The sequence below is a fragment of the Nycticebus coucang genome, chromosome 13 (assembly GCF_027406575.1).
Source record: "Nycticebus coucang isolate mNycCou1 chromosome 13, mNycCou1.pri, whole genome shotgun sequence".
Classification (NCBI taxonomy): domain Eukaryota; kingdom Metazoa; phylum Chordata; class Mammalia; order Primates; family Lorisidae; genus Nycticebus; species Nycticebus coucang.
The window spans coordinates 31,211,593-31,283,681 of NC_069792.1; the positions used below are offsets into that span (position 1 = coordinate 31,211,593).

Sequence of the window (72,089 nt, forward strand, 5' to 3'; positions counted from 1 at the left end):
AATCCCACCACAGCTCTGCCTCTGTCTTGCTGCTATGCACCATGGTAGCCGCTGTGTTTGGTTCCCCAGAACATTCCCTGAGAGAGCCAATTGGTGTCCTTCCCTGGGCCCTCTGGGCATCAAGGTGATGGAGCTGGTGTTGGTGTGTGAATCCCTGTACACTACCATGACAAGGAAGGGCAGTGGTTGAGGCTGTTCTCTCAGCTGAGACAGAGAAGCCATAGGGTTTCTGAGTTCTGTGACATCTGAATCAGCAGTTGCAGCTAAACAAACCAAGCATGTCCCCAATCCCTGGAGTGAAGACAGTTAAATTTAATTATCCTAAACCACTGGTTTTCAAAGACTGCATCAGCATCACCTGAAACTTGTTAGAAATGCACATTCTTGGGCCCCACCCAGACCTACTGCAGCCATTGGTGATGGAATAGGGGTCAGAGGTGGGGTCCAGCAGTTGAGTTGCAACAGGCCCCCTAGGAAATTCTGAGTCTACAAGTCTGAGAGGGGCTGCCCTAAACTTGCAGTGTAGTCCTCTCATGTCACTGTACCACCTGTGATATTTGTACCATAGTTGATCTGTTGAGAGTCCTTTTGTTTTGTTTTTGAGCTTCACCAAGTGTGCAGAATCCTAGGAGGAGGGTAGCTATACAAGCCGACACGTAAGGGAGGTTCTTCTTACCCTTAGGCGCCAGTGAAAGTAAGACGGAGAATTCGTTGGTAGTTAAAGCATTGCAGGACAATATTCTTCATGCTTATAAGACTATAATTAATTCAAGATTAATTACCAAGTGAGTAATATGGAGGAAGAGGAAGAGAACCTTTCTGGTTAAACAGGACTGTAGAATCCTTTGCCCCTGGCCTCAGGGTTGTTGGAATCCATTCTAGAAAGCTGGAAAAGCCTATTTAGGGTTTATGCACCTCTTCCTCAGCTTGTCATAAGGCAGGCAAGCAAACAATATCTATGGATTCTTCATAACCTTCCAGTGCCTATGTACTAGTATTTCTACAGAATGTGTACGTTCACAGAACAAGTGTTTGCAATACTGAACTAAGATGACTGGTGGTGCCTTGATTATTTTTCACTTTGTGCTCCATGTTGCTCACCATAGACTAAGCTGCCTCTGTCTTTCTGGCCTGAATCTCTCCAGATGAAATGAGTAAAAAGCAGGGTTCAGGCTCTGAAAACCTAGCAGAGGGAATCTAGTCCCAGACGGTAGTGAGGCTCTAGGAAAAGGGATGAAACAATTTGGCCTGGCAAATTGTTTCCCTTCTTTCTTTCTCCCTTCCTCCCTTCTTTCCTTCCCTCCCTCCCTCCCTTCCCTTTTCTTTCTTTCTTTTGAGACAAGGTCTCTGTCATCCAAGCTGGAGTGAAGTGCATTGGCACAGTTATAACTCAATTCACCTGGGCTCAAGTGATCCCCTACCTCAAACTCCAGAGTAGCTGGGACTACTAGGCACATGTCACCATGCCTGACTAATATAAAAAAAAAATTTTTTTTTTTGAGACAGTATCTTGCTATTTTGCCCAGGCTAGTCTCAAACTCTGGGCCTCAAGCAATCCCTCCAGCCTCAGCTTCCCAAGGGGCTGGGATTAGAGGCATGAGCCACAGTGCCCAGCCCCCTCTCCTCTCCTTTCCACCAAATCAGATCCTCTTCTGTTTACTGTAGCATTCACACCTCAATGAAAATATCGCACAATTTAATACAGAATGCATTTCAAGTACCTGATAAAAAGTGCTTGCTGCAGATAGATGCTTATTGTTAACATTATTATCAATTTATTTTATAGTAATATTTTTTATTTTCTCTTTCACTATCTTTCTTTCCCTGCGGTTATCTGCCTGGAAAACTCTCACTCTGAAGCTTTTCCACCCCTTCCGTCCCTCACGGCAACAGGACAATATTAATCCCCCTCTTCTGTGTGGCCACTTGTATTACACTGTGTGACGTTGCACTGTGATATTTAGTTATGTCTGCATTTCCCTCTCCACCGTGAACTCCTTAAATGACAGGGCCTAGGTTTTACACGCGTTCACATCTTCAGAGCCAGCACAGCACCTTGCCCTTAGCAAATGTGCATTACATAAAGATTGAATAAACTGAGTCACTGCAAGAAAAGGGATTCTGAAAATTGCATGCTTTAGTTTGAAAATACTACCCATCAACATGGTCTGTGCCCACCTATGGTCATGTTCTCAGGATCCCCAAAGCTGCCTGTTTTGTATTACTTTTCATAGATTTCATCATCTTTCTTATAGCTTCTGAATTTTTAGTAACTAGTTCCTCTTGTGAAATATCTTGAGTTGCCATTTGTTCCAATTTCATCAGCTTTGCCACATCTTCCATTGAGAGTATTTTTCTTTCATGTTGGAATCTAAAACACTGTTAGCTAACATTTATTGAACCCTTACTATTTATTAAACAAATATGTATCAAGTATCTACTGTACGCCAAGCACCATTCTAGGTACATTGCAAAATAGGAGAGACAAAAATCTGTGCCCCTTGTCTGGCTCTGGATGTTTCCTGTGTTAATTTCTGTTAAATTTCATGTCATGAAAATGAACTTTTTGAGTGTCATGACAAGCCTCAAGTTAGAGATCTGGGAGATGTTTCTAATTTACATTTATTGGTCTCTTTCACTTCACCTTGAGCGGCCAAAGAGACCATCAAATTATCGCTAACCATGCCATATCCGCTATATTACAAAATTTACGAAGTTTCCTTTCTGCCTCCAAGCCCTTTACTGTCTAGCATTGAGCAGGCCCTCAGACAATTGCATCCTAACTTATGGGCTAGCTGCAGCTCCAACCATTTATCAGGTGAGGTTACTAATAGTACTTTGCACCCAGACAGCAACCTGGAAAAGATTTTTTTTTTTTTATTAAATCATAGCTGTGTACATTAACGTGATCATGGGACACCATACAGTGGGGAAAAGATTGTTAAGCCCTGCATGCCTGAGTTCTTATAACTATAATTATTATTAGGGTGACTTTGAAACTCCTGGTTTGATTTGTAATCCCTTGTTGCAACTGAGGAGTGTTGAAAGGTGATTAAGATATCGTCTATCCAGGCTTCCTGCTGACATACTATTTTTTAAAACATATGCAATTAAATTTTTTTACTGTAATGTTTTGCAATTACACTTTCCTATCTTAACCATCTTTAGGTGTACAGATCAGTAGTGTTAAGTATATTCACAGTGCTGCAAAGCAGATCTTCAGAACTTTTTCATCTTGCAAATCTGTACCCATTGAATCACAATTCCCTTTTCCACCTCCTGAAATGTGTTTTTAGGGCTTTCATGCATAATGTTTATGGAGTTCAATCCTTTTTATTGAAAAAGTCTCTAAAAGGTTTAAGAAGAAAATAGTAAAGGAAAAAAAAAATTGCTGTTTCCCTATGAGGGGTTCTGTCAAAATTCGTGGCTGTCAGAAAGCTTCTTGAATGGCTTCAGGTCTTTAATAGACTATCCTGGCCCTGGGTGGTGCCAGAGTTAGAATGTGCCTTAGTCTGTTTTGTGCTTGCTATATCAGAAAACCAGTGACTGATTTATAAAGAAAAGACATTTCTTTGTCAAAGTTCTAGAGGCCAAGAAGCCCAAGGCCAAGGGACCAGCATCTGGAGAGGACCTTCTCCATCACTACACAGCAGGAGAAATCCAAACTCGCTTCTATGAGAAGCACATTCTTGCATTAATAACCCGCTCATGTGGTGGCAACATTAATCTATTCATGAGGGTCAGGCCCTCATGACCTAATTACCCTTTAAAGGTCCTCGCTCTCAACGTTCTTCCATTGGAGATGAAGCACATGAACTCTCAGAGACACAGTCAAGCCACAGCAGAATGCTTTTTGCCTGTTTATGTGTTTTGGGAGGACTTTTAGAAATGGGTTCTAGAGATAAAAGGGTCATAAAGCAGAGGGCTCCTCCTCCGCCTTCCCCCCCATGCTGGCATTCTCTCACCCCAGGTGGATGTTGGTCACGTGGCCTGCACTTTCATATCTCCAATGATGGCCTCGCTGCACCTGCAGGCCCGACATTGTCTTGTCTTTACAGATACCATAGGTTGCGATGAAACATCACAAAACTGGTTTCTTTTGTACCTAAAAGCATTGGGAGTCCCATGTTTGCTTTGGTTCTGTGTCTTGTCTGTGTAAAGCTCACTTTCCTTCTTCCTAAACTCAGTCTGGACTTAGGAAATATTAGAAGACAATTTTTTTTTTTTTTTTGCAGTTTTTGGCCGGGGCCGCGTTTGAACCCTCCACCTCCGGTATATGGGGCCGGCGCCCTACTCCTTTGAGCCGCAGGTGGCGCCCAAAAGACAATTATTTTTTAAAATAGAACATGAACATGTGGCACCTGACCTGTCCTCATCAGTGTAGTTTGTTCAGCAGTCAGCAGTGAGAACAGCTAGGTGTGGGCCAGAGCCCAAAAGCTGGGAGAACTGCTGGGGGTGGATGTTTGCTTGGTTTGATTTTCTTTTTTGTCTTCTCAAGATCCTTTTGATGTCATCCCTTCCTCCCATTCTAAGCTATCGCTGCCCTTTCGGACAACCATGTCATCCAGGAGCATTCAGTATATGTGCTGCCGAAGCAAGCACATCCATCCAGGAGCATTCAGAGTGCACCATTCCCTGACCCTGGTAGTGAGGTCAGCTTCGGTGCTGTCCCTTGTCTCTAGTCAGGGCTCTGCCAAGTGCTCCTGCCACACGCGGTGTCGAGAGCAAGATCCCACTGCAGGTGCCATCATGTAATTTCCAGCTGCAGGGTAACATGGCCAAAAATGTTAATGAACAGGCAGAATGAAGGTCAACCCCTCAATCTGATTAGAAAGAAGGCTAGGAAATCAGATATATAATATAATGGTATAATATGATGGTACAGTGGTATTTCCATTAAGAAACTGCTAATGAATTAAGAAAATGTGAAAGCAGACTCAATCCTAAGAACATGTTGGGAGAACAGAGAAACAAGTAAAAATATTCCTAAACAATATCAAATTTCATATATATGTTTTTGAAATATATTAAACTCTTCATTTTTAATGAAGAAAAAACAGTCCATGCTATTTCTGCACTGAATCCTGTATAATGTGCTTTTGTGATATTAAGTGCTTTAATAAATTCTATGCTGAGAGTTGACTTAATATCTCCTATTTCAAAAAGTATTTCTGGATATTTCAAAGCAAACTGTGCTTTTGAGTTGAAGATTAACTTGTTTAGAAGACTTTGTGCTGCCAAAAATAGCAAAAGATAACAAAAAATAATAAATAAGCAGCTCAAAGTCTGCTGATCTTTATGATAACCTAATTTCTCATGTAGTTGTCTACCTTGTGAAGCTCCATTAACTCTATCCTTACAGGACACCAGAGCAGGGGTTGTTCAATTTTTTTGACCCTGCCACACGTAAGAAAAATTCTAAATGGAAATGTAGAGCAGACATTCTGTATCCAATAACTAAGAAAAAGTTTTGCTAAACATTTCTTTTTCTTGCCTCTTGCGATTTACTGATATTTCCTTTTCCATTCCATTTCATTTCATCCTATTTTATTCTCCTATTTGTTTTTTTCTATCCTGTTCTATTTTCAGATGTCAGCTGTGCTCCCAAAATTGATTTTATGACTTAGTAGTTTGTCTTAAGGAACGGTTTGAAAACATGGCTGTAATCTAGGTAAAACAAAGGGTAAAAACCAGAAACATCTCTCTGTGCCAGCCCAAGAACTGTGCCAATCTACTTCACGTCCATATTTCTATGCTTCTTTTTAGTTCCCATTCAGGCTCATTTCATTTATTAGAGGGACATTTATGAAACCCGTGCCATGAGTTCAGCACCAGCTAGTTATTGGGAATTCAGTGGTGGGTAAAATACATGCACTTGTCCAGAGTTTACAGGACTTAACCAATGATCTAAAAATTACCAACTTCTCCCCACCCCCCGACCATTTGGTGCATAGCAGTAGACTCTCTAAGGGAACCTGAGTCAGCTCTAAACCCTGAGGTTGGTGGGATAGAGGTAGAGTGAGGAAGGAGGTGGAAACTGCTCTTCTATCACGATGCTGGGGGAGTCGTTTACTCAAGAGTTTCCTGGTGTTTTCTGAAAGCAATAAATAGTTTTTAGACAGGAAGGCATTGCACTTGGCCTGATAATATGATGATAAATATGATAAATAAACATGATCTGTTGCCGACTGCTCATCTGATCATGTGGTGGTACGTTACATAGATAATTACAACACAAATAATACATTAGACCAACGTACTGTTTTTGATTTGCAGAGTTAAGGACATTTGAAAGGAGAAGAAATAATAAGAAAGATGAAAGCAAGTGTCTGGGAAAGACACTTGGTGTAGGGAGATATTTTCCAGTATAGGAAGAGATTTGAAGATTTTTATAGGCTGAGGGACAGGGACCAGTGGAGAGCAGAGACAGAGACTGTTAATTAATGCAGTGGGTGTTGGTGGACAGAGGTGGAGGGATTGACCTGGGAAAGAGAGTCACCAATATGGGGACCACTTCATGGATAAAACAAAGACTTCAATGTTGCCATATTTGTTAAGAACAAAAAATATTTGACCTGGTGGGAATTTTGTCATTAGCTACTTTTTCTCATTTTCTGGAATGAAGATTTTGTTCTGAAATTTCTCCCCAAGTTACAAGTCCTCTTGCTTCATCCCTTTATTTAATTGATTTATTTGGGGCCCATCAAAGCTACAGCACTTTTCCTTCCATGGCCCTCACTTTTTACAACTTTAATGGAAGAATAATACAAATACAAAAAAAGTGCAGGAAACAAAAGTATTCACTCACAGTTTGATGAATTTTCATAAAGCGAGCACATCTGTGTGCAGTTTGCACCCCTTTTAAGAAACAGAAAATTATCAGCAGCCTGGAAGACTACCATCCCCAGAAAGCCCTCTGGTCACTCCCCATCCAAGGGCAACCTCCATCATGACTTCTAACAAAAGGTGCACTTTTAAATGAGAAAATAAGCTCTCCAGGAGATAAATCCACATGCAAAAAAATATTTCTTTAAAGGTGTCTAAATAAGAGGCCGGGCATGGTGGCTCTTGCCTATAATCCTAATACTTTGGGAGGCTGACGTGGGTGGATCACTTGAGCTCAGGAGTTCGAGACCAGCCTGAGCAAGAGTGAGACTTCATCTCTACTAAAAATAGAAAAACTGAGGCAAGAGGATCTCTTGAGCCCAAGAATTTGAGGTTACTATGAGCTATAATGTCATGGCACTCTAGTCAGAGTGCCAGAGTGAGACTCTGTCTCAAAAAAAAAAAAAAAAGTTGTCCAAATAAGGAAGATATTTTCTTTTCTTTTCTTTTTTTTTTTTAGGGAAGATATTTTCAACTTGTTCTTAATAGTTTACCCAAAATATTTCCCTCACTCCTATATTGTTTGCCCAGTTGGTGATGACTAGGGCAATCAGAAAGCTTCTGTCTGGAAGACTCCCCTTAGAAACAAATATTTCGACATGAAATGGAAAGCAGAATTAAGCCCAAATATGAACCAACTTATATAATAAGTAACTTGTTTATGGCTATCTTATGCATCTGATGCATTGATGTTGTCTGTAAAAACAAAATTTAATTTTTCATATTACTTAGAAAATGAAATTTTGGAAAATACAGAATAGTCAAAACAATTCATAGTCCAGCATCCAGCAACACCATTGTTAATTTACTATATATATATTTTTATATTCATAATTGATTATTTATTGAAAAAATATATATGTGTATCTGTGTGTGTGTGTGTGTGTATGTATGTGTGTTAGGTCCCTATGTCATTGTTTGTAATGGTGAAAAAAATATTAGGGCCTGATTAGATTATGGTACAAAATATAACACCATGACAATGAAAAAGAAACAAGTATAACTATGTAAAGTGACATGGGAAGATATCCATCATCAATTTGTCAGTGAAAAAGATTCAGAACATTATGAGAACAATGATCTCATGTATGTTTAAAATACATAGATGAAAAAGGATTTGGTGTTTATTTTGTATCCAGAAATATCTCCTTTTACTTCACATAGACATGGTTTAAGTTTGTTTTAGGAGTAATAAAGAAATAATTTATATTTGAGAGCCAATGTTATTTTGACAATAATGGCAAATGAATATTCATTTACTCAATGCATTTTTACTGATTAATAATGGTTTGGAAATGACTATTCAAATGTCTCATGAAAATCTGTCAGCATATACAGTTCTTACATTTATAGTATTTCCTATTATGTACTAATTTGCCATTTTTAGCAAGTCATTCGTTTTTGTGAGATATTAAAGTGTCACTAAGCCAAGTGGGACTTACCGAGATTACATAAGAAGTTGAACTCAAGATGCAATCAGAAGATTCCAAGTGCAAGATTTTTTATTTCCACTAAAAACGTAGTATCCTGTTCCTCTTACTATAAAGGATTCATCCTCTTTTTTATTACCAAACTTTATAAGAGCCAGCATAAAGGGATCCTCCTCTGTGAAGGTATCTATGTTTTATGCAGTTTTCTTTTCACATATATGGGCACACACATACATACGCCAACACTTAACTGCATTATTGCTATCATCACATATGACTGTAATTACTTAAGGGTCTCTCCCAGTACATTAGATACTTCCTAAAGGCAAGGAAAATGTCTTCCCTTTTTGGATCCTAACTCCTAACATAGTGCTCAGCATGTACCAGCACTATGCCTGAGACATTACCAATGTTTAGACAGGAGTATGCAGGCACCTGTGGTAGTATCTAAGTATTTAGATGAATCTAAGTATTCTCAAAGTAAGTTTTCTTTAATGAACGTTTTACATCTAAAATGACTTAGTGACTGGAGGATTTTATTTTCTGAAGATGGTCACCACAATATATCCTTTTCTACATACTCCTTGTATGCTACATAAGAAAGCCAAGCAGCCACATGGAAAGGCCAAAGGTAGATGTTCCAGGCAACAGCCCCTCCTGGGATCTCAGCCATTAGCCTGCACCAACTAAGTATGTGAAGGACTTTTCAAATGGTTGCAGCCCCTAGCAGTTGAGTTACAAGCTGATGCTATATGGAAAAAAAAAAAAAAATATATATATATTTTTAATATATATACACATATATATACATGTGCTGCCCCTGCTGAGGCCTGCCAAAATTGCTGATTCATGTGCAAAATAAACAATGTTGTTTCAGCCACTAAGTTTAGGTAGCTTGTTACGCAGCAGCAGATAACCAGAATAGGTCACCACGAGTTCACCTGCCTGCAGAAACAGAGGGAAGGGTTAGCGGCCCAGAGCCCTCTGTTCAGTCTGCTGTTCCTTCTTGGTGAGCTGAGAAGTAGCATGGTCACATGGAAGTAGGATGAGAACCAAAAGCATAATCCCACACTTGGACACAAGGGCCCTGAAAAGTTAACCACTAGTTTCAAATAGGAACATTAAAAATGTATTCACGATGCATAAAATTTTTTCTTTTTTGAGGAGGCAAAAAAAAAAAAAAAATGTTGAAAGCCATTACAGAATGATTGCAACAAACTCTTCTAATGTGATGTGTTAAGACTCATGCATGGGAAGTATAAATATCTAATGGTGGTGATTTGTGAATTTCTGATAAAGGACCTGTTATCAGCCACAGGATAACTTTGAGATTTGCCCAAAGTGACTTAATAATCATTGTGAACAGAATGTGGTTACCAACCTCATTGATGCTTTTACCGGGGGTAAATCATATTGTGATGAAAATATTACATGGAGTGAAATGCATGGTTCAAGTACAGATGAGTTACTGGCTGGTTCACAAACACAGGCTGCTTTCTTTCTTGGGAAATTACTTTCGACAGTTAAATTAACCTTAAGGAACTTGGAGGTTGGCAAAGATTTGCATATGTTGTTTCCCATTCTCTGTGAACTGTTAAGGTTTTTTCCAAGTACAACAATGAACTTTTATATTAACAATGAAATACATTATTTGGGGGAAGCACTGAAGAATGAGACTGAAGAAACTAACTATGGGCTAATCAACCATCTCAATCTGTGAAAACACTGTAGCATATAACCTTGAATAATACTGGCAAGGTTCTTTAATGAAGATAAAATGTAAACTTTTTTATTAAGAACAAAATGCTACTACATTCTAATTTTCTCTTTATTCTTTAATGAAGATAAAATGTAAACTTTTTTATTAAGAACAAAATGCTACTACATTCTAATTTTCTCTTTATTCCCATTTAAGTCAAACTATTTTTGACTTTGAAGATGACAGCTGTCAAGTTCACAGTGGTCTTTGGCTTAGGCTAACAAGAGTGCATTCCTTTAGCCATTCAGCTGAACAAATGGCAGCATTTCCACTTGTTCCCTGACATCCTCCTGGGTGAAGTTGGAATAAACAGACATCAAGACACTCTCTATCCTCACGCCTGTAATCCTACCACTCTGGGAGGCCGAGGTGGGTGGATTGCTTGAGCTCACCACTTCGAGACCAGCCTGAACAGAGCGAGACCCCATCTTACTAAAAATAGAAAAACTGAGGCAAGAGGATCGCTTGAGTCCAAGATTTGGAGGTTGCTGTGAGCTATGATGACACCATGGAACTCTACCCAGGGCAACAGCTTGAGACTCTGTTTCAAAAAAAAAAAAAAGTGCACTCTCTGTCCTATTGCTTGAGTCCTGGGGGTTAAGACTCATTAAAGATAATTATTAAACCGAAAATGTTGGCAAAGTCTATGCATAAAGATCTTCATCACAGTATTGTTTAGGATTTCAAAAATGTTAAAAAATTAAAGATTGTCAAGTATACTGTGTTATACAAATTATGGTGACAAAGAATGTTTAGCAACAGATCTGTAAGTTGATTTAAAAAGGAAGGAAACATTAAAATGCTAACAAAGGTTGCATTAAGGTAGTAGAATAAAACGTGTTTTTTTCTCCTTTTTCTTGATGATTATAGTATTGTTATAAAAATTATTTAAAATGATTGTTAAGTACTCAAGGAGAGATCTTTTTAAGCTGCAGGCTAAAATGAAATGACACATAAATAAGGAGAAAGTCTTTTTCTTTTTCTTTTTTTTTTTTTTTTTGAGACACAGTCTCACCTTGTCGCCCTTGGTAGAGTGCCGTGGCATCCTGGCATCCTGATTTATAGCAACCTCAAACTCCTGGGCTCAGGTCATCCTCTTACCTCAGTTTTTTCATTTTTAGTAGAGATGCGGTCTCATCCTTGCTCAGGCTGGTCTTGAACTCCTGAGCTCAAGCAATCCACCCACCTTGGCCTCCTAGAGTGCTGCCTAGGTAAGCCACCTCACCCAGCCCTGGAGAAAGTCATTTTTTAATTTTATCTTATTTTATTTATTTTATTTTATTTTTATTTTTGAGGCAGACTCTTACTCTGTTGCCCTGAGTAAAGTGCCATGACTTCATCATAGCTCACAGCAACCTCCCCAGTCTCTTGGGCTCAAGAGATCCCCCTGCCTCAGCCTCCCAAGTACCTGGGGCTACAGCACCCAGTTAATGTTTTTATTTTTAGTAGAGATAGGAGTCTGTTGCTCAGGCTGGTCTCAAGGTCCTGAACTCAAGCAATCCACCCAACTCAGCCTCCCAGAGTGCTAGGATTACAGGTGTCAACCACCACACCCAGCCATGGAGAAAGTCTTGATAGAGATCTTTTCCCCTTATCATATCTACCTTGGTAGAAGAGACACATAGAGATGACTTCCATCAGTGGACACAGCCCCCACCTGAGGAATAAACTCCACTCTCATGTCTATTTTCCTAAAAAGAATCTTTGCCTGATTTCTCCCTCTAACTCCTTCAGATCCTCAGCTCTTCACACAATCTGGAGTTAACAAAATACATTCTGTTTATAAGTAGAAGTGAATAATATTTTACTTTTTTATTTCTTTTTGGAAAATAGCAAATGCCCACCAGGAATTGCAAAGCTATTTTTGAGGGGAAAAGGTCCAGCTTATATCAAGAGTTATAAGGAATAATGAAGATGGAATAATATCAGAGATAAACCTGGTTTTAAGGAGAAAACTTGAAAGTTAGTGAAGAAAAGTCAGTAAGAAAGGAAAGTGAAATTTGCAAAATAGAAATGATCCAACCACAAACTTTACAGAAAAGTGTTGGTGTAGATGAAAGTTAGATCATGAGCGAAAAATGGATTAATCTGTGATGTGGGGGCTGGCAGGAAAAAGTTGGACACATTATCCTGAACTTCTAAAGCATTATGGGTTTCCAAAATGGCCTAGAGATGCATACCTACAGCCTTTTTGGCTTGTTCTTATGCTCAAAGCATGACATTAAGTTGTAGTTTGCGTGTGTCCTTGGAACACAGATTCAAATATTAGAGAGTATCCCAAAGCTCTTGCTTTTCTCCCCTTCCTTTAACAAGTTTAACCTTATATGATATTGGTTTTCTTGTTCAAGACATGCTTTCAATTAAAAAAAGTGATTTTTTTTCAACTGGTGTGCCATGATGTGAAAGGACCTTAGGCATGGCATAAAAAATTTTTTTAAAGTCATTAATTAAATTATTTTTGAAAGAAGTTCAAAGCACAATAAGTATATTCTTTTTCTTACTCTTTCTTTGTTTTTGTTTTTTGCAGTTTTTGGCCAGGGCTGAGTTTGAACCTGCCACCTCTGGCATATGGGGCCAGCACCCTAACCCTTTGAGCCACAGGTGCCGCCCTATTCTTACTCTTTCTTTGATCAACATAATTTAAGTGTTCCATGGAATTTTATAGGTTCAAGTGTGCTGTGAGATAAAAAAGGGTTGAAAAATACCAATTTAAATGATTATTCTAGTTACAAGTAACTGACAATAGGTTGATACAAGATCTATTAAAAATGGTGTTTAAGACTTTTCATTTTTGGCCAGGCATAGTGGCTCACACCTGTAATCCTAGCACACTGGAAGGCTGAGGCAGGAGGATAGCTGGAGCTCGGAAGTTTGAGACCAGCCTAGAAGGAGAGAGACCCCGTCTCTACTAAAAAATAGAAAAACTAGCTGGGCATCATGACAGGCACCTGTAGTCACAGCTATTTGGAAGGGTGAGGCAGAGAATTGCCTGAGAATTGTCTCAAGAATTGCCTAAGCCCAGGAGAGTGAGGTTGCTGTGAACTTTGACTCCAGGGAACCCAACCCCAGGGCAGCAGAGTGAGACTTTGTCTCAAAAAAAAAAAAAAAAAAAAAAGTTGGGAGGCGCCTGTGGCTCAGTGAGTAGGGCGCCGGCCCCATATGCCGAGGGTGGCGGTTCGGACCCAGCCCTGGCCAAACTGCAACAGAAAAATAGCCGGGTGTTGTGGCGGGTACCTGTAGTCCCAGCTGCTCGAGAGGCTGAGGCAAGAGAATCGCGTAAGCCCAAGAGTTAGAGGTTGCTGTGAGCCGTGTGACGCCACGGCACTCTAACCGAGGGCGGTACCGTGAGACTCTGTCTCTACAAAAAAAAAAAAAAAAAGTTCATTTTGCCTTACCCTGCATGCATCCAAAATATTTCCAAAAGTTGCATCCAAAAGTTTATATTCATTTTCTAAACAGGAAAGCCAATATTTCTGAAATTCTGGCTGGCAACTTAGGGGCTTATCAATATTCTTATTGTTTGCATGTGCTTGGAATAAAGACAAGAGATGAATAACGTTATCTGTTCCTGGGTCAAAGCCAAATTTTTTCCAAAGAGTATCATTAAAAAGTACCATTCTCTCAGGGTGGTGCCTGTGGCTCAAAGGGGTAGGGCGCTGGCCCCATATGCCGGAGGTGGTGGGTTCAAACCTCAGCCCTGGCCAAAAAACGCAAAAAAAAGTACCATTCTCTCAACAAATCTATTTCATAGTCTTGTATTTGGCTGTAATAGTTTTTTGTTAATATACCTATGAGACATTCTTCACATTTTTTTTTTTTTTGCAGTCCTCATGGTCGTTTTAGCTGGCCCGGGCCTGAACCCACCAGTCTCGTGTATGTGGCTGGCGCCTCACCCACTGAGCTATGGACGCTGCCCGAGACATTCTCCACATTAAAATAATCAATTCTTTTTTTATTATTTCCCATTAATATTAGGGTACATACGATTAAGTTACACAGTTTAAAGTCTGAGTTGTAGATGTGTCCTTTGCCAGGAAGTGTGCCATATCTCATTCCCTCAATTATTCATCTTGTTGACAAAAAAGTATAGTTGTTTGCAGAACTCATCTTACTTGTAATATATGTTTTAAAATTCCACTTATTTTCTTATGCATACAGTTCTAACCAAATTTCCCTTCTAGCCATCGCCCCACTCCCATATAAAACAACAGAAACACACATCAGGGTCCTCTTAAGTTTTTCTAACAGTGGTTCCCATAATGAGGCCTCAGTAGCGTACCGTCTACCTCAATTGCTTCACTAATGACTCTGGTGAATCTCACAGGTACATGTTTGTCATTCAACTGTTATGCATGATCCATTTGGATCATGTGGATGTTATGGATGTGATTCATAGATGAGTCAGGTGCTTGATTCACACCTACTTTTCTTTTGACAGTAATCCTTGTTAATGCCCTAATTTTATGAGGCAATTTTAGTGGAATTAACCTTGAACAACTTCAAATTATGTAATTAATTACATTCAGCTTCAATTACAGTTACTTTTTAATCTCAGCCTCTTATCCTGACAGCAGAAATTGGTGTACACGATGGCAGCAATGGGTGGGTGGTAGGCCTCTCTGGCTGCCTGCTTTAGATGGGTTCAGCGAATAATGTAAAATGCAATCATTTATGTTAAAAAACTCAAGGAGTAGTGAAAGTGTGTGCCATTTGCTTGGAGTTAAGGGCTTGGAGGAGTTAAGAGGCAGAGAATGAAGAGAACTCCTGTACTTTCAGCAATTCCTGATGACATTTCCCATTAACACTCATTTTGAAGAGGTTTAATTGGTGTAATTAAAAAAAAAATTCCTGTGGTCACATAAATTTGGTTTATGCTGGATTTAAAAAATTAAATAGGTTCCTTTATTATAGACTTGCTTGGTCTTTAATATGTTAACATGTGTCGAGAATTTCTAAGAAGTGGTATATAAAATATTTCCCAACTGTTTTGAATGGAAAACACTCCTTCCTTACCTCCCTCCTACAAACCCCCAAAACTTCATTGAAGTATAATTTATATGCCATGAAATGTACTTGTTTTAAGGTGCAAGTAAATAATTTTTTCTTGATTTACAAAGTTGTGCAATCATCACCCAAATCCAAGTTTAGAACAGTTCCACCACCACGGAAAGGTCTCTCCTTGTTCTCATTTGCTGACACTTGCTATTCCCACCACCTCCATCCCCAGGCAACCATTATTCTCCTTTCTATCTTCACAGATTTTTGTCTTTTGGAAATTTTATATAAATGGACTCATATCATGTTTGTCTGTCTGTGTGTCTGGCTTCTTTCAGTAAGCGTGTTTTTGATGTTCAACCATTTTGCAGCATGTATCAGCGCTTCATTCCTTTTTACTGATGCTCAGTATTCCGCATGGATATGCCACACTTTGTTTATCAACTCTTCATGTGAGGGGGAGGGGAATTATTTCCACTTTTTGACTATTGTGAATAATCCTACCGTGAACACTTACAAGTTTTAGCATGGACATACATTTTTATTTCTTTTGGCATATAGTTAGGAATGGAATTGTGAATCATGTGGTAAATTTATGTTGAACATTTCAGGAAATTTCCAACCTATTTTCCAAAGTGGCTACTACACCATTTGCATTTCTACTAGCAGTGTGTGAGAGTCCCAATTTCTCCACATCCTCACCAACATTTTTCATTGTCTGCCTTTAGGTGTGTACTGGTATCTCATTATGGTTTTTTATTTTTTTAATTTTAAGTTAATATGAGGGTACAACTGTTACGGTTACATTGTTTTCATTTCTAAGGTATAAAGTTCAAGTTGTAGATGAGCCCTTTACCCAGGGACCATGCTGGACACCCTCACATTGTGCACATTAGGTGAGAACTAACCAATCATTCTTCCTCCTCCCCCCTCTCCTTTCCCTCCTCTCCCCTCCATAGACTCTACTTGTGTTTTTCTTTCCTGTGAACATGTAATTGTTTATATACTGGTGTCATATTAGTGTCGAATACATTGGATACCTGTTTTGCCATTCTTGTGATACTTTACTAAGAAGGATGTGTTTCAACTCCATCTAGGTAAACACAAAACATGTAAAGTCTCCATCTTTTCTTATGGCTGAATAGTATCCCATAGTATACTTATATCACAGTTTGTTAATCCATTCATGTGTTAACAAACACTTGGGGTGACTCCACTTCTTGGCCATTGGGCCATTGTCAATTGAGCTTTAATAAACACTTTGGTGCAAATGTACTTGTGGTAAAATGATTTTTTTTTCTTCTGGGTAGATACTTGGTAATGGGATTGCAGGATCAAATGGAAGGTCAACTTTTAAGTTATTTGAGAATTCTCCATACTTCTTTTTAAAGAGGTTGTATCAGTTTGAGAGCCTACCAGTAGTGCAAAAGAGTTCCCTTGGGCTCCACATCCATGCCAGCATCTGCAAGATTTGGGATTTTGTGATGTGGGCTAATCTCACTGGAATTTGATGATATCTCAGAGTTGTTTTGATTTGCATTTCTCTGATGTTTAGGAATGATGAGACTTTTTTTTCATGCATTTATTGGCCATCTTCAGGGAAGTTTCTGTTCAAGTTTCTTGCCTGCTTAGGAATGGGCTTGTTTGCTCTTTTTTTGTTGTTGTTTTGTTGACTAATTTGAGCTCTTTGTAGACTATCCGTTCTTTGTCAGATTTATAGCATGCAAATATCTTCTCCTATTCTGAAGGCTCTCATTTGCCTTCAGTTGTAGTACCCTTAGCCCAGTAGCTTTTTAGCTTGATCGTGTTCAATGTGGTTTTGATTTGCATTCCTTACTGACCAATAATGTTGAGCATCTTTTAATGTGATTATTGACCATTCATATATCTTCTTTGCCCAAATGTCTATTCAAATTTTGGGGCCATTTTTAAATTGAGTAATTTTCTTATTATTAAGTTGCAAGAGTACAAAAGTTAAAAGGGAAAAAAGGAGGCCAGGCATGGTGGTTCATACTTGTAACTCTAACACTTTGAGAGGCTGAGGCAGGTGGATTGGTTAAACTCAGGAGAGAACAGACTGAGCAAGAGCAAGATGAGATCCCATCTCTACTGAGAATAGAAATACCCAGGGGGACAGAAGGAGACTCTTGTCTCAAAAAAAAAAAAAAGAAAGAAACTTAAAAAAAAGTGAAAAAGTAAAATAAGTTCCTTTTATATTCTGGATACAAAGCTTTAATCAGATATGATTCACAGATATTTTCTCTCTGGTTTTCTTTTAACTTTCTTTATGGTATCTTTTGAAGTGCAAAAGTTTTAGACTTTGACAAAGTCCAATTTATCAACTTTTTTTTAAGAGCTTGTGCTTTTTTATTGTATATACAAAGGTCACAAAGATTCACTCCTGTGTTTTCCTCTAAGAGTTTTATAATTTTAGCTCTTACATTTAGGTCTATGATTCATTTGGAGTTAAATTTTGAGTAAGATGTGGGAGGTAAAGGTTTAAATATATCTTTTTGTATGTGGCTATTCAATTGCCCTTGTACCATTTGTTGAAAAGACTATCCTTTCCCTATTGAATTGCCTTGGCATCTTTGAAAATCAATTAAGCATAAATTTAAAAGTCTTTAATATGGTAATGTATGTTGTGAATCTCCAACAGGGAGGATATAAAATGTTTCCCCAAATGTTTTTAACAGGGAATCTCACCACCACTAGCCCCCCGCCCCCCCGCTTTTTTTAGACACCGACTTTCACACAGGTTCTCACCGCCGTCCACAGAACAAACTTTAGGGAAGGTAAATTGTTCTCAGGCTTCTGTAAATTGTTCAGGGACTCCAACTTTCACCTGCAACTTTGTTTTAGATGAGGCTCAGAGGCTGTATTTGTTGTATTTGAACTACAAAACCAAAAACATAATTTCTACTAATGCGTTTTTTTTTTCTTTTTTTGAGACAAAGTCTCAGTCAGTCACCCTTGGTACAGTGCTAAGCTGTCATACCTCACAGCAACCTCAGACTCCTGGGTTCAAGTGATCCTCTTACCTCAGCCTCTGGCTCTAGCTCAGGCTGGTCTGGAGCTCCTGAGCTCAAGCAATCTACTGCCTCATTCTCGCAGAGTGCTAAGATTACGGGCGTGAGCCACCGAGCCTGGCTTCAGTGTGCTTATTACAAAAACATCTCACTACTATGCAGTATGTAAAAGCAGTTGAAAGTATTTGCTACCAAGTTAGGCCCTTAATTCACACATATAAAGGGGGAGTTTATAGGCATAATGGCAGAAACTGGAAGTATGGAAAATTCTTCAGTTATGTTTTTTATCTTTTTAGAACAAGGCATCTAGCTTGATCACGATAGGTGAGTGGCATAAACATAAGATGTTACAGTCAAATAAGACCTGTCTGTATACACTTTATCATGCACGCACACTTATTAGTAGCATGTACTCACACAATTACATACATGCCCACTCTAGATTCCCTCCCCCCTTTTAAAACTAGTAAATTTTGGTGGATATGGAAAGAAGGGAACGCTTTTACACTGCTGGTGGGACTGCAAACTAGTACAACCTTTTTGGAAGGAAGTATGGAGAACCCTCAAAGAACTCAAATTAGACCTCCCATTTGATCTTGCAATCCCATTACTAGGCATTTACCCAGAAGAAAAAAATATCCTTTTATCATAAGGACATTTGCACTAGACTGTTTATCAAGCTCAATTTACAATTGCCAAAACGTGGAAACAACCTACATGCCCACCAACCCAAGAATGGATTAACACGCTATGGTACATGTATTCAGCCACTAAAAAAGATGGAGACTTTACATCTTGTGTATTAACCTGGATGGAGGTGGAACACATTCTTCTTAGTAAAGCATCACAAGAATGGAGAAGCAAGAATCCAATGTACTCAATTCTAATGTGAAGGCAGTAGATGAGCTAATGGCAGGGGTGCAGGGGAATGAGTGAGTGGAGAGAGGGGAGGAGGAGGAGAATGGGGGGGTCATGGTGTATGGCACACCTGTTGGGGGCGGACACTATTATGAAAGGGACTTTAACAAATGCAATCAGTGTAACCTAATTCTTTGTACCCTCAATGAATCTCAAACAATAAAAACAACTAGTAGATTTTGTCTTAATGCTCATAACAAAACATAATGCAAAATGCTGGTTAATTGCTTAAATTCGACCTTGTCAAAATAGCAATACTATCATTAGCTTTGTATTAGCACAACACGCAAAAGAACTTAGTACGAAAGTGAAAAGGTAAATTTAGTGTATTTATCTGCAGAACAAGAAAAATAAAACAGATAAAAATCAGTGATGAGTGAAAAAACGTACAAATACTTGGACGGAAGAATTCATTGTCATAAATCTAGAAAAGGAGGCCAAAGCGCTGAGTCAATCCTTGGCTCATTGAGCCTGGCCATTGAGGACCCGAACCGCTCAGCTCCTAGAAACCCACAGAAAGTGACAGTGCTCTCCGAGCTTGTCAGTGTTCTAACGAAACCTTCCGAAATGCATTCAATTACCCAACGGACATGTTGATTTTCTAACCATGCCTCCTGATTTAGCGTTCCTTCTAAAAACATAATATTGTTTTTTAAAAAATATCTCAGATGGCATTATGTCACCTTATATGCAATTTTTGCACGTAGAAATTTCCTAATAAGTAATAAAAGCATGGGTATTCTACTATGCCAAACAAAATTTATGGTTGAAAATATATTTTCTTGCAAAACTTAAGTTATATTTAGAACAGGATCTAGCATATAAAATACCCCCGCTGTAGTCAGGGCATTTCATCTAGTTTTGAGGTTTACTAGCCCTTGCCCATTTCCATTCCCACTCTCCTTTTTAAGTAACTTAAGTGTCCATCTTAGTTTAAATTGCAAGTCCTTTGCACAGATGGATTTTAATAATTAGTTAATTTAGGAACATCCTCTTACGTTTGTTACCTGAAACCACGCTGGCTCTTAGCTCGGCGCATGAAGACCTCCCCCACCCCCAGGCTACTTGAAACTTCCAGGCTGCTTTCTTAGCGAGACCGTTTAGATTTTTTATTTCAGAGGCCTTAGGTTTGCCTGGGCCGGCGTGCGTGCTCCGGTTTTTCCCTCCGGTGGCATGCTGCGGTGACCGAGGACGCGCGGTCGGCCGGGGGTTAAACAGAGACAGCTTTGCGCTCCGCCACCTCGGGGCGCGGGCGCGGGGCGGCCCCCGGGCAGCTCCCTCCCGGCCTGCGGGACCCCGCGGAGCGGCGGGGGCGGGACGCGGGAGTCGGGATCCTACGGCACACAGACTATGGGGCACCCTGGTTTTTGCCCCTTGGGGAAATCTCATTTCTGCCCGGCGCTTCAAAAGAAAATTCCCCTCCCATTTGCGCAGCTGGGGAGTTTCATCACGGAGTGGGCAGGAGGTTGATCCAGCACAGCCCAGTGCAAACAGGAAGCCATTCCCGGGATGGAAAACCAGGGCGGGAATTTGCATAGCTCTCCTGGGAGTATCAAAGCCTGGGAGATTTTTCCTACCTGAAGTCAGCTGCCCTAAACTGAAGTAAGAAACCCTATCTCTGGGACTCCCCCGGAGCGGGTACCTCTATAGGGGCTAGAGTTGGATAGAACGGGAAGAAGACTCCGGTCGGGGATGGGAATTACTCTATCACACACCTGGCCGAGATTTTTAGGCCAGTAAAGAGGGGTTGGAGATTAACATATTTGTAGGCACGTATAAAACTATAAAAGGCAGGGAGTTTTTCTGCAATGTAGGGTCAATCATTACCACATCAGTTACTCCTTGTGTGATCTTTATAAAGCTGATTTAAAGAACTTCCACGTGTTACAGACAAATGTCTGGGCCGATAGAACTCTCACCTCATACTAAGTAACTTTAAGGCTGTTTTTCAGTCTGTTTACTTAATGCTACACTTTGAACACGTTTTAACAAATATCATCTTTGAAGGAGGACACCGGTAAACAATGCCCAGCAAATCTGTAAAGTCTGGTTAGTTGACAATATATTCTTACTTAATTACTTACACTCTTCGCATCTCCACGCCTTCTGTTTATTTGCAAAGAGAAAGGCCCTTTGAACCCAAACGTGCAGCGACCCTAGTCCCACACGAGTCACAGAATTTGCCAGAGGGAAGGCAAATCTTTCAGCGTCTACTTCTAGCATAGGTAAAATTGCAGGAATAACTGCAAAAAAATTGGCAATTTTCCCTACACAGATTTGCTTTGAAGACATCTTCAGGCAGCCACTCAAATACAAATATATTTACCAAATTGAATGTGACTGATTTTGTTTACACCACTGCTTCCATCCTGTAGAGTGACTTTAATTACCTTAAATACGTTTGTGTACATTTAAATAAAAAGGATGAGAGGAGCGAAAATTATGAAACGAATATAAACAGGCATTTATCCTGAAAGTGTCCTATTACTCTGGGATTAAATTAAAGCAAGAAGGGTTTCCCTGTTGGTTAATTTGCACTAAGTCTTTTATTTTCTTAGATTCGTTTGGAGTGGACAGATTTATAACTGATTTATTGATAATACCTTGCATATTATGATCTGCTCTTTAACTTTAAATTTTAAAGATTGGGAGTGGGATGTGTGTCTTGCTATATTGTCCAGGCTGGTTTCAAGCTCCTAGCCTTAAACCATCCTCTGGTCTCAACTCCCCAGTAGCAGGGTCTTTAGGCATGTGCCATTGTTGTTTTAACTTTTTAAAAGTGTGGACAGAAATTTGTCTACTGATTAGAAAATAATTTTTTTCTCTTCCATTGAAAATATTTTAAAGTACACCTGAAATTTTAATTGTGTACAAATTTGGTGGTTTGAAACACTTCAAAAGCCATAGACAGAATTTAGGAAGCTGAAGGCTTCGAACCTCCTTTCTCACTTAATCCACGCTTTATTTTGCATTCCTCTCAGGTAAGTAGGCAGTGCCTATTATGTCATGGACCCATATCAGCTCCCCAGTGCTGAACTTCAAATAAATGGAATTGACTCTAGCATATTCTTAATATGATACCTTTCCAAGGCCAAATCCCAAGATACTAGCAAGTGCAACTTTAGGCAATGATCCAAGTCTTGGGTTAGCTGCTAAATATCCTTGGTGCACTTGTCCCTGGGTGAAGGCAAAACTCTCTTCCAGAAACTTTCTTCTTGACAGTCTCCTGTAATCTCTGAAATTTCTCCTCTGGGGATGTGCAGTTTTGATTTTGGACAAAACAGGCTTTGCCTTCTTTGTGCTTGGTGTTTGTAGCTGGGACTACAGGCGCCCGCCACAACGGCCGGCTATTTTTTGGTTGCAGTTCAGCCGGGGCAGGGTTTGAACCCGCCACCCTTGGTATATGGGGCTGGTGCCCTACCGACTGAGCCACAGGCGCCGCCCCTAGAAAATAAATTTTAATTTTAATTTATAAGATGGTAGAGAATATGAGAGCACCAAAACATGAGGTTCATGATTATACAACTTAGATTGTAGAATGTTGTTTGAAAGGCAAGTAGCATTTACGTGTACTCATGTGTAACATAGTTTTTTCTTTGAATTTATTTTTTAATTGTTGAGGATTCATTGAAGGTATAAGAAACCAGGTTACACTGATTGCATTTGTTAGGTAAAGTCCCTCTTACAATGGTGTCTTGCACCCCAAAGGTGTGGCACACACTAAGGTCCCACCCCCCTCCCTCCTTCCCTCTCTCTGCTCTTCCTTTCCCCACCCCTCCCTCCTTCTTTCTCTCTCTGCTCTCCCCTCCCCCTACCCCCACCATGTCTTTCCCCCAAGGTGTTTTCTTCTTTGGTTGATCGAAGATTAGGTGTTTGTAAGATGTTAGTTTCATTTCCTGGTTTTCTATTCAATTTCAAATGTCTATGTCTTTATTTTTGTGCCAGTACCATGCTGTCTTGACCACTGTGGCTTTGTAGTACAGCCTAAAATCTGATATGGTGATGCCCCTGGCTTTAATTTTTATTACTAAGAACTGCCTTAGCTATACGGGTTTTTTTCTGGTTCCATACAAAAAGCAGAATCATTTTTTCCAAATCTTGAAAATACGATGATGGTATTTTAGTAGGAATGGCATTGAATAGGTAGATTGCTTTGGGAAGTATAGACATTTTAACAATGTTGATTCTCCCCAGCCATGAGCGTGGTATGTTCTTCCATTTGTTAATATTCTCTGCTATTTCCTTTCTTAGGATTTCATAATTTTCTTTATAGAGGTCCTTCACCTCTTTTGTTAGGTATATTCTTAGGTATTTCATTTTCTTTGAAGCTACAGTGAAGGGAGTTGTGTCCTTAATTAGCCTCTCATCTTGACTGTTACTGGCGTATACAAAGGCAACTGATTGGTGGATGTTGATTTTATATCCTGAGACATTACTATATTTTTTGATGACTTCTAGGAGTCTTGTGGTTGAGTCTTTGGGGTTCTCTAAGTATAAGATCAGTTTGAAAATTGTTCTGTTTAAGTAGATTAAAAGTAGATGACCATTGTCTTCTTGCTTGGAAAGTTTCATTAGAAAGTTTCATTCATGTATCTTTGTCATCAGCAAAGAGGGAGAGTTTGACCTCCTCTGCTCCTATTTGGATTCCCTTTATTTCCTTGTCTTGCCTAATTGTATTGGCTAGAACTTCCAGCACTATGTTGAAAAGTAATGGTGACAGAGGACAACCTTGTCTGGTTCCAGTTCTCAGAGGAAAAGCTTTCAGTTTTACTCCATTTAGTAAAATATTAGCTGTGGGTTTGTCATAGATAGCTTCAATCAGTTTCAGAAATGTGCCACCTATGCCTATACTCTTCAGTGTTCTAATTAGAAAAGGATGCTAGATTCTATCGAATGTTTTTTTCTGCATCTATTGAGAGGATCATATGGTCTTTATTTTTATTTTTGCTTCTGTTAATACAGTGGATAACATTTATGGACTTGCATATATTAAACCGGCCTTGCATTGGGATGAAATCTACTTGATCATGATGTATGAGTTTTTTGATGATAAGCTGTAATCTATTGGCTAGGATTTTGTTGAGAATTTTTGCATCTATATTCATTAATGAAATTGGTCTGAAATTCTTTTTAGTTGGGTCTTTTCCTGGTTTTGGTATCAGGGTGATGTTTGCTTTACAGAACATGTTGGGGAAGATTCCTTCCTCCTCAATTTTTTGTAATAATTTCTGCAGTATGGGAATAAGCTCTTTCTTGAAGATTTGATAGAATTCTGGTGTGAAGGCATCTGGACCAAGGATTTTTTTTGTTGGAAGCTTTTTTATTTTTCTTTAATCTTGGTGCATGAAATTGGTCTGTTTAGAAGCTCTATTTCTTCCTGGCTAAGTCTAGGGAGAGGGTGTGATTCCAAATATTGATTCATTTCCTTCACATTGTCAAATTTCTGGACATAGAATTTCTGGTAGTATTCAGAGATGATCTTTTGTATATCTGTGGCATCAGTTGTTATTTCCCCATTATCATTTCTGGTTGAGCTTACTAGAGATTTTACTTTTCTATTTCTAGTTAGTCTGGCCAAAGGTTTATCTATTTTATTTATTTTTTTCAAAAACCAACTCCTCGTTTCATTAATTTTCTGAATGATTCTTTTGTTTTTAATTTCATTGATCTTTGATTTAATTTTGGAGATTTCTGTTCTACTGGGTTTAGGTTTAGATTGTTCTTCTTTTTCCAATTACATTAGATGGCTTGTGAGTTTGTTGATATGGTCTCTTTCTGTTTTTCGAATGCAGGCTTCTAAAGCGATAAATTTTCCTATCAAAACTGCTTTTGCTATATCCCACAGGTTTTGGTAGCTTATGTTGTCATTGTTATGTTTAATTTAGTGATTTCCTGTTTTATTTCTTCTTGCACCCAAGTGTCATTCAACAGAAGGTTGTTTAATGTCCATGCATTTGTGTGGGGCTGAAGGTTTTTGTTGGAGTTGACTTCCACCGTTAGTGCCTTGTGGTCTGAGAAGATATAAGGTAAAATTTCAATTCGTTTGATTCTGTTGAGGTTTGTTTTGTGGCCTAGGATGTGATCAATTTTGGAGAATGTTCTGTGGGGCGAGGAGAAGAATGTATATTCTTTATCTTTGGGATGGAGTGTTCTATATGCATCTATCAAGCACAGTTGTTCTAGCGTCTCATTTAAGTCCCTTATATCTTTTTTTCTTTGTAGAGACAGAGTCTCACTGTACCACCCTCGGGTAGAGTGCTGTGGCGTCACACGGCTCACAGCAACCTCTAACTCTTGGGCTTGCACAATTCTCCTGCCTCAGCCTCCCAAGCAGCTGGGACTACAGGCACCCGCCACAACGCCCGGCTAAGGTCCCTTATATCTTTGTTTAATTTCTGTTTAGAAGATCTGTCCAGCTCTGTAAGAGGAGTATTAAAGTCCTCTGTGATTATGGTATTATAGGATATCATATTGCTCAGACCGAGTAAGGTCTGTTTCAGGAATCTGGGAGCATTTAAACTGGGTGCATAAATATTTAGAATTGAAATGTCTTCTTGTATTTTTCCCTTGACAAATATAAAGTGACTATTGTAGTCTTTTTTGACTTTAGTTAATTTAAATCCACATGTATCTGAAAATAAGATTACAACTCCTCTTTTCTTTTGAATTCCATTTGCCTGAAAAATGGTCTTCCAACCCTTAACTCAGAGTTTTAATTTGTCTTTTGAAGCCAGGTGTGTTTCTTGCAGACAGCAAATGGATGGCTTGTGTTTTTTAATCCAGTTAGCCATCTATGCCTCTTCAGTGGGGAATTCAAGCCATTAACATTTATTGAGATAATTGATAAGTATGGTAGTTTTCTATTCATCTTATTTTGTGAGAGTCCATTGCTTAGTTTTATCTTTTGCATCAGTGTGGAAGCTAGGTTCTGTCCTTTAATTGCTAAGTTCTTACTTTGCTGTTGATCCATTGTGATGGTCAGTGTGTAGAATAGGTTGAAGTATTTCCTGTAGAGGTGCTCTTGTTGTGGCAGATTTCCTCAGTGTTTGTATATGGGGAAATTATTTGATTTCTCCATTAATTTTAAAGCTTAGCTTAGCAGGATATAGAATTATGGGCTGAAAATTTTTCTGTTGAAGTAAATTAAAAGTAGATGACCATTGTCTTCTTGCTGGGAAAGTTTCATTAGAGAAGTCTGCAGTCACCCTGATGGATTTGCCCTTGTAGGTCAACTGGTGCTTACTCCTGGCAGCTTGCAGAATCTTTTCTTTTGTCTTGACTTTGGACCGGTTCATCACAAAGTGTCTTGGAGAAGCTCAGTTAGAGTTGATGTGTCCTTGGGTCCGATATCCCTCTGAAAGGAGTATGTCAGAATCTTTGGTGATATTTGGGAAATTTTCATTTATAATATTCTCTAGTATGGCTTCCATTGCCCTAGGGAATTTTTCTTCCCCTTCTGGGATACCTATAACTCGTATGTTTGAACGCTTCATAAAGTCCCATAATTCTATCAGTGAACGTTCTGTTTTCTCTGTCTTCTTTTCTGCCTCTTTAACTGTCTGAGCTATGTCAAGAGCTTTGTCCTCTACCTCTGAGATTGTTTCTTCTGCATGGTCTAATCTCTTGTTGATACTTTCTATTGCATCTTTAAGTTCCCTTATTGACTGCTTCAGTTCCTTGAGCTCTGCTATATCCTTTCCATATTGTTTATATTGTTCATCTCTTATTTGATTCTGTTTTTGGATTTTCTTTTGGTTATTTTCCATTTTATCAGCAGTTTCCTTCATTGTCTCCATCAGTTCCTTCATCGTTTTCATCATCTGTATTCTAAATTCCCTTTCTGTCATTTCTAACATTTCTTTATAGGTGGAATCCTCTGCAGTAGCTACCTCACGGTCCCTTGGGGGAGTTGCTCTGGACTGGTTTTTCATGTTGCCAGGAGTTTTCTGCTGATTCTTCCTCATGAGTGATTTCTTTTATCTGTTTCCTTTCCCTAATTTTCCCTTTACTTTCTCTTGCTCTTTAAGTTGCTGTGCCTCTGGACCAGGGTTTTGACAAGTCCTTTTGGTACAGGACCAGAAGGATAAGAAGGTTGAGCAAGCAGGGGAAAAAGGAAGAAAAAAAAAAAAAAAGAAAGAAAGAGGGAAAAGAAAAGCAAAAAGAGAAATGAGAGGAGGTGGGTAAAAGGGAATATTGACTAAAAGAAGAGGGGCACAGAATGAGGGAGACAGAGCAATATAGGTATACAGTAGGATACTTTGACCCACCCTTAAATATCCCCAATCTCTGGGGGTGCTGGGTTATGTGGTTCCCTTGAGGCCAGAAGCTGTTTGCAAGCCTGTTTGGACACAGTTCCCCACCTCCATCAAGTAGAGAGAAAAGACAAAAATACTTTATAAATCAAACCCAAACAAGCAAACAGAAAACTTTACAGGATAAAATTGGGGGGAAAACCAAATAATAGGAGCAGAAACACTAGCAAAAATGAAGTTCTAATTGTTGAAAAAGGCAACAATGGGAAATTATATTTAAACTGGAAAAATGAAGAAAGAAAGGGAAAAAATGAAAAGAAAAATTTATAGGGAAAATGTTGAAATTAAAAAACAAAACAAAATAACAACCACCAAAAACAAAAACAAAGCAGTATATATGTCTTGCTGAATATTGTGTGGGCAACAGGTGATCTTCTGGGGTATGAGATGTTAATCACACTGCTCATACACCTGTACGAGATGGAGACTGGAGGCCTCTGCTGATTTCTCAAACCCTGCAGGGTAAAGAGCCTAAATCTCACTCAGCCCACATAAAAGTCACTTTAAACTGCTAAACTTGGCTAAGCAGAAGCTTTGCCAGGAGAGTGCTTGTCACTGGGATCACTCCTGAAGTGCCTATCCACTTAACCAGTGTGCCAAAACCGGTCTCACTTATTATGCCCCTGAGGGCTAAGGTTGCAAGGCATCTCAGTCCCTGCTTTTAGGCTGCTCAGTCACTAAATTACTTGTTCCCAACTGATCCTTGCTCTGCGACCCTGAGGGAGGAAGTTGCTGGGGCACTTCTTCCACCATGGCTCCGCAAAGCCCACAGCTGAACACTATTAGCTCTGTCTGCCTCAGTGGCTCAGTCTGGGGCCCTAGACAACACTTAAAGTCCTCCACACTCTTGCCCAAGTTCTCCCAAGATAGTTCAACTGAGTGCCAAGTCCCAAAAAACCAAAGCAGCTCACAGGTAAGGCCTTTCCAGTTTGCAATCTCACTGCTGCTGTACTTATAGCTGCTGGTGGGATTAGATGGAATGAACATGCACAACCACTTGCCAGTTTTCCACTTCTTTTGTCCTCCTCCTGGGGTCCATAAGTCTCTTGCTGACTCCCTGGGTCCTCAAAGGGATGTTTATAGGCAGATCCCACCAGCCAGAGATGCGTGGAGTCTTGTCTCCCCAGACTCACCAGGCCCAGTTGCAAGGAAGCTGTTACTTGGCCGCCATCTTGCTGAGTCCTTTCCTGAAAAACATTCTTTGAAGTCAAAAATACATACAGAACTTAATAAAATGTAACTTATGGAACACAGCTGTTTAGCTGTAAGGAGTTCTCCCTGTAACATACTTTTATAATCATGAAGTCTGTCTGAACCAGCTCTTAACCTCAAAACTGTACCTTTTTTGGGAAATACCACATTTTTTTTACCCAAGGAACTTAAGTTTATCCCCAGGAAGAGTAAATAGATTTTGAAGCTTCCAAAGTGTTTGTTCTGCATAGTAAATGAAAAGACTCGTCTGTTTGAGAAACTGTCGTAGATTAAAGATGATCGCAAATTCTTTGTTCTCCTCCCAGGTGGAGTTTATTTTCTCTGTCCTTGAACGTGGGTTGGCTTTAGGACTGCTTAGTGAATAGAAGGTGGCCCAGTCTACACCTTAGGAAGTTCTGGAGGTTTTAATTTTCTGCTTTTTTGGGACCCTCCCAAACTACCACACAGAAACCACGTGCCTTCCATGGAGAGGGGAGATGGCTTGGCTTGCCAGCCTCCTGGTGTAGCCTCTAGATGCCTCTAGCTCCAAATTGAATGTGAGTGATTACTTTTTAGTTCCCACCACCCTTTGAAAGACACACTGTAACGCCAGCAGAGCTGCTGGCTGAGCTAGCAATCCACAGAAGCTGGAAAGCAAAGTGGTTGTCATTTTAAGCCACCAAATTTGAGACAATTTGTTACACAGCAATAAATAATTGAAATACAAAGCAAGCCATTCATCACCTGTAACTTCTGGATAATAGGAAATGGCTTTGCTTTTATTGGAAAGACAGTTAGACCTGGTTCTCTAGATTTCCTTTTGGCCGACGATTTGTTTGGGTTGCAGAGGGCACAGGCAAGGGTTCCTTTGGTTAGGGAGGATAGAGCAATAGGGTCAGCAAGGATGACATGGAGAGTCCTGTGGGGAGTCCTGTGGGGAGTAGGCAGCAAGATAGGGCCTGCAGGGCCTGGAATGGTGGTGACAGACATGAGGACCCAAATAGATGCTGTGAATAAATCCAGTGATCCAAGGCAGACGGCAGAACCAAGGCTGTGAGTGTTGAAGGGAGAGACTGGGGAGGAATGATAAAAATAAATGCATAATTATTCAAATAAAAATGTTTATTCATATGCCACATAAAATTATCTACCCTACTACACTTTTGGAAACACTGTCAAGAAATAACACTCTTTTCATACTTCATGGCTCCTTCTGAAGGAGTCCTTCATGAGAAAGTAAGTAAATAGGGATTTTCTCTTAAAAAAAAAAAAAAAAACTAGATATTTTTTCTTACATAGTGAAACACAGATCTTTCTTCACTGCTTTATGTGGTGGTCCCATTAAGCCCCATCAGCACAATTATACAGACACATTCACACACATGGAACACAACACGCACACGTCACACACACACAGGCATACATTGTTAAGTAGGATGTTTTTCAAATTGGCAAACATGAAGAAAAATCTTCAACTTTAATACTTACAAACTTCCTGAAAAGATCAATGAGTCTATTTGATATCAATTTTGGCATTTTTGAGAGAAATAAAATTTACTCATATTTTCAAATACCTAAGCTTTAAATGGCATAAAGAATTATATATCATATAATTGTCTTAGTACTTAACTATTAAATCTGTGATTTTGTCATTATCTTCTTCCTTCTTCCTCTTTTGTTTTTTTTTTAGACAGGGTCTCCTGTTGCCTGGGCTAGATTGCAGCAGCCTTATCTAGTTCACTGCAACTACAAACTCCTGGACTCAACTGATCTTCCTTCCTCAGCCTCCAGAGAACTGGACTAAGGTGCAAGTCACCACATACAAATTAAGTTAACTGTTTTTCTTTTTTTGAAATAGAGTCTCACTGTGTCGCCATTGGTAGAGTGCTATGGCATCATAGCTCACAGCAACCTCAAACTTTTGTGCTTAAGCAACTCTTTTGCCTCAGCCTCCCAAGTAGCTGGGACTACAGGCATTTACCACAATGCCCAGCTATTTTTTTTTTTTTTTGTAGAGACAGAGTCTCACGGTACCACCCTCGGGTAGAGTGCCGTGGCGTCACACGGCTCACAGCAACCTCTAACTCTTGGGCTTCCGCGATTCTCTTACCTCAGCCTCCCGAGCAGCTGGGACTACAGGCGCCCGCCACAACGCCCGGCTATTTTTTTTTTTTTTAATTGCAGTTTGGCCGGGGCTGGGTTTGAACCCGCCACCCTCGGCATATGGGGCCGGCGCCCTACTCACTGAGCCACAGGCGCCGCCCCTGCCCAGCTATTTTTTTTTTATTGCAGTTGTTATTGTTTTTTAGCCAGCTTGGGTGGGATTCGAATCCGCCAGCCTTCGTGTATGTGGCTGGCGCTGTAACCACTGTGCTACAGGCGCCGAGCCAAGTTTACTATTTTTTTTTTTTTTTTTTTTGTAGAGATGTGGTCTCCCTGTGTTGCTCAGGCTGATCTTGAACTCCTGGCCTCAAGCAATCCTCCCAACTCTCCTTCCAAGAGTGCTAGTACTAAAGGAGTGAGCCACCACCCACCACCCACCAATCTTTTTTAACAAAATTGAAATCAAAGTATCATCAGATAAAATGAAGCTTTTATTTTCAAAATATTTCACTTTTGTCCATGTCTTGAAATCTTATTTTATGGTTTCATGGGCATGTTACTTTGCCTGAGACCCTTTTCTTTGAATTCTGATGTCTTCATATATAAAATGGGTATGTATTTGCTCTAGAACAGGAATTGTCACCATGATATAATCTAGGTGTAAGAGTTTTATAAGATGCAGAGGGGAATCCCTTCACTTGGCTGTGAACTAAAAGTTTATTATGTGGAGTTTCAGTTTTATAATTTAAAAGGCAATTTATTGTGATATTGTTTCATCTTTTATGGAGTGATTATACCATTGAAAATATAAGACCATTTTTAAAAAATGATTGAGCCATTAATTGTTTGGAGTGTTTTTTTTTTTTTTTTTTTTTGTAGAGACAGAGTCTCACTTTATGGCCTTCAGTAGAGTGCTGTGGCTTCACCCAGCTCACAGCAACCTCCAACTCCTGGGCCCAAGCGATTCTCTTGCCTCAGCCTCCCGAGTAGCTGGGACTACAGGCACCCGCCACAACGCCCGGCTATTTTTTGGTTGCAGTTTTGGCCGGGGCCGGGTTTGAACCCGCCACCCTCGGTATATGGGGCTGGCGCCTTACCGACTGAGCCACAGGCGCCGCCCTATTTGGAGTGTTTTTATTTATTTATTTTTTATTTTTTAGTAGAGACAGAGTCTCACTTTATGGCCCTCGGTAGAGTGCCGTGGCCTCACACAGCTCACAGCAACCTCCAACTCCAGGGCTTAAGCGACTCTCTTGCCTCAGCCTTCTGAGTAGCTGGGACTACAGGCGCCCGCCACAACGCCCGGCTATTTTTTGGTTGCAGTTTGGCCGGGGCCAGGTTTGAACCCGTCACCCTCGGTATATGGGGCTGGCGCCTTACCGACTGAGCCACAGGTGCCGCCTATTTGGGGTGTTTTTTAAAAAATGCCTTGATTTTTAAAAATTGCAGTCAGTCTGAGGACTTACTGTCTAACCACTTCATGTTTGTTGTCTGATAAATTTCTCCTATTATTTCTATTTTCTTACTATGGAATCATAGGATTTAGAGCTGTGAACAGTCTTGGAAGCCACTCAGTTCTTTTCCAATGATTTATAATTATTTATTTATTTATTTATCTACCTTGCTGTAACTATTTCTCTGGGAAATCAGACACCACACTTCTACTCAATGAAGAGAAACATTTTTACAGTAGTCTTTTTTTTTTTTTTTTTGTACTTTATCGACCTCGGTAGAGTGCAGTGTGTCACATGGCTCACAGCAACTTCCAACTCCTGGGCTTAGGCGATTCTCTTGCCTCAGCCTCCCGAGTAGCTGGGACTAAAAGCACTCGCCACAACGCCTGGCTATTTTTTTGTTGCAGTTTGGCCAGGGCTGGGTTTGAACCCCACCCTTGGTATATGGGGCCTGCGCCCTACTCACTGAGCCACAGGCCCCGCCCCCAGTAATCTTTTATTTTTTACACTCATTATGCCATGAATTGGTAGGGAATGGGTTCCAGAAGCTCAGGGTACTTTCCACTGGTTCTCACAGAGTGTGCTTTTCTGGGGGTAGTGAGCTGGTGCTTCAGCTGAACCCAGGTACCTTTGTCTTTGGCTTCCTTCTTTTTCTGATCATTGTCCTTCATGTGTTTTAGGAAGCTATCTTGGCTCTTAGAGTACTTAATACATTTGATGCAACCATTAATCCTCTTGGAAAGAAACTTGCCCTTAACCTGTTTGTTTACAACAATGCGAGCAGCATGCTGTTTAACACTGTAGACTCTTCCATTTTTGCCATGGTAACATGTGTGGCCCTTTTGAATAGAACCCATTCTCTTGATCTCGTAGTTTTGCATGTATGTGGCCAAAGGACCAACTCCATGTCTTCTAAAAGGCGTAGAGAACATGTATTGGGTAGTTCTCCTCTTTCCCTTTATGTCTGTCATTTTGGTGACTTATTGGAAGATGGTATCTCTGGCCAAAAGCATCAACCATTTTATTTGATAATGGAGGTCCAGAGTCAGTTGAGTAATGAGTTCAAATTCACACCGTGTCTGCCCATCCTTTTTTATTTGAATAACTTAATATTTGCATGTGATTTCTCAGAAAAATCCCATTTCTATCAAGGAGCAGGTCTTCCAAGCCGGATACAGTTCATTGTGCCCTAAAGGTAGGCAGCAGTCTGAACACTAACACTGGACATTCTGGTGAGCAAGGGTTCTCCAGAATGCAGAAATATTTAGAGTGAGACCATGTACTATCTCCTGGTCTTCTAAAGTCCTGCCCCCTTGAAACATCTGTTCAATGGAATGCTCAAGACAGACCGATTCCATCTGTAAAGTTTGTGCCCTCTGAGTGGACACACAGGCTGGGTGAGATTTCTGCTATGTGCTTTCCTTATTTTGTGCCTTGGTCCCAGACATACTGGAGTGGGACCAGACATTATAATCAGAAACCCCCTGTACAGAAAGTTCTGCCAGAAATGTGTAACCCCAGGAAGGTCACTTAACATATCTGGTTCATAATGGACTGAATTGGATAAGGTCTAAGATAAAGGAGGAAAAAAACCAATGATGTTTAATGGAATCCTAAAAGGAGACTATTTTTTTTCACTTCTGTATTTGATTGCATTGGAATAATTCATCCTTCCTGCCCCTTAATCCAGAAACAGGAAGATTGGAAGGGGATTGACAAAAGAGCCATGTGATATCCCACAGCAGAACAAAAGAGTTGTGAAATTGGGGCTGGGAAAGCAGAGAACACATTTATTATTTTTGAAGTAATGGGAGTTAATAGCTGTTAACATGGAACAAGGAAAGAAGTATATTTTAGAGAATCTGGAAGTCAAAATAGAAGAAGCTAAACATGATGTGGACAGTCACAGGGAGCTTTTGGAGACTCCTTATTTAGTTCTGCTGGAACCCTTTCCTCCAAGAGGTATTCTTCTCCCTATTCAAAATCAACAACATTTTCTGCTACAGATGATTGGCTCAGAGGTGAACCCTTGACTGAGATGGATTAGTCAAATATTTTTGCCCCCATGTTTGGAAATGAGAGTCATAGATGGTCAGTTAGTGGAGTTCCTGGAACTGAGGTGACAGAAACTAAGCTTTCTAGGGACCTCATTGATCATGTGTTCAATGGAATACAAAACTAATCTGCAGAGGTGGAAAGTTAGGCAGCTTCATGTAGAGAAACAGAGATAAAAGGCAGACACGGGAAGGGTGTTGTGCCTGCCCCTGCTGGCTTTTGGGGTTTATGACCAAGTCCCTTCTGCTGCCAGGCCACCCTTGCCCTTGGTCACTGTGAAGGATGCCTATGTCCTTGTATCTCAATAATAAACTCCCCTGGTAAACATTGTTAAGGCATCATATAAAAAGGGCAGGAACATTCCTGTCTAGTGTTGGCTAATAAGCAAGATCAGTAAAGATTGAGCATGCCCTTGATCTGGAAATACGTTTTTTTTTTTTTTTTTTTAGAAAAGAAAGGAATAGATGAATCTCAGCAAAATCAAATCAGCAATGTGCCAGCATCACACGGTCCTTGCACAAGCTGCCCACCCTTCCCAAAAACATCTCCTGCTCCCTGGTGCTCCTCAAGGTTGGCTCCTAAGAAGTGAACATGCAGCTGAGAAGCCACTTCCCCAGGAAAACCTTCCCTCCCCAGTGCTTACGTCTTTAGTCCTCACTTCCCCCCCCCAGGCCATAAAGAAATAGGCCAATAATTAACATTGTCCTCCACTTTTATTTCAAGTTTCAACCACTCACTTGGCTAAAAAATTTTCTATCCTATTGCACTTTCTCCTTATTTCCTAAATAATCATCACCTTCTTAGATGAATTAGGACAAAACTTGTGTTTCAAAACTGAGAACTGTAATCAGTCCTTACCAAGCACCAGTGGATGCTTGAGAGATAGACTCTGCTTTGCACCCAGCAAAAGGCAAAAGATATTATCTAAAACTTTGATCCACAAGGAAAGCCAGCCACACCCCCAGCTTTGAGTCTTCTTCTAATTACGTGAGTAACACAGTGTAGGTGAGGAGAGCTCTAAATGGCTGGAATTTGCTTGTCTGGGTGTATTTCTCCTTGGGCGTCGGGGAGGAGGCTCCCCTCCTCTCTCCACTCACTAATCACTATGATGGAAACTAGAGGGGGAACCGAGATGGATTTTCACCTTTGCCATTTATGGTCTGAATGTCCTTGGGTCCATTATTGAGCGTTTTCAATCCTCAATCTCCTCACCTGTAAAATCAATGCAGCATGATACAGTGTGGGGGTGAGGGGGCTGTAGAGGGTAAAAATGAAGACTGCAGATGATGTACCACCCTGACTGGCCGGCACCTGACTCACACACAGTAAGCTTGCCTGGCGTCTTGCTGCGGGGTGAGGCGGAAGTCAGCTGTTTTTTCTATCCAATCAGAAAATTTCAATTGTGTGCTTCCGATCCTCACTTCTCTTCCTGTTTAGACTTCTCTGCTAGCCCTCACCCCAAGTCCTGTTTTCCATTCATGGACACTATTGCAGATTCTGCTAAATAATGTGTCTTGCTCAATGAAGTTATTTTCTAACGTGGTACTCTCGTGAATCTCGTTTTATAAGGTCTTTTTTTCTTTACCTCATGCTAATGAGGTCCAGATACGTATATAATGTGTTCATTTTTCTAAGAGAATATATTGCTTCCTTTCTATGTAAACAGCACATGTGCTTAGAATTATTTCATGATCAATACTAATTAGATGGGTATTCTATTCAACAAACGTTTGATGTTTTAATTCTAGAGATTCATCTAGTCACTTTGAGTTGATGGACTTAACTCTATACTGATTAAATCATCTTCTTTTTGTTTGACCTCCCCAGTAAGTTGGAATAATCATGAAGTTGTATTCCTTTTATTATTATTATTGTTATTTATTATTATTATTATTTTTTTGAGACAGAGTCTCATTCTGTTGCCTGGGCTACAGTGCCACGGAGTCAGCCTAGCTCACAAGTACCTCAAACTTTTGGCTCAGAGTCCCAAGTAGCTGGGACTACAGGTCCTGCTATCAATTATATTCCTTTACTTTTGGGACCTAAAAATCAGTCTGCAGTTATAAACAGTAAAAATAAGGCACACAATAATATTACCATAAGGTGCTGCTTATGAATTCAATTAAAGGGAACTTTCCTTGAGATAAAAGAAGATAGCCCATAAAAAATTTTTAGCCTCTTTCCCTCCCTGTCCCTTTATCCTTTTCTAATAAATTTTATTCAGCCTGGAGGCCCTACTGGGAAATTTCACTTTTAGTTGTGGGAAACATCAGTTACCAGTGATGGGAATATCAGAATATTTAAGCAAAGAAAAAAAAAAATCTCTCTCACACGTGTTAAAAATAGTCACAGGGTATTTTTCCCTCTGAATTCTGGAAAAGGATACACAAAATCACTTTTGGGCTAAAGTTAATGAGGGACTGTTTTCCGAAGGGGAAAACCTTTTTAGAAAATTAGAAGGAGGGGGGCAAAAAGAGATTTCAAACTGCAACCAGCCACAGCAGAAGGAGGGGCTTGGCCACACAAGTCAGTCTGATCCCTTTCTTTCCTTGCTGTCTCCTTTGGACTGGCACATCTCAGGGAAAAAGGTCCTGGCCTAGAGTAAACACCCCTTTTCCCTTTCAGTTTTTCAGTGGCAGGAAAAAAAGCAGAGTAAGTTGTGACTCTGACATTTATTGGAGACCTGGCCTCCAGGGCTTGTTTACTTAGCGGAGTTTTACCCCACCCCCAGCCCAGGAAAATTAAAGCTCAACCCCTCCACCAAGCCTAAAAAGAAGCTCTTTGCTTTAGTTCTCAGCCTAAAAAATAGGCAAGGGCCAGCCTTATCGGTACCCCGCCACCCCCACCCCATCCTGGGTCCAGTCCATTATTATCTCCCAGCACAGCCACCTCTGCTCTGGGAAAAGTTAATCCTTTGCTAGCTTTGGTCCCAAATGTTCTCCTTTTGTTTCTGTCACTCGTTCTCCTCAATCACCTAGCTGAGTCAAGGAGAGACACAGAACCGTTCAGACAAAAGAAAAGAGGCAAAGGCCAAAGATTTTAGGGGTGAGTATATTCTTATTATTTATTTAGAAACTAAGTTCAGCAAAAAATTCTCAACACCTACTTGACTCTACATGTGCAAATGTCACATGACATTTAAAGCCTACTCCTCCTAAGATATAGGTCCTGAGAACATAAGGCTGTGGCCGGAACTTTGATAGAAAATAAAGAAATCAAAGTACAAGCAATAGGATACAACCAACTTTTTAAAAGATGGTTTGTGAGTGAATCCAGAGTATTTATGTTAAATATTGCTGCAATTCTACATTAAGAATTTGTGTTTAGGCCAGTATGGTGGCTCACGCTTTTTATCTCCTGGTAGGGAGAGACTGGAGGACGGCTTGAGGTCAGTTGTTCAAAGAGTGAGCAAGAGTGAGCCCCCTTCTCTACAAAACATAGAAAAATTAGCTAGGCATTGTGGTGCAGCCTATAATCCCAGCAATTTGGGAGGATGAGGCAGGAGGGTCGTGGAAGCCCAGGAGTTTGAGGTTGCAGTGAGCTACGATGTCGCTACAGTCTACTCCAGGAGACAAAGTAAGAAACTTTCTCCATAGAAAACAATTTGTGTTTAATCAATTTGGGCCTGGTGGGTTGTTGCTTTCTATTTTTCGGAAGTTTACAACATTGTAGAAAGCCTCACTAATAGGGCAAGGGCAAGGTAGGATCCTGTGTCTTACGTAATTAAAGTCTTTTTTTTTTTTGACACAGAGCTTCAAGCTGTCGCCTTGGGTAGAGTGCTGTGGTATCACAGCTCCCAGAAACCTCCAATTCCTGGGCTTAAGCTATTCTTCTGCCTCAGCCTCCCGAGTAGCTGGGACTATAGGTGCCTGCCACAATGCCCAGCTATTTTTGGTTGCAGGCATCACTGTTGTTTGGCGGGCCCAGGCTGGATTTGAACCTGCCAGCTCAGGTGTATGTGGCTGGCACTTTAGCGGCTTGAGCCACAGGCGCCGAGCCTGTAATTAAAGTCATTTTTTACTTGCTTGGTTTTTTAAAACAAATGTACTTTTATCTCTACCCTTTTGCTATGCTATATCAAATTCAATGTAATAACTATCTTTCAGATCCTTTTTATAATATTACTATTACCTGGTTTTTGACTCTCTTGAAAGAAGGCTTAGATAACAACCACTAAGGAAACCTTAAAAATAGAAAAAAAAATTAAATTTACGTGTCTATTTTACTGCCAGAAAAACTGGAAAAAAATATTTTTTGCCTATGGTTATATTCAATAATATTCTAGATGAGTCATAAAGGGAAGTCCCACTCTTACAGAGTGTGTAGTGAGGGAACAAACTGGTCAGTGATGGCAGGTTTGGGTCTTCATCCAATCATGCCAACTACCACTGTGCAAAACTGGACAGATTTTTTTTTTTTTCTGAGACAGAGCCTCAAGCTGTCGCCCTGGGTAGAGTGCTGTGGCATCACAGCTCACAGCAACCTCCAACTCCTGGGTTAAGCGATTCTCTTGCCTCCGCCTCCCAAGTAGCTGGGACTACAGGCACCCACCACAACTCCTGGCTATTTTTTTTTTTTTTAGTTGCAGCCGTCATTGTTGTTTGGTGGTCAGGGCTGGATTCCAATCTGCCAGCTCAGGTGTATGTGGCTGGCACCTTAGCTGTTTGAGCCACAGGTGCCGAGCCAAAACTGGACAGATTTCATGCTCTTTCTAAGCCTCAGTTTCCTCATCTATAAAATGGTATATTAGTATTTGTCTTCTAAGATTAAGAGGATTAAATACAAATGCTAATGTCTATAAATGCTTGGACTAGTACCTGAAATGCATTGGACCCTCACAAAATGCTATATACCAACCAGTTGGGAATCTGAGAGTCATACATTTTGTGTCAGAATTAGTGAACGTTTAGAGTTTTGTAGATATAGTTGGAAGGCTGCTTACATCTTTCTTTTCTTTTCCTTTTGGTCAAGGATAGAAATGAAACCAGATGGGATATCACACAATAATAAACCTCCAAGTTTTCCTGTTACTTTTAGGAAGGTGCCTAATTTGGGAGCATGTAGGTAGAGGAAACCAAAAAATGTTCCTTTGGGTAATACCTGAAAACAGGATTTACAGATTTGGATTTTCACAACAAACAACAAAACAAAGCCCTGGCTATGCCCACATAAGTGTTCTTTAAGGCTTTGGAGGATTCTTGGAACTTTCCTTTAGAAAACAAGGACAACCTTACATTTGATTGGTGGGTTTTCTGCTCTTTTTTTTTTTTTTAAATCATGCTCCCTTCCTGAAAGCTAAACCTATTTATGGTGAGCACTGTTTTTTCAATTAGGTTTATTTTCATTTTCCCATAGGCCATGTTTGCTGAGAACATCCGAAAGTTTATTTTTCTTCCCTTCACTTTTTATAATGGGTTTAAAATAAAATAACCTTATCTATAGGTTTTCTTTTGAAATACTGGTAAGTCTGAAATAAGTTTTTACCCCACACATTTAACGTCATGTCATAAGAACTATTCAAATGTGCTTTTCAGAGTAGAATCCTAGTCCTTTTTTTGTGTGTGTGTGGCAAACTTTTTGAGAGCAAGGATCACGTTCGCTTCGCCAACTTTGTGAAATGTCTTGTGCAAGCCAGTAGCAAATAGTACTTAAGAATGATGATCTGTTTGTGATTGGGCTATTCTACAAAATATTCAGTTAGATATCAGAGAACATTGTTTAAAATTCCAAGTCTAGCATTAGTAATATATTCTCTCCACGAGGTCCTTTATTTGGGAGAGCAGGGGTGGAGGATGTGGGGGAGTGGACTCAAAACAAAACCCCACATTCTCCGGTGAAAACACTTGGAGCGAACGCGAGCCTCAGCTCATTCTCCTCTCGGCCGGAGCGCCTCCCCTCTGGGGCAGCGGCTCGCAGGCCGTGGGGACCGGCGTTTGCGCATTCCGCGAGCACCGCGGGCTGGGAGGCGGCGGAGGCCGCGGCGGGACCTCGCCACCTCCCGGCCGCCCCGCGCTCCCGCGGCTCCTCCCCGCGCCGGCGATCCCACGGGCCGCTCGGTCCCCGCCCGCTTCGGCTCCCGCTCCTCCTCCCGCCCCTGGGCGGCTGGGGCAGGAATTCCGCCCGAGAATCCCGCAGGAGCCAGGGGCCCTGGAGGGCTGGGCGGGGCGGCGTCCTCCTCCCCGCGCTCTGTCCCCAGCTCCTTCGCTTCTCCTCCCATCTCTCCCCCTCCTCCCCGCACTCCTTCTCCCTGTCCCTCAGCCGCGCTGCTGCTCGCGTCCTTTCTCCCCAGCGCCACTTCTCCGCCTTCTCCTGGCTCCTTCCCTTCTGCTTTCCTTTCCTGCACCCGTTCTCCCTGCGCCTTCCTCCTGCGCCCCTCCTCCTCCTCCCCCTCCTCCTGACTCTCCGCTGCTTTCCTCCCCTGCTCTCCCCCTGTCTGTTCCCTGTTTGCTTTCTCGCTTCTCCCCTCTTCTCTGCTCCCTTCTTCCCTCCTTCCCAGCTCCCTTCCTCCCTTTCTTTCCAGATCCTCTCCTCCCCTCCTCCCCTGTACCCCTCCTCCCAGCCTCCTCCTTTCCCTACTCCCCTTTTCCTCTTCCCGGTTTGCGGAGCTCCCACGCTGTTGCTATGGAGGCGCCCGCGGCTGTTCGCTGCCCGGCGAGAGCTGCCCTGGGGCCCTGGGGACGAAGCAGTGACTCTGCCCCAGGCTCGGGAGCCTTGTCCCTTCGGGGCCCTGGAACAAAGCGCGCCCTCCCCCACGCCAGTAGTGCGCTGTGAGACCCTCCACTGTTCCAGGCCTGGAGGCTTAAGACCACCGTGAATCTGCTGGCCCCCAACCTCTGGGCAGGACCCCTGGGGCGGGGGTGACAGCTGCGCTCTACCCGGCCACCTTTCCGGTCCCCCGAAGATCATTCTCGCTCGCCCCATCCCGGAGGTGTCAGTGGGGCTGGGGGACGGCCAGATGGCACCATTTAACTGGACTGTCCCTTTTGTTGGGGGCTAAAGCAGCGTCTAGGCCAATTTACATAGGAAAATGGGGTCTGTGTCCCCAATTCAGTGCAGTGCCCCGACAGCTGGTGGCTCTGTCATCATGTCAGGACCCCACAGCATGATGTTTAAAGTGGCTTTATGTGTGCAGATGTGCGGGTGTGAAAAGCAATTGATTGGGAACTAGTAGCTACTAAGGTCTGCCTTGGAGAGTCTAAGCCTTTGCAGAGGAAAATTTAACAGCCTGGGTCACAAAATTAGATCTTGGAATGAAAAAGTCTTGCTGGAGACTTCTGATGCACTCTTCAGAACTTACAAGCTTATCATTTTTATTAAGAAAGCTAAAAAGCCAAATTGTTTGGGTCTGAGGAGGGTTTTGAAACCCTTACTATAAACATGTTGGTCATTACTTGTAAAAGTTGTGAGGTTGAACATAAAAGAGGCTTAAAGAGGACAGCTCGGTCTTTAAAACATATATTGATGAAAGATCTTAATCTAATTAATCTTACTAAGCTACTTTAAGGTGGTTTGTGTCCAGGGCTACAGCCTGTAACAGGCCTAAAGTTATTATTTGTTTAGTTTGGAATCAGTAGCTTAAACGTGTGTACTTAAATTGTTGAATGTTAAAACAGGGAGGAGCTTCTTCAATTCCCATATTTTACCAGTGGGGAATTTGATTGTCAAAGAAGGTAAGCGATTTTCCCAAGATCACACAACTCTGTGAAATTTGACCTCAGTTATTCAAATCCATAAAAGAGAAAGGAAAGAGAAACTTGAAAAAAGACAGTAGATTCAGGAGCCCTTGAAATTACCTTAACCAAGAAGCTGTCAAACCTTTCCACCAGTACGCTGGAGCCACCAACAGGTGACTCCCCAGAAGACAAGGGATTCAGAGTGGATTTTTCCCCTCCCCCTTTATACCATCATCTTTAGCCGAGTCTATACTGGAACCAATTCTAATCACTAACATTTTCTACAACCCTGTACTGGGACTTGTGACTTGGTTTCCATGAGAGCATTGATTTTGTAATAAAAATGGCAAGTACATGCTTAGTATTTATAGGAAATGGGAAATCAAAGCTGGGCTGGAAACTTCTTCGATTGCAGAAAGAAAGACATAATGACTATGGAACTGGCATTCACCTTTGAAAGTGTGTTAGAAGAATTCTATTGGCTAAACCCTATGAGTTTATAATAATTTAGGAAAGGAGTACCTCTGGAGAAGCTTTTGATTGAATTGTAGTGAGCCACCGGATTCCACATTAAGAAGAGAATATGAGTTCACACAATGCAGTTCAAACATAAGAAAGAGTAAGAATGTACAACTAGATTAGCACTGGAGATGGGTGTTAATTTCTGCTTCCCATACCAGAGCAAATTAACAAGCTTTTCCTGGTTCATATTTGTTTGGGTCCAGGTAGTACCAGGATGAGAATACCAAGGATATGATGGGGATGATAGGTAGTGAACTTAAGAACCACTAAATTCTTGGAAAGGAAATTAAAATCACTAATAATATGTTTTAAAAGGATTAATAACTATTAAAGGAAGATATTTAATTTTTTAAAATTTTCAGATTAATATAAGGGTACATAGGATTAAGCTACATTGTTTGTGTTTGCTAGGAACGTCTGAGGCATAGTTGAGTCCTTCACCCAGGAGGTATGCCATACGTCCCTGCATAGTACTTGTTAGGTGGGAGGGTACTTAGCCCCCCTTTCTTCCTCTCTCTTTCTTGGATTTAATTGTGCTTTTCTCTTATGTGGGCTTCTAGTTGTTCATCTACTAGTTTTAAATTAGTATTGAGTACATGGGTATTTGCTTTTCCGTTCTTGTGATAAAGAAAGAGAATGTTCTTCGACTCCATCTTTTTTTAATGGCTGAATAGTATTCCATAGTATACATACACCACAGTTTATTAATCCATTCATGAGTTGATGTGGCACCTGGGTAGTTTCCACATCTTTGTGATTGTGCCGCTATAAACATTTAAGTGCAAATGTTCTTTTTTTTTTTTTTTGTAGAGACAGAGTCTCACTTTATGGCCCTCGGTAGAGTGCCATGGCATCACACAGCTCACAGCAACCTCCAACTCCTGGGCTTAAGTGATTCTCTTGCCTCAGCCTCACGAGTAGCTGGGACTACAGGCGCCCGCCACAATGCCCAACTATTTTTTTTTTCTTTTGGTTGCAGTTCAGCTGGGGCTGGGTTTGAACCCACCACCCTCGGTATATGGGGCCAGCGCCTTAGCGACTGAGCCACAGGCGCCACCCAAGTGCAAATGTTCTTAGATGAAATGATTTTGTTTCTTTTGGGTAGGTACCTAGTAGGAAGATATTTGAAATTGACCCAAGCATTACCACTACCACATAGTACTGCCTGTTCCTCTCACTGCTTTATTCTGACTGCTCTTTAGCACTTAACTATTGAGGTGTAACAAACAACTCCCAAACTCAGCCTCAAAACGATGACCATTCATTATTATAGCTCTTGCATCTGTGAGTCCACTGCAGGTCAGCAGATCTAGGCTGTGCCTTCTGAGTGGCTCTGCTGGTGTTGACTGGTCTCATCTCTGCGTCTAAGAGCATCCCAAGGCCCTACTTCAGAGTGGGTTTTGCTGAGGAAGCTGAGTTGCTCCTGTATCTCTCTTCCTTTTCTCCTTGGCCCGGCAGAGAAGCCTGGGCATGTTATTCTCATGGCAATGACAAAAACAGTTAGAAAGGCAATGGAATCGTGATGGCCTTTTGTTTCTGTAGAATATATACCTGGGAGCCAGCACACTGTCACTTGTAGCTCATTGCCAATTTTTGGCCAAAACAGGTCATGTGGCCAGCTTCAAGATCAAGGGGAAGGGGAAAAGCTCCACTCACTATGGAAAAGTTAACAAGGGGAATGGATAGAGGAAAGGGCAACCATCTGGGGCCATTAATGCAATCCTCCACAGCATCTGTCTCCATCTAATGTGTATATACATGTTGGAATTATCGGTGTTTGTTTCTCTTTCTGCCAGAATGTAAACTTAATATGAGTGAGGATTTTTGTCTGCTTTGTTTATTGCTATATCCTCAACACCCAGAACACTGGCACATTATAAAAGTTTAATAGTGAATGAACCAAATAGGAGGATTACATTAATAATTTTGGCTTATACACAAAACCAACATTTCCTGGCATGGAATGTAAGTTTGTTAGTTTATCCTAAATTGGTGATTAAAATTTTTTGATTTAAACATCATTGTTGCAGTGGGTCATGCCTCTAACCCTAGTACTCTGGGAGGCTGAGGTGGGTGGATTGCTTGAGCTCAGAAGTTCGAGACCAGCCTGAGCATGAGTGAGACACAGTCTCTAAAAATAGCTGGGCTTTATGGCTGGCACCTATAGTCCCAGCTACTTGGGATGCTAAGGTAAGAGGATCGCTTGAGCCCAAGAGTTTGAGGTTGCTGTGAGATAGGATGCCATGGCACTCTACTGAGGGCAACAAAGTGAGAATCTGTCTCAAAAATAAATAAATAAGTAAATAAATAAACATCATTGTCCATGTTTACAGAAAGTGCTGGTTGTTTAGGATAAATATTGTTTGTTAAACTTTTTTAAAAAGTCTAGATTTCCATGAAACAATAAAAACCTGAAGAAAGTGTGTGAAAAACTCTTGATAATGTTGGACTGGGGAAAGATTGTATGACAAAGACTTTAGGAGCAATTGCAACAACAACAAAAATAAACACATGGAACTTAATTAAGCTGAAAACTGCACAGGTAAGGATGCAACAGGTAAAGCAAAAAGACAAACTTCAGGATGGGAAAAGATATTTGCAGAGTATGAATCTGACAAAGGGTTGATAATTACAATCTACAGACAAATTAATCAATAAAAAAAGAGCAAACAATTCCATTTGCCCCTGAGCAAGAGACATGAACAGAACCTTCTCTGAGGAAGACAGATGAATGGCTAACAAACATTTGAAAAATGCTCATCGTCCTGATCATCAGAGACATACAAATCAAAACCACCCTGAGATATCAACTAACCCTAGTGAAAATGGCCCACACGACTAAGTCTCAAAGCTGCAGATGTTGAAGTGGATGTGGAGAGAAGGGAACACTTTTACAGTGTTGTAGGGATTGCAAACTAATACCTCTTTGGAAGGAAGTATGGAGAATACTCAAAGAACTCAAATTAGACCTTCCATTTGATCCATCAATCCCATTAGTGGGCATTTACCCAGAAGAAAAAAAATTATTTTATCATAAGGACATTTGCACTAGATTGTTTATCACAGCTCAATTTACAATTTCCAAAACATTGAAACAACCTTAACAAGCTATGGTATATGTATACCATGGAATACTATTCAGCCATTAAAAAGATGTAGACTTTATATCTTTTGTGTTAATTTGGATGGAGTTGAAATACATTCTTCTTACTAAAGTGTCACAAGAATGGAGAAGTGTTGTGTGAAAGTCTCCCAATTGACCGATGACGCAGAGAAATGAGTCCTGCAATGAAATAGTCGGAGTAATAAGAAGGTCCACTTACTCTCATGAAAACTGACAATCTTTAGTTCTTCCACCAAAGCTTATATAGGCACATAACTTAATCAATAAACACATGACTTAAACCTTGGCCCCAGGCCTTTTACTGCCTGGTACTTACAGATAAATCAGATTAACTGATAACCATTTTACTAACATTATCTAAAGCTATCCTTATGGGCTAAGGTTTAACCGGTTTAACTGATAACTACTTCACTAAAGTTATTCTTACGCTAAGTAATCAAAAACAAAACCACAAAACAAGATTCTGGGGAAATAAGCTGTTTGAATGCTTGACCATCTGGAGGCTGTTAATCATCTTTAGGGAGTAGTCTGGAAAATCCTGAGATATACAGGTGACTGTCTGCAGCCCTGACTCCATGAAGCTCCACCCTAAATCACTTTTACATGATTAGGTTCTAAGCCACATATGGAGTTCTATCCAGGATTTTTTCCTTTCTAACTCAGAAAAGACTTTAAACTTGCCTTCACAAAATGGAACCATTTAAAGGTTTACTTACAGGCTTTTCACCTATACAGAAGCAAGAATCCAATGTACTTAATACTAATATGAAGCCAATAGATGATCTAATACATTCCCACATGAGAGAAAAACTCAATTCAAGGTAAAGGGCAGAGGAATAAAGGAAGGGGAGAGGGAAGGAGGAAGGGGGATTGATGTGCTCCCACTTAATGGGTACAATGTTAGGGTGTATGGCAACCTCTTGGGGGTGGGACACAATTATAAGAGGGACTCTACCAAACAAATGCAAATGTTGTAACCTAATTCTTTGTACCCTCAAATTAACCTGAAACAATAAAATGTCTAGATTTCAAAATGGTTTAACATAGATCATGGGCAGAAAGTTAAAAGTAGGGACAGGGAGAATCCCTATGGAATCCATATTGGCAGAGTATATATTATTTATTCCTATATGGAAATAATACTAAAATAAACTTGAGGCTGGGTGTGGTGGCTCACAACTGTAATCCTAGCATTCTGGGAGGACCACACTGGTGCATTGCCTGAGTTCACAGGTTCGAGACCAACCTGAGCCAGAGTGAGACCTGGTCTGCAAAAATAGCTGGGTGTCCCGGGGGGCACCTGTAGTCCCAGCTACTTGGGAGTCTGAAGCGAGAGAATTGTTTGAGCCCTAGAGTTTGAGGTTGCTGTGAGCTATGGTGCCACACCACTCTACCAAGCGCAACAAAGTGAGACTCTGTCTCCAATAAATAAATAAATAGGTTAAAAAAAAAAAAAAAAGTAAACTAGAGCTTTCAGAATTTGAAATTGAAAACCTCTCCCAAACTTTGGATTTGAACTGTTCTAATAGTTGTGGGATATAGGATGGTACCCACCCACATGACTTTTGCAGGGTTTGGGGATCCACAGAGGTTTAATTCAATCATTTCTCTCCCCTTTCTACCCCACTTTACCTAATCCCAAGGAGTTTTCCTCAGGTCATGTTTTCAAGGGGAATTCCTATGCCATATGTTTTTTATTCCCTTGGAATTTGGGTTTGTGCTGCCATTTTTTGACTGTGACAGATGATGAGGGAGGAGACATAGTAGGCGTTAATGCTCTGTTACATAAAGGGGGGTTTGCATATGGCCATACTTAGCAGCAGGCTAATTTGGGACTCCTACAAGAGACCCAAGTCCTAAGCACTGGATTATCTAAAGTTTCAGGATGCCAAGAGATTGATTACCTCCTCAGATGGGCAGCTTGTATACCCGAAAGCTGGATTTCAGGTGGATATATTATTTTGGATAAGAGAGGAACCTGGAAACTCAGGGACCTAGAGACATCCTGAATTATAGTTCCCTTGCCTCACAGCTACTGAAAAAACACCCCATAAACAATATTGCAAGTTATAAATTTAAAACATGGTAACTATTTTTCAGAAAGGTTTCATTTACACATTTATATGAACATGCTTGTCTCATTATTAGTGAGACCCTACAAGGGGGTTTAATTGGTCTATTTTAACTTTCAGTCTTTGGGGCTGGAGTTCAAAGATTTAGAGGGTCTTTAGCTCATTCATTCAGCAAACATTCACTGAGGGCCTACTAGGTGCAGCAAGTGCATCTAGAGAGAGTCCTTGTCCCCAAAGCTCTCGTAATCTCAGGAGAAGACCTGAGTCAAGGGGTAATTTCAGCACAGTAGATAAGGGGTGTGATTGGGGAAAGGGCACTGTGAGAGTTCAGAGGGGTAGTGCCTAGGGACACGGGGAGGTAAGGAAAGTTAACTAACATTTGTAGTTGTGTTATGCCTTCCTATTAACAGAAGTCCTTTCATATTCATTCTCTCCTCTCATCCTGACAGTAGCCATCCCTGCAGGCCTGGGCAAGATGTTCTTCCTGCAGTGGCACCCATGGTTCCTATGTCAGGCTAAAGGGTGTTCAACCTCAAGGCTGCACACTCTGTAAGGGATGGAACCTACACGGACCTGAGTCTGCTGACAGAAAGGAGCCTGGTAGATCTTACCCAAATAGCTCCTGAGTGCTGAGCTGGTGTCCAGAAGACTTCAACCTGCAGTGTTAGTATCATAGGAAGGTAGGTGGAGCTAAAGAAGGAATGCTGGAAGCCTGGGAAGAAAAAGCCAATCAGGAGAGAGGTTTGGGATTGTCTGTAAAAATTTATTCTCTGGATAACAATCAAATATTTAACAACAAAAACAAAACAGGGAGACCAAAGGAGAAAGGAAAGAAGAAACACAATGAGACTCTTTGAAGGACAATGTGCCAGTGAAGGTCAATTTGAAATGCATGAGACGGCTAATATGAGCAAACTGTTCATCTCTCTGATCCTCATCTGCAAAATGGGGATATCTTCCTTATGGAACAGTGTGGGGGTAAGAGACAAAATAATTAGTTGAAAATGAACTTTTGAATATGCTGGCAATTCTTTTCCCAGTTACACGTGAGTACCCTTGTCCCACAAGATTATGCAGGGCCTACAAAAAGGTACCTATTAGGACGGCACCTTGAATTTCCAAAGTAAGTGATTTTTACTGTCTTATAATTATAGTGAGGGTTCTGGCTGAACTCACACTTCGGGTTCAGAATCTGGCTGTGTGCACACCCAACAGGAGTGAACATCAATGAGAATGGGTTTATTTGGTGATCATCAGGTCTGGTTGTCTTCCTTCTGGCTACATAGTAGGATTGAGTGTTTTGTTCCCTTCAAGTGAGGCATGCCCATGGGAGTTTCTTGGATGGATAAAATGTGTTTAGAAGTGATTTGTCTCACATCTAAGCAGCCTGTAGGAGCCAGAGCACAGAAGCCATGGGAGCAGGTTGAGATAAAGTCTCTCTCAGCTTGGCTTCCTGGGTGACTCAGATGAGCAGATGGCCCTGACAACCTACATGACATGCAGGATGCATAAGAAGTAAACCTTTGGTGTGCTTCACTGCTGGAAGTTTCATGTATAACTGCCACGTAACTTGGCCTATTTTGAGTGATATGCGTATATTCAGTGCGTGTATTCTAGAACCTTTTGTGTGTGTGTGTGAGGCGGGCATTGTTCCGGGAGGTACTGCTACACCAGGTCCATGTGTGGAGTGTATGGAGCAAGCTCCTATTCCACCTCCCTATTCAGAATACTATGTATTCCTTGGGTAGAAGACATATCAAATATTAAACTGCTAAGAACAGATGATAGATACACTTCATCTCAGAAGGCTGAGAAGTGATGAGCCTTTTTTTCTAACTTAAGGAGGAGAGAGTTTTTGTTACTTCCTGGTTCTTTTGTTGAGGGAAGATGAGGATGGAAGAGACAAGGACTAGGAAGGAGATTTCACGTTCCTGTTCTCTGTGTAGGCCCTTTGTGTAGTTTGAAGTCCTAGTGGGTGTCCAGCAGTGCCATCATGAAAACATGGGTAGATTTATTAGAGGACAGGCCTGAGACACCACTCAGGAGACTCTCAGAAATGGCGGGGGGAGATTTGGGAGCTGTGGCTAAGGTCCCAACAGTGGTGCTAGGAGCCACTGTTTAAATTTAGAATCGATATTAATGTGACCTTACAAGTACGCATTGGCTTAGGAGGTGTGGGGACAGTGAGTCAGATTTTTGTTCAGCTGCTTGGGATTACTGAGGCTTGAAGCACACCTGCAGACCTGTGACAGAGACACCTGTAGGTCTTTCTGATTGACCAAAAGCTTTATGCTCTGTCATCTTCCCACACTGACTACTTTGATCCGGTGGTCTGGACCAGTGTGTGTCGTCTTTAGCAGTTAAACTGAATGTACAAAGTATTAATTTAGTGAGGAAGGAAATGAAAATGTTTAATTAAAAAGCCACTATTATTTCTAGACTTCATGATGGAACCAATTTTCCTTTGTTTTTCTTTTTTTTACAAAGTAAGTTTCCTTTTGGGAGAGTGTTTGGGAAGTGGTTTGCAAACTCTTATTTATCTTTGAAATGACTTAAAGAAGTCAACAAACTCTCCCAAGGTTAGATCTTATCAGGTAAAGAGTGTTGGAAAGAAACTGCTATAGAAACACAGATGCAAATGATGCAAGAAAAACACAGATTATTTATTTATTTAGAGACAGAGTCTCACTATGTCACCCTTAGTAGAGTGCCAGGGCGTCACAGCTCACAGCAACCTCAAACTCTTGGGCTAAGCGATTCTCTTGCTTCAGCCTCCCAAGTAGCTGGGACTACAGGCACCCACCACAATGCCCAGCTATTTTGTTGTTGCAGTTGTCATTAGCAGGCGGGGGGTGTGTTCAAACCTGCCAGGCTTGGTGTATGTGACTGGTGCCCTAACCGCTGAGCTATGGGCGCTGAGCCTAGATTATCTTTTATTAGAGTCAAACTTACGTTAGGTTAGGAGGGGCTTCCATTTGAACACCCTATTCACAAATTCAGTTGTACTACCTAGTCCTAGGGGATTTATAGCTTTCAATCCTCTGAGCCTCTCTGCGCCCTGCAGGCACCTTAGAGGACTGACTGTTCATTTCCTTCTCTTCCATTTTGTTGTTTTTGTCCCTGTCTTTAGGCAGCAGCATGGAATTTCCTGGTGACACCTACAGTTGTGACCCCAGCTTTCAGAATCCATTAATTCTTCCCCATCTGCTTGGATCAATAGCTAAGGCAACGCTGGCATCACAGTTTTAAGCACCACAGAACCATCCATCTTCATCTTGAAATACGGTGTAATGCTGAGAATAATGTCAACATGGAAAATAGAATTTATTCTTTTCATTGTTCATGGCAAAATATTTTTGTTCATACCACATTTCTTTCAAATATTACAACTAAAAATTTATGAAACTTTTTCAGGTGAATTAACACAATTTCGCATGCCAAAATGGTGAATTCTAATTAAATATTATTATCCTCAATTTACTGAAGAGGACACTGAATTTTGCCCAAGGTCACCAGTTGGTAGCAGAAATGGAATTCAAACTCTGAACTTCATGTTTCTTGGTCATGAAGAATGTCACTCCACCATTCCTTCATTTGGAGGGGGAAGCATTGCTAAATAATTAAAGGGTGACATTTTCTACAGTATTTTAAAGCTTCAACACTGTTATTTTGTTTTATACAAGAGATTAAAGAATTTTTTCTGCTTTGATGTAAAGTATGATGGAATGCTACAAATGCATGAATTGCTACATTTCCCTGAATATTAAGTTTCTTTCTTACACTGGTAAAGCAAACTGAGTCTCTAAAAAGCACCCTGAAAATTCACTCAAAAATGTAGCTGCTGAAAAAAGCATATTTACAAGCAGATGTCTAGGATTTGACAATTTAGTATAAAAAATATTAATCGAAAGCAAAGTAAATAGTCGCCTATATATTACCTAATCCAAATCTTTCCTTATTAGTTCCAAAAAGAATGACAATAAACTATTAACAATAACCATGTTTACTCTAGGGCCAAACAGACCCCTCAGCCTGATGTCCAGGCACAGCCATTTAATGCTCATTTAAAGCCCAAGGAAATCTCATTTCATGAAAAAAATTTTTCTCACAAATAAAAAAAAAATTTACTCAGCTCAGAAATGACTTGGAGAAGCTAAGAGACCCATTTAACAGATTTAAGCTTTCCTTATTGGAAACTGGCTTCGGTGGAAACTTGTTAGTCTTGTCAGTTTTCCTACAAAATTAATTTGTTTTGCAGCAAAGCCTTTAGACTGTATGTATTAAACATTATAACTAAGCCAGACCCTTTAGTCAGGCACAGACTATACAATTTAGAGGAGGAAAAACAATAAATTAAGATAAAGCAATGTGAAAGATTTTTCACTGAAAAAAAAGCTAGCCATGTAATTTATTATTTTTCTAGCTACAGGGTCTTGACCCTTTGGGGATGTTGAAAGGAATAACAGGATTGATTGAGGAAAGGGAAAAATGGCAACTTTAAAAAGCTTGTGGAAAATTAGATGGTGTTATGATGCCTGGTCATGACTTCCTCCTGCCAAAATGAGATTCATTAAAGAAAACTCTTAAGTAAATTAAAACTGTGCTGGCCAATATTCTCCCCTCCAGATGTTAACAACTGACTGTGGCTCATTTGACAACATGGCTGTGGGTAATCAGTAGAAGCATTTCTATTAGAGGGATGACAAGAAGCACTGGAAAATATTTTATATGCTTTTAACCAGAAATGACAGAAACAGCTGACTGATTGATGACTTCACATGTCAGGAGCCCAGGATGCTTTCACCATGTGGAGTGACTGCTCATGAGTTCAGACTGTGGTCCTGACTTGTGTATGTGACAAGAAGATGGCTAAGCCTGGTGCAGCAGGGAGAACCTCTGGCTCAGAGAGTGCCAGACCTCTTTTTTCTGGACTCATCACCGGGGCAGTTTATTTATGTTCTAGGATACAGGAGCTGTTCTTCCTGTTGGGCATTTTGGTGTATGGAAAATGGCAGAAAACAGACTTGTCCATGTTAAATGAAAATAAACTTTCAGTTCTGCTACTTTTTAATATACAAATCCATTGAGACAGCACTCAAAGGACACATATGGTCAGTGGGGCTACAAAATGACACAGATTCATCCCTGTGTGGCATATGGGGGATTGTACCTGGGAGAAGACAGTAGATCACACACTTTGTACTGAATCTCTCTAATGCTAAGGGGAAGTTTAGCGCGCCCCTCCCCATCACCTAAATCCCAGGAGATAGGGATGTTGATGTGAATCAAAGGCAATATTATTTGCTTGAATCTTTTGCTAGATTTGTAAGCCTTTAAAAAATAGGGATTTGGGGGGGGCAGAGCAAGATGGCCAACTGGAACCAGCTTTCCACAGAGGCTCCCGTCCAGGAGGAGAGTTAAAGGACAGAAGTTTAGCAAGGAAGCTGATGGTTTGGAGCTGAGCCAAGAGAGAAGGTTGAAGAACACACATCAACCCTGCTGAGGCAAGCTGCGACCCCAAGGATACAAATAATAGGTACAAAATGCAAGCCGAGGTGGCACCTGTGGCTTAAAGGAGTAGGGCGCTGGCCCCATATGCCAGAGGTGGCAGGTTCAAACCCAGCCCCGGCTAAACACTGCAAAAAAAGAAAAAAAAAATCCAAGTGGATGGGAGTCCCCTCCCCTATGAGAATGGCTTGCAGTATACTTTCTACAAACAAGTGAGCAGAGTTTAAACATCCTCCTATTTTATCCCACAGGAAAGATCCTCTAAAAACCGGACTTCCTTCCCCTACTACGGTGCCATGGCACTCTCCCACCAGGCATAAAACTGTATAAAACTATATATATTCTCTACCTGCAATTCTGAATTCCTAGTACTCCCCTCCACTCTCACCCTGAGGTCTGGAGGCCTGTCCCCAATGAAGTCCAGATTCTTGGGAATTTTCTCATGTATGGACAGGGCATGGGCTGTTGCACATCTGTGCTGATTCTGCGGCACAGGAGTAGGGAGAAGACGGTGGACAGAAGGAACCGTGCGGGACAGGGAGAGGCGGTGCCCTGTGGCACAGAGCAGCAGTGGCAGCTGAAGGAACAATAGGGCTCACACCCCTGGGGATATTTTGGACAGATACTTCCTGCTGCTCTGGGCAACCAGAGAAAGCTAGGCATCTTCTCTGGTGGTGGACACTGGCAGAACAGATCTGGGACGGAAACGCAGGCCCCATGAGTAAAGGGTATGCCTGAGGCAGTACCTGCCTCAGTGGGGTGCAGCGGAGACAGAGAATAGAAGATGCATGTGTGGAAACAGCATACTCCCAGGGTGGGGCTTAGCCAGAGGACTGCTTTAGTGAGCCTAAGAAGCACCCGGCCTTAGCATCATACCTAAGACAGGAGCAGGAAGGCGGGTCTGGAACGGATTGCTGATTGTGAGTTCTAGCTGCACCTGCCCCAACACAGACTGCAGTGGAGACAGACACACCAGCTCCAGGCAGCAGCACAGACTAGGGCTGAGTCACAGTTTCTGGTCTGCAGGGGAATATGGTCAGGACAGAACCACAAATTCTGCAAAAATATGTGTCAACAACATCAATCAGGAGCAAGGCTGGAACTGAGTGAACCACCCCAGCTTCCATTAACCACCCAAGGTTGTCAAGCCTCAGCTCCCCCTGCTGGATGGTGACACAGTGTGGAGGCCTGGCCAAGGAGACATAGATCTCCCTGTGACTTAGGCAGGCACAAACCCCTGGAGCATCTGCTTATTGGAAGGAACTGGGTCACAGCCCTGTGGGGTTACCAGTGAATGGGTGTGACAGAGGTGCAAGGTGGGGAAGGAGGCATCAACCTTCCCAGACTAATTCATTTGTGGGTGAGGGGGGTTCTTCTGACTCCATGGAGCACCAGAAAGAGTCATACTTGAGCTTCCAGCAAACCCCTATTATCTAGTTGCCAGAGACCTTTTGAACTCTCCCACTTGAGATTGGGTGCTGACTGGGACAATTGATTTGGACCTCTTAAACTGGACCAATCACCAGAGGACTATGCAAAGCAGTACCCTGGGTGTGTGGTTGTGGGAAGGTTTGATTTTCCTTTTCCAGTTGTCGCCCATGGGGAGCAGGGTGCCTTAATTGCTGGTATTTCTCCACAGGTGAGACTTCAACCTAGAGTAACTGATTCATTAGTATAGGACAGAGACCAGCTGAAAATAAGACAGAGCCACTTAGCCCCACCACACCAAACAAGTCCCCAGTGTCTCAGGCCATAGCACTGTATGGGTTCAGTTTGGGTTCATACTTCTGTATAGACAGAGTTTTGAAGAACATCAGGATTGAGATAACTCTTGAGTTCACGGTTTCACCTTTTAAAGAACAATCTGGGGCAGTTGTTAAGAACACAAAATAAGAACCCTTGCTGGTTCTCCCTAAATCTACTGACCCAAACCCTTAAAAAGAGGTGCATGGGAAGATAGAGTTTTAAAAGTGCGCTCAGAGTGTCTCCTGATTAGGGAGACATTACTATGGCTCTGTGTTTCTCAAAGTGTGGCCCCCAGACCATTGGTACCACCTGGAGAACTTGTTAAAGTGCAAATTCTCGGTCCCTATCCCAGACCCATTGAATCAGAAACTGCGGGGGTGAGACCCAGTAGTCTGTCATTTAACAAGCACTGCAGGTGGTTGTGATGCCTGCTCTACCTGGGGAAGCACTCCTGCTGTGCCCTGCTTCTCAAAGTGTGGGCCCCAGACCAATGGCAATGGCATACCTGGGAGTTGCAGTCTTCTAGGCCCTACCCCATACTGAAGGAGTTAGAATCTATATTTTTAAAAAGGTCATCAGGTGAATCATAAGCACCTGAAACCGGAGGCTTCTGAAGTTTGAGAAGCCCTACTTATGACCTCATTATAAAAATCATTTTGCTGTAGAAAATTTTTAAAAGTAAGCTCATTAATGGGAAGCAAAATCCAAAATCAATATGTCTCCTTTTAAGAATAGAAGAGTCTTGGCTGGACAGGGTACCTCATGCCTGTAATCCTACCACTCTGGAAGGCTAAGATGGGAGGATTAAGACCAAGAGTTTGAGACCAGCCTGAGCAAGAGGGAGACCTCATCTTTACTAAAAATAGAAAAATCAGCCAGGAATCATGGTGAGCACATGTAGTCCCAGCTTTTCAGGAGGATCACTTGAACCCAGGAGTTTGAGGTTGCTGTGAGCCAGGCTGATGCTATAGGTAATAGAGTGAGACTGTCTCAAATATAATAAAACCCAAAAGGAATAGAAGTGTCTTTAATTATAGAGACACTGTGTGAATCAAATCACTTGGAAATAATACTACTAACATGAATCTCTGCATTGTGTTATTAATTAAGCTCAACTAACAGATTCAAGTCCAATTAGATATAATGTTCTCACCCCATCCTGTATTACTTTTTCTTTCCATAGCGTTTCCTAATTCAATATAGAAGTCTGTCAAATTATTTTATTTCAGAGCCTGACTTTACTCGTTTGAAATATAAATTCGTGCTTGACATACACATACACACTTATATATGTATTTATCTGTTATTTGTGTTCTCCACAGAAACCAAACCAATGGGATATACAGAGAGCTAGGCAAGGGCGGGGGTGGGTGGGTATTTTAAGGAGTTGCTCACACAATGATGGGTCTGGCAAGTCCGAAATATGATAGGCAGGGCAGCAGGCTTCACTTTCCAGTAAGAGCTGATGCTGCGGCTTGAGTCTGCAGGCTATTCCTTCCTGCTTGAGGAACCTCAGGCTTTATTCTTAAGGCCCGTAAACTGATTAGGTAAGGCCCACCCACATTATGGTGGCTACTCTGCTTTGTTCAAATCTACTGGTTTAAAATTTAATAACTTCTAAAAAAAGAAAAATCCCTTCACGGAAATATCTGAATTGATGTTTTACCAAACAACTGAACACCACAGTTGGGCCAAGTTGACACATAAAACTGACATTCTCTCTCTCTCCACACACACACACACACACACACACACACGCCACACAGACACACCCGTGCACATATATAAATATGTTTATGAAATACATTGTTGAAAGTTTTAGAAAGTCATAAAATAGAAGTGTTATCAGAGCTAGTGATAATTCATAAAGCTTATCTGTTGTTACTCATTTGTAATTGAACTCTTTGGGGTTTTTCTCCCCAGACCTTTTTTCACTTTGTGTTAAATCTTGTGTTCAGATAATATAAAATCTTAGTTTAACCCCTGGTATTCCAGACGGTTGTCACAATTGCTTGGTGCCTGTTATAAATGTTAGCAGCGAATTTGAATTAAATAATTTCTGATAGATGCAATTAAAACATGCAGTGAATCTTTATTATCTTTAAATATCTTAAACATGACCATCTTTTTTTTTTTTTTTGAGACAGAGCCTCAAGCTGTCACCCTGGGTACAGTGCCATGGCATCACAGGTCACAGCAACCTCCAACTCCTGGGCTCAAGCGATTCTCCTGCCTCCACCTCCCAAGTAGCTGGGACTACAGGCACCTGCCACAACGCCCGGCTATTTTTTGGTTGCAGCCATCATTGTTGCTTGGCAGGCCCGGGCTGGATTCAAACCAGCCAGCTCAGGTGTATGTGGCTGGCGCCTTAGCCTTGAGCCACTGGGGTGGAGCCAACATGACCATCCTTAAGTAAACTTGGCCTGAACTCATGTTTCAAAGCTTGGAACTGACAAAAGTCCCTTTTATTTCTTTTTCCAAATTACCAGCCTAATTTCCTCACTGCTTTGTCTGCCTCCGCTTCTGCATGTATGAGGGCCATTTAACTGTCACCTCTGCTGTACAAAATGCAAATTCAAAATAGGTAAAAGCAATGCGACAGCTGTCCTGGAGATTTGACACCTATTAATTTTAAGGCCTTTCCCTTTAGTGAATTCCTTTTTAAACATGATAGATGATTTCTGTATGATTGTATGAAGGTCATTTGTGTAGGCAAGACTGAAGACAGTGTGGCTTTGCATGGCCCAAGGAAAGAAAAGAGGATTAATTTTCAAGAAAATGTCTCAGTGTGGCCCCCATAGCTCCTTGGACTTTTGCTTAGCCTTGTCTTAGTTGCAAGACACTGAGTCACTTTAGACCCCACCAAGGTCAGGTTTACTGGCTACCAAAAATCATGCAAAACACCGTGGAAATGATAGCATTCCAGCAATGCATTTGGACACCATTTGTTTAGGTGGATCATGACATCAGCTGGTGGCTGTGACAGAAACTCAACTTATCCAGCTTAAGAAAAAAAAAAAAAAAGAGACTGACTACAAGGCTGAGGGCAGCTCCAGGCGTTGGGGCTGCTCCTGTGTTCTCAAGTTGGCTTATCTCTTATCATCATCTCTGGGTTTGCCCTAAAATGGGGTGACTGCTGACCAAGCTGAGGTCTCCAGAGTATAGGTCAAAGTCAAAGAGGGAACAGGATTCAGCCTCAGCAGAAAAATCTCACTAGTTGAGTCACATGCCTATCCCTAGACCGGTCACTACAGGCAGGAAAAGGTTCTGTGAAAGACTCAAGCCCTGATCAGTTACCTTGTTATGGCTTTTTTTCCTAGAAAAAGTGGGGACAGAGTTGAGCCAAACAGATAAAAACAAAAGCTACAAGGGTTTAGCTAAGAATGTGCTTGCTCATGGGTTTTATTAGCTCTGTCAGAAGCCCCTTTCTTCTATGGGGAAGAGTTTCTTGCCCTTTTGTAAAGCAGTTCTTAGTTTTTCATAGTATGCTAACTGAAGCAGACATTTTTGCTTATGGCACAATTTTTGCTTCATCTCATATACATTTCCTCTTGGAAAACTCTCAATATGACAGCAAGACATTCTATTTGGCATATATTAGGGTTCTGTTTGGTTATGGTATAATAATTATCTGGTATACAATACAATTATTTTTAATGGCTTTGTTGAGTAAGTAGGTAGGTGTTCTTGTACCAACCTCTTGGACACTTAAATTATTTCTAATTTGCTCTCTTATAAATGTGGCAAGGATTTTCTTTCTTTTTTTTGTGGTTTTTGGCCGAGGCTGGGTTTGAACCCACCACCTCCAGCATATGGGACTGGCGCCCTATCCCTTTGAGCCACAGGCGCCACCGGCAAGGATTTTCTTTTACCTTCAAATCCATATTTTCTTTCTCTCTTCACCTTTTGTGAGAGAAGATAGATTTCTTTTCAAAGAGAAAGTTTAGAGCACTTCTAAAGAGATTTGGAAGTGGGTCCCTCCCATGGAGGAGAAAAGGTGAGAGAAACCGAGAGAAGATGTTTTATAGAGAGAACAAGAGAACTCTGTTAGCATAACAATACTTCAGAATATTGCCCCGAGAGAGCTCGTTGATACTTGGAAGAGAAAGCTTTTTCTTTTTTCTCCCCCAGCAAAATAGTTATGTCTTGAGAAAAGTTTGTTTTTCTAATGTAAATTCTCCCATAAGACTCTGAAGAGCTGATGTTTCGAAGCATGGTGAGGACCTGCTGCTGCCTCTCTCAGGTAGGAGATGCTAATAACTCTACTGGCATTGCAAGAAGGAGAAGTTATTCTGGAAGAAAAGGAGAGGACATTGTTTAAAAAAAAAAAAAGACAAAGAATCAGGGAGTGCACAGTAAAAAGAAATTCTCAAAAACCCATACATGGAAGACTCTAGATAGACAGTAAGGGTTTCATGGTTTCAAACAGCAGAAACCAACTATAGATAACTTAAGCATGGGAAAGACATGGGTAGGTCATAAGACTTAAAAATAAATTCATGAACTAGACTTAGAGAGGGAAGACACAGAGAGGATCCAGAGATCCAGGGAGGAGGAACTAATGGGCAGTCTCTAGCATTGGGCCCTTAGGATAAATTAGCTTCAGTCACTGGTATAGTTGGGCTTGGAGGGTGAGAGCAGGGTTCTCACATAGTCATATCAACTCTGTATACAATGGCTGAGGAGTAATTGCTCAAAACAAACCCAAAGTATTGCTATCAGAAGAAAGGGGAATGGATGTTGACCAGGCCAAAACAATAGTTGCCTTTTACAGTATCCAGACAGGAAATGAGAAAATATGTTCATCATCTTCTGGGGTCTGTTTGCCTTTCTGATGAGTCAGTAATAGGACTGCTTTATTTCTTGTAGGGCTACACTGTAACTAATATGGGCAAAACCATGGAATTACATGAGCAGTGTGATCATGAAGACCTTTTGCATTTGTTTTGTCATCTTCTGTGTTATTTTCTGGGGCAAAATTCCCAGGGGTGGAATTACCAGGTCAAAGAGGATGGTTTTGTTTACTGCTGCACAGCTACAATTCTGAATAAAAAATAAATGACAGCAAAGACATTCAAGAAAGGGCAAAAACAAGATCAAAGTATCAGCTTACCCCAATGTTGTCTTTTTTTTGAGTCTTACTCTACCCTTACGCACCTTGGGTAGAGTGTGATGGTGTCATAGCTCACAGCAGCTGCAAATGCTTATCCACAATGCCTGGCTAGTTTTTCTATTTTTAGTAGAGATGGGGCTCACTTTTGCTCAGGCTAGTCTTAAACTCCTGAGCTCAGGTGATCTACCTGCCTTGGCCTCCCAGAGTGCTAGTATTACAGGCGTGAGCCACTGTACCCAGCCCCAGACTTTGTAAATCATTTCGTTTGTTTGCTTGTTTGTTTTTACAGTCCTAAACTAAAGATAGATCGTCAATCATATTTTGTGAAGGAAGAATAGATATGGAATAATAGTTAAGAGATGAATGAACAAAATTATTAAAGATTTTGGAAGTAGGGTGGGTGTGTTGGCTCATGCCTAGCACTCTGGAAGGCTGAGGTGGGCAAAGTGTTTGAGCTCAGGAGTTTGAGACCAGCCTGAGCAAGAGCAAGACCCCATCACTACTAAAAATAGAAAAACTAGGTGGGCAATGTTGCAGATGAGTGCTTATAGTCCCAGCTACTCAGGAGGCTGAGGCAAGAGGATTGCTCCTGCCCAAAAGTTTGAGGCTGCCGTGAGCTATGATGATGCCATGGCACTCTACCAAGGGCACAGAGTGAGACTCTGTCTTAAAAAAAAAAAGTAAAAAATTATAAAAAGATCTTGGGAGTAGCAATCAAGGGAAAGCTCTCAACCTTGACTGTGTTAGGTCCTTTAGGTGCTGAGCAACAGAGACATCCTCAGTTTACCTCAGTTTAGCTTCTATTTATTTATTTTTTAATTTCAGGTTAATGTGAGGGTACAAAGAACTAGGTTACAATATTTGCATTTGTTAGGTAGAGTCCCTCTTGTAGTTGTGTCCTGTACCCAGGAGGTGTGCCATATACCCTTACATTGTGCCCATTAAGAGAGAGCATGCCAATCCCCCTCCCTCTTTCCTCCCCCCCTCATTCCCCCTCCCCCCAACTTGAATTGAATTGTGTTTTTCTCTTACGTGGATGTGTGTGGCTTTATATTAGTATTGAGTACATTTGATACTTGCTTTTCCATTCTTGTGATACTTTACTAAGAATATGTTTCGACTCCATCCAGGTAATAAGCACAAAAAAATGTAAAGTCTCCATCTCTTTAATGGCTGAATAGTATTCCATGGTATACATATACTACAGTTTGTTAATCCATTCCTGGGTTTGTGGGCATTTAGGTTGTTTCCATATCTTGGCAATTGTAAATTGAACTGAGATAAACAATGTAGGGCAAATGTCCTTATAATAAAATGTTTTTTTTTTTTCTTCTGGGTAGATTCCTGGTAGTGAGATTGCAGGATCAAATAGGAGGTCTAATTGAGTTTTTTGAAGATTCTCAATTCTTCCTTCCAAAGAGGCTGTGTTAGTTTGCAGTCCTCCAATGGATACAAAAGTATTCCCTTCTCTTCACATCCATGCCAGTGCCTGCAACTTTGGTAACATTTCTTTTTAATACAAAATTTATTTTGAAGCAATTGACTGAAAAGTTGCAACTACAGAAAAAACTCTTAAAAAAGAGTACCTATAACCTACTGAGGGTAAATTGCCAACCTACTGCTCATCACTGCTGAGGACTTCTATATTCACTTTCTATAAACAAGAGCATTCTCCTGCATAATACGCACATCCACCCAAGGCAGGAAACTTATACTGATACATTTCCACCATCCGATCCTCAGACCCATTCAAATTTTGCCAATTGTCCTTTATAGTAAAAACAAACAAACAAAAATTCCAGTTTTGAATCAAGCATTGCATTTGGTCATCTTTTTTGCCTCCTTCCATCTGGAACACTTCTATAGTCTTTCCTTAACTTCCATGCCCTTGATACTTTTGAAGAAAATGGACAGTTGTTTTATTATTACAGAAGTGATGCAGTGTTTTTCTCATTGCATCCCATCAGGTAGCACACGATTTTGTGCCATTTACTGTGCTGCTTCCTTGATTACCTGGCTTGAGGTGACATCTGCCCCGTTTCTCCACTATAAAGTCACTCTTTTGCCATAGGTAGTAGTTCATCACTATTCAGTATTTGTGTGGAGGTACTTTGAAACTATGTAAATAGCTACTCCTCATCAAATTTTGAATTTATTTATATCCATATGGACTCATGACTTCTTATATCACTCAGTGAGTTGTAATACATCATCATTATTTATTTTAATGCGCAAATTGATTCAGATTTCTGAATCAGATTCCTGTAGCTTTCCATTCTTGGAGCATTTCCCTGATTTCTGGATCAACAAGACATTCCAGATACACTTCTCCTCCTCCAGCCTTGGAATCAACCATTTCTGGGAGAAACCTTGATTTATTTTTTGGAGAGAATGGTATTTAAGAACAAGATCTAGATGCTAGATGTGCTCATTGTTGTTGAGCTGTGTTCATCACGATGAGCTCATGATTCCTAGGCCCTTTCAGTAGACAGAGCTGGACAATACACACACACACACACACACACACACACACACACACACACTCCATATATATTTATCTGTATGTCTAAACATTTATGTCATCTACCTATCTTCTATCTATCAAAAAACCAGAAGGTCACTGTGATATCCACCCTAGTTCCTTTATCCTTATTTATTTGCCTAATCTCTGTATTGTATGTAGCCAATCTCTTATCACCTCTGCTAGCTCCTCCCCAGCAAGGACATCTTATCTCACCAGTCCTCTAGCCCTTACCCTCCTCCCCACCCTGCTTGGGCTCCAAACCCCCTCTGACAGCTGCCCTGGCCGCCCCCACATGCAGATGCCCTTTTTATCCTTCTCAGACTCTGATGCTGCTTTCCGGAAAGTACCTCAGCATGGATAGAAAAAGATTTCTTCTACGGGAAAAAACATGAGTAGTAGTTTAGAAAGCCTGGACCACTGTCATAAAAGAAGATTATTATAAAGACAGGTAACCCAGAGGCCATGTGGAACAGTGAAGGCCAAGCTAGATCAGTATACAGCCATAAAGACCACAAAAAAAGAGCTAAAACTCTTAAGTATCACATGATTTTCCATGTAAATGGCCTCCTGGAAACCATTTGTCCTTGAGGAAGCCAAAGCCTTAGCAGGTTGCTCATGCCACACTTCTCCTTTGGTTTTGTCCAGAAGAGCATGGACTTCCAGAAATATGTTTTGTTACTTGCTGCTATTCCTTACATCCCTAAACTTGTTTCAATTGGGAAGTTGAACCTTTTTCCCCATTGAGACTCAATGGAAAATTGTTGGTGAGATTCCCCCTCTGTAAACTCCCACAGGCCTGGAGTAGACAAGTTCAGAGATGGTTGTTCAGTTGAGAGGACGCTCAGGACAACCCCCCTCCTTCCCCACAGCAGGTCCCAGATGGCTTCTGTGGCTTCCTCAAGCCCACAGAGCAATGGGAGGCACACATAGGGCAAGGTTGAGGACAGTGGTGGGAAACCTTTTCATGTTGGAAAATGCCATGAATTTAGCTGTAATCAAATAAAGCCACATTCAAGAAACCTCAATTATATATACTTAAAAAGGTACAGCCAAGCCAATGGGAGATCCATCCCGCTCAGTATTCAATCCTGGCTGTTGGAAGCTGTTTAAGTCTATTCACTTGTTTAAGCCTTCCAAGGCAGCTCCAGGGAGCAGTTTAGCCCAAAATAAAACAAACAAACTGCAGGACAGTCCTTTTCTGTTCCCGGTCCTCCATGGGTTGGTAGGCTGGCTGGCCCCTGCCCGTTCCCAAGCACTCGCCATCTGTGCTGGTTCTTCTCAGCTTCAGACCTCCTTGCTGGATCCTAGAGTCTACCACTGCTTCACCGTGCCCCCAGAGTGATGTCCCTGGGTGGGTTACCCTAGCCAGAGGCAGCTGGAGTTTTCTTTCTCTTGCTTCACTGCAGTGAAGCTAGTAAGGAGATGTTTCTAGTCTGCCATCTTGCTCTGCCCCAAATGTGTTCATTTAAAAAATAAAATATAAAAGTTGACCAGAAATAGAAGGATTTGTTCTGTAAAATTCGGATTCAATCAAAATGCCACAGTTATGGACCTAAAAGCCTCTATGTGGTCTTAAGACTGCAGATTTCTCACTCCTGAGGGAGGCTCTTACTTTAACATATCCAGTCCTTACATGGTGGTGATTCCACGAATGAGCCTTGACCAAATTAGAGAAATCACATGAGAAGGAAATTGAGTATTTGGAGAGAAAAACATTATTGATGACAAAAAGGGAAGAGTGGGATGGAAACATTTCAAGGACTATCTCAGACTCAGAATATGGCTATTGGTGAGACTTAAGGGAATCAAGGAACAGGGTGTCCAGCAAAATGTTGCAGGTCTAAAGCCGAAGCTCAATTTCTGGATATATAAAGCTTGCAAAAAAGTCCATAAAATATCTTGCTGCAGTTCAGGGACAGAGGTAAGAGAGGAACTGTGAGTGTAGATCATATCACAAGTGAGGACAGCAAATCAGGCACCAGGCAGGTCTGGGCCATGGTTCTACATCTGCCAGTGAAGTGTGAGCATCACAGGAGAAACAGGAAGGAAAAACACGCAAACCAACACCGTGTTGTCTACAAAACAAGTGGAAGAAAGGAATTTAAATTAAAGGACTGATGCTTGTTAGTTTATAACCTACATAAAAGATAATTAGAGGCTTTGGCTATGAGATCAACAAAAACTAGGGTTTTATTTGTTCTTTAGTTTTATAAACTTTGTTTATAAATCATTAGTATTTTTTTAATCATTAGTATTTTTACTGAAAAAGAACATGCACATTGTAAAAATTTTAACTGTAAATCCCCATTACAATTCTCTAATTATAGTTCCTAAATCCTCATATTAAAGTTTAAAACCTTTTAAAACATTTTTTTTCTTGAAAAAGAAAATCTTAACATGTGGGTGAAGCACATAGGTTTTTAGGTGTGGATGGCTACTTTACAAAATACTCAGAAGCCTGAACTGACGTGAGGCTGTTTTTGATTTTATGTTTCCCAGATAGTGTGATGATTATATTTTCTTTTTTGCTGTAGAAATATTAATGTGTTGGTCTGGGCAGCTTTTTGGCTTTCCTTTCAAATGTATTTTTTTGTCTGTGGTTTGAGAGATGGACCTTCAAGATACTTCTTGGACCTCACTTTCCGCTTAAAGCAGATGTTCTCATTATCCCCGAATCATGCCCCCCAAATAGAATGGAATAGAATAAGTGCTTAGTGAAAAGCAGCAAATACTGGAAGGATAACTTGCCACATTCTAGATCATTCCCTGCTTGTCTTCTTCTATAATTCTAATTCTTCAGTCTTCATTCAGCATTTAGTGGAGAACTCCTGAGTGAGAAAAGGAATCCTCTCCTATCCAGAACTTTTTCCCATCCAGAAATACTAAATCCCTTTATATATCTATTATTAATATAACCTCTGCATCACTTGCCAAATGGGCTTTCCACTGTGCTTCTCACTGTGCTTCCTGGGCCCTTTGTCTTTGTACCAGAAATTGTTACCTGCCTGAACTTTGAAGTGTCCTTCTTCCTCTTCTGACCCTCCTTGTGAGTATGCTACACAGAATAGGTCAAGATATTAAAACAATAGCATACATCATATAACATGGATATGATGGAATCCGTACACAATACATTGGACAAGATATTGCAAATAATGCATGTAGCACATTTCCTGGTATTCTGTTAAGATTCCATAATTTTGCATCATCATCCTTATTACTATAGTTATTACTGTTCTAATGCCCAGAAGAATCTCCACGCAACCTGTTATCTTGCCATGTGTATTTCCCTCACTGTTAACTCTGGAATTATCCATCTATACTTTATGATGCTTGTTGCTTGAGCCCAAACCAAAGGTCTCCCCAATTCTCCTGGAAAGTACAGAGGATGCCAATTTCCAACATCTTTAGATTTTACCCTGCAATGCATTGTTCCCAGGTAGCAGGTACACTTCTTCCCTCAGGGCAGATGATTTTATATAGTGTGCATTTAAAGGCAGAAAATCCTCTCAGATTTATTCCAGAAGATCAGCCATATTCCCTCTTCAAAGAGCATGACACTATTATCTTTCTCTCTCTTCCAAGAAAACCCACCTTTCCTATCCTACCAGAGAAAAATAACCCTAACTCTGAGAACACCCCCATACATTCCAAATTTGGCTGTCTTCTTGACTTTCCCAACAGCAAACTAAAAAAAGTTGTACCTTTGTTCTCTTAGGTTAATTTACATAAGCTATGAATTATTTAGCCTTTTAACCCACATAGAATCTTTTACTTTCATTATTATATTAACAACCAATGTTTCTTGCAAACATTGGTTTGTTTCTTTTCTATTTCTTAAAATAGAAAATATATAAGTTGCTATAAGTGAAAAAAAGAGGAAAATCATATATGATCTCATCATCTAGCACAGTAATGCACCGACTTCCCTATTGTCTTACTGAGCCTATTTCTCAGGATAGGATTATCGTGTACATACTACTTTTAACCAGAATTTTTACATTTTAATTTAACATATTTTAAAAATCTTTTTCATGTTATCAATACAATTTGACAGAAATCCCAATATTGAGTTCCAATGATGAAAGGGGAGGAGGTAAGGTTAATAGAAAATAGTCTCGCTGTTAACTCATCAGTAGCTATAATATATAGAATCCAAGACTAGATAAATGTCTCTATAGCAGAAAGGCCATGTTGAATGATTTAATTAAGTGTATACCATCATCTGGGATTGTCTTCTTGTTTATTTATTATCTCATTCATTGTCTATCACACCCTGCTAGAATGTAAGCACAGCACCTGACACATAGTAGGTTCTTAATAAATATGTTTTGATGAATGAGTGAATTATTAAATTCATAACCTCATTTGATGTCACATAACCTAGTGGGTTGTGCTAGAGACAGTGCTTACCAAATCTCCATGGGCTCTCCTGCATTTCCCAGCGTGCCTTGCTGAGAGGTCATAGCCATGTGACATGTTCTGGCCAATGGACTGTGAGTGAGAGTAACCTGTGTTACTCATGGGTTAGGGCAATAAAGAGCTAATAATGATTCCTGAATCTCTCTCTTTTCCTGACTGGGGATCTTGGAGACTCGGTGTTTCAGTTGACATAGCTACCCAGTGGAATAAAGATATCCAAACCACATTAGATTTTAGATAATTGAGAAATAAAACTTTTTCAAGTTAACTCACTGATATTTTAGAGTTTGCCTTCTGGGGAGTTACCAGAACATAGCCAAGACTATCCTGACACATCCAGATAGAAAACTAGAATTAGAAATTTGCTTTTTGGCTATGAAATTGAACAAATTTAATTGACATATATAGGATATAGCCTATAATTTTAACCTCATGGTTTTATTTGCTTATTTGATTTTAAAATACCCACCTTGAAGTGCTTGGCTGAAAGCAAAGAACATAAAACTTAAAAATGTTCTGAATATAACTTCATTTTCTCCTTATATGCCATGGATTTGAAATGATATATTTTAATATGCTATTTAGATTATTTCTGTCGTAAATTCTAATTTCACCTAACCCATTGATTGTTTATAACTTCTGAACAGGAACAATTCCCTTAGAGCTGTAAAAAGGAAGAAATATTTATATTCTTGAGGTTTTATATTTTTAGGCTGACAGCAGTGATGATGGCAAGCAGGAGGTCCTCTGGGGTCAGAGGTTCTTGAATTTTCTCAGTTCACCATTATATTCACTTGTCAATTTATTTATGGATCCCAGGATAAAATACATATACATATATATACATATATATAATATTTCAGGTTATTAAAATCCATGTAACTTAATGATAGAGTTTGTACAATGCCTGACAAATGTCACTTTGTTTCGCTCCCACATTAAAAACCTCCTGTAGTGCTCATATGATTCACTATGGTGACCCAGGGAACCACAGCACATAGTTTGGGAACCACAGACCTTTTACTTAATACTGGTAGAATCCGAGGATCCCTATCCTTTGAGAAGTTCATAGACTGTTAGCCTTTTATAAGCCTTGGTTTTATTGTAGAGAAATATGAATATTTACTCATAACATATAAAAAAGGTAACCGAGCTTCATGTGAAATTTAGTTATTTCATTGTAGTTATTGTTCTGTGTATTTCACATTTCATTGAAAGAAGTCACCAGAGAGGATAATAAAAGGCGAGTGTTACTAGACAAGAGGTGAACAAGCAAGCTGGTTAGCTTCTGATAATTTCCAGCTTCTAGGAGTTTATGCTCTTGTGGGTTTCCTGTGACCTCTGGCTGACCTTTCATATTTCTTTGATCAGCTAGTCCTTGCTATGGAGCATTTAATTGTTCACATTCATCAAGTCTTGGTCCTTGATTTCCATTATGGTATATGAGCACATACGTTTCCTAAAAGTTAACATTTTTTTCTTCTTATCGGTGTTTTCTTTTTAAAATTCCCCCATTCCTTCAGTAAAAGAACGTCAACCTTGACAGCCACGTGTAGAGGTCTTGGGGAGACGGATGGACAGGGCAGTCAAGGGTGCCTTCTTGGCTTCCTCTCCCTCAGATCTGGTAAAGAACATCTGGGTCTCATGATGAGAATGCAGGTGCAGGGGGCCAGGTGGTGACCAGCAGTGTCATGAGGGGCCTACAGTGAAGCAGGAGCTGATGGAGAAGACAGATGATCTTCGCTGTCTCACGCCTCACTAGAGCAGGTGTTCTCTACGTGGGATACTCAGGAGAACCACCTGGGAGTGTTTAAAATGCCAGTGCCTCACCATGAAACAACAAAACTGGATATGGGGAGGGAAAGGCCTGGGCATCAAGAAGTTTAAAATGAGTAGCCAGGGTTGAGAACCATCTTGCTAGAGGAAGTTGACCTGAGAGGCAAGTGGAGGTGAGGATAGGGAGGTGTAAGCTTGAATTCTCCCTGTTCTAACTACAGATCCAGAAAGTGGAAGTCTGGGCCTGCCAGTAGATGTCTTGCCACCACATGTGGCACAACATAGAAGGCTGTGATAGGAGGAGTTAGGAAGAGAGTTGAATTTTGACATGACTTGAAACATTCCTGAAGCTAGTACTGTTTCTGGAAATGTCAGTCATATATCCCACACCCTCTCTTCACTGAAGCCAGTACAGCTTGGGTTTTCTGCCTTTGTAAGGGAGACAAGAGAGGGCTACTTCCTTGGTCATTATTCCCTATCAAAACCTCAAAGGGGTGTTTGCATTGGAGGGCTTTATATGAAGGCTTTATTTTTGCTTTGGTTGGCAGAGACTGCTTATGGTAGCCAGTATTTATTCTCCCTTTTGTTGTTGTGATAGCATTTTCAGAAGAGCTGCTTAGGAAAATAAAGGCTACAATTCTTAGCTTCCATTGCAGCTGTGCCAATAGGTTGCAAGCATAGGCTTGAGGCGGTAACATGCAGAATCCTTAAAAGACAGCAAGAATGGGCTTCTTTCCCCACTTTCCTCTATTTTGCTTTCTGACACATAGATGTCTCCATCCTCAACTTGAGGATGAGGCGGTGCCCCAGGGATGGTGGAGTGCTGAGCTTGATGGGGCCGAGTCCTCAGAGCCCCTGAGAGCAGAGCCAGCACATTGACTCTGGCCTGATACTTCCAGAGCTCATTTATGTGAATGAAAAATAAATTTCTATCTTAATAAGCCAGTGCTATTTTAGGTTTTCTGCCACTTGAAGCTGACTCTAATTCTATACCCTATTAAGTTTCATCTTGATAGATTTGGACAGTCACTTTGTATCTTTGGTCCTGATGTCATCATTCAACATCTCCTCTACCCCATCCAGCTCTTTGTCATCTGTTAATGAGCTCAATGTGCCATCTGTACCCATATCCAAGTCATTAATAAAAACAGGATCAGGATAGTGGCCTCCAGCCTGCTGCAGAGAGACCTCTAATCGGGAGCCTGGTGACCTAGTCATCTTGCCTTTGGACTGAGGAGGGTGCTGTGGAGGGACACTGAGGAGTTTCAGCCACAGATCAATGGGTGCCAAGCTTCAGGTGCATCAGGACCACCCAGAGGACTGTGAACACAGGTGGCTGAGCCCCACACCCAGAGTTTCTAATCCAATCTGTGTGGAGTGAATCTCAGCTACTTGCATTTCTTTTTTGTTTGTAGAGACAGAGTCTCACTTTATGGCCCTCGGTAGAGTGCCGTGGCCTCACACAGCTCACAGTAACCTCCAACTCATGGGCTTAAGCGATTCTCTTGCCTCAGCCTCCCAAGTAGCTGGGACTACAGGCGCCCGCCACAACACCCGGCTATTTTCTGTTTTTTTTTGCATTTTGGCCGGGGCCTGGTTTGAACCCGCCACCCTCGGTATATGGGGCCGGCGCCTTACCGACTGAGCCACAGGCGCCGCCCGGTACTTGCATTTCTAGAGTCTCAGGTGATGCTGATACTCATGGTTCAAAAATCACATTTTGATGAGCTTAGTTGAAAGGTCGAACTACAAGAGAGAAACAATATTTAGTAGTTCGGCTGTGGAAGGTAAGTCCTGAAGGGGGCTAGAGGGGCGGGTTTTAGGGTGTCAGGGAAAGAGTGGGCTCTGATGGGACCAGGTCCAGCAGAGCCAGGCACAGATAAAGGTAAGTGGGTTGGTCCATTTGATCTGGGAAGGCTGAAAGAGCTCCAATACAAAGGCATCTATTTTCTCAGTGAACAATTAGCAAGAACATTAGCTAAAGCATTGCCGGCTAGCTATGTGAGGAGAAATTATGAAATAAGAAGCAACAGGCAAACTCAAGCATGAGTGAGTAACAGTTAAGGGAGTAAATGGGCTAATCTTGGTATTAGCAGGTTACCAAAAACACCTGAACATTCACCTATAAACACTCCCAGGGAGGAGGCAGCACTACATTCTTTAGGATGTCTCCAGGCCCAGCATAGTGCCCAGTGGGTGCTCAATTCACATTTAACAATCAATGAGCATGCAATGTTCAATTTTTAGCTTATATATCCCCCAACAAAACAGTAGTTCATTAGTTTTTGCATGGGTGTATGTTTTGTGTCGCTTTTAAAGAGTTAACAAATGATTTGTTTCACAGGTAGGCCTTATACAATATGTGACTGTGTTAAGAGAGATAATACTTCACAATCTTCACAAAAATGAAAACCTATAGAGTGTAACCAGCAAATCCTGAGATGCCCTTTTCTCTCTAAGGTTGAGTTACAAGAAATTCCACTAGGTGCTGCCTCATGAACATGGTTTCTACTTTCTTCTCCCTGGGGACATAAAAAGTATGCAAATTAACCTGCGGGCATTTCAAATGGCTTCACACCCCATCACAGAGATGGGCTTGGCCTAAAATCACTGCTGGTTCTGAGATGAAGTCTGAGGATCGCTTTGTTATCAGAGCTGGTCTGCACAGCAGAGGTTGCTGACCAACTGTCCTGATGTGTCTGGGACTAACGGGGATACTGGGATATGGGATCTTCACTGCTATACCTGGGATGGTCCTGGGCACACCAGGACAATTTGGTCACTCCAGCAGGGGCTGACCATGTTGGAGGAAAAAAAAGCCAACCAGTAGCAAGCACAGCAAAACTGTTGTTCTGATTTGTGGTAGGAAGCAGAGCTGACTTTGCAGGTGTGGGACTACTGTAGTACAGTTGAATAATACTCTGAAGGGCTTAATTTATGCTCTGCTATCACTTAAAATTCTTAATAATTTTCAAACAAAGGGCCCTCATTTTCATTTTCTCACTAGGTCCTGTAAATTATGTAGCGGGTCCACAAATTATGCAGGACGAGAGCTGGGTTTCTTCCTTCTTTTATTCCTATTTGGTCCAATGGAAGACAGGTACTCTCTCCTTTTCAGCTCCCTCTTCCTTTCTCTCCTCCCCTTCTTTCTCTTTTGCTCTTCTTTCCCTCCTCTTACTGGTTTAAACAAAACTTATGCAAGGTATTACTTTTTTTTCTCTTTTGCAGTTTTTGGCTGGGGCCGGGCTCCAACCCACCACCCAGGGTATATGGGGCCGGCGCCCTACTCCTTGAGCCACAGGCACTGCCCAGTAATACATTTTTATTTTTTTTCTGAGACAGAGTCTCTCTTTGTCGCCCTTGGAAGAGTGCCATGGTGTCATAGCTTACAGTAACTTTGAACTCTTGGGCTCAAGCGATTCTCTTGCCTCAGCCTCCCGAGTAGCTGGGACCACAGGCGCCCACCACAGTGCCTGGC

At 41.0% G+C, this 72,089-nt stretch overlaps 1 long non-coding RNA gene, 1 other non-coding gene and 1 pseudogene across 2 annotated transcripts; 1 reads left to right on the forward strand and 2 right to left on the reverse strand.

The window, feature by feature from the left end:
* Positions 1-21,859: 21,859 nt before the first annotated feature.
* Positions 21,860-29,509, reverse strand: LOC128563310 (OCIA domain-containing protein 2-like; annotated as a pseudogene).
* A 15,227-nt stretch (positions 29,510-44,736) lies between these two features.
* Positions 44,737-52,538, forward strand: LOC128563651 (uncharacterized). The gene is made up of 3 exons (XR_008373849.1): positions 44,737-44,868; positions 47,972-48,500; positions 50,653-52,538. It is a non-coding gene; the product is annotated as an uncharacterized LOC128563651 (long non-coding RNA).
* LOC128564228 (U2 spliceosomal RNA) lies at positions 49,160-49,342 on the reverse strand. Its single transcript, XR_008374083.1, has one exon. It is a non-coding gene; the product is annotated as a U2 spliceosomal RNA (small nuclear RNA).
* Positions 52,539-72,089: the final 19,551 nt, after the last annotated feature.